At 46.0% G+C, this 72,089-nt stretch overlaps 1 protein-coding gene and 1 long non-coding RNA gene across 2 annotated transcripts; both read left to right on the top strand.

The window, feature by feature from the left end:
• The first annotated feature begins 25,728 nt into the window (after positions 1 to 25,728).
• On the top strand, positions 25,729 to 52,226 carry DPT (dermatopontin). Its single transcript, XM_026509429.4, has 4 exons — positions 25,729 to 26,181; positions 36,512 to 36,637; positions 47,250 to 47,357; positions 51,050 to 52,226. Exons 1-4 carry the CDS (start codon positions 25,877 to 25,879, stop codon positions 51,114 to 51,116), a joined length of 606 nt encoding a protein of 201 aa, XP_026365214.1. The 5' UTR covers positions 25,729 to 25,876; the 3' UTR covers positions 51,117 to 52,226.
• Positions 26,188 to 35,119, top strand: LOC130544241 (uncharacterized). Its single transcript, XR_008960383.1, has 2 exons — positions 26,188 to 31,239; positions 32,611 to 35,119. It is a non-coding gene; the product is annotated as an uncharacterized LOC130544241 (long non-coding RNA).
• Positions 52,227 to 72,089: the final 19,863 nt, after the last annotated feature.

Genomic DNA, 72,089 nt, shown 5'->3' with positions numbered 1-72,089 from the left:
GAGGGCAGCTATCCCTGTCCTCCCCAGATCCGAAGTGAAGACGCATTAGGGCTGGGAGAAGGGGAAAAAAGCTCCACCCCTGGGTAAAGGAGAAGGAAGCATCCACAGCAACATCAAAAGCTAAAGTGGCCTGGGTTGCATTTGGGCTTTCCCAACCTGCAGGCTCACGTCAATCATCAGTTCTTAAAAATGGCGTTGCCTCCTTTCCCTTTCCATTCTGGATCTGCGATCCTCAGCTAGTCATCTAGCCTCCATTGTCCATACTTTGGCGTCTTCCATTCCACCCTGTGTCTGAGCTGCATCCTGGCTCATTTCTGCAAATCGCTCCTTTACGTCACTTCTCCTTCCAGCTGCACGGAATCTGCTGCTTCGCCTGCCCGTGAGCTTGTAGGTTCCAAACATCACCCTCTCTTCCAGAGAAGTTCTATATGCTCTTATTTGACTGTCCCTTGTCATTTCTATAGTCTCTTAATCCTTGCTCATACTTCTGGCACTCCTTTTACGTATTTAAACATACCAAATATACCCATTTTATAAACTGCGACGAATAAATCCAGTATCTGAAGTCCTTGTGGGTCTGATTCTACAATCTTTCCGCTGGCTCTCATTCATGGCACCTCATTTATTCCATGCTTTGTGAGTGAATTCTTGTTTGATTTAACTTTATGGGAAAGAGGGTCCTGCTGAAAGTATATTCTTCCATAAAGAATTTGTGTTGCTTTAGCCAGACGATGGTGGCTACTGATGGAATACCACCTAAAAATAAAATTTCAGTGTGAAGGGGTTTTTTAATTAAATAGGTAATATAAATTTGGTATAAAACCTTCAAGAAAGCCAGCTTTCAGTTAAAAACTCTCAGGGAACAAAATTTTTTTCCTTCTCCAGCTATGGCTAAGTTTAAGGCAGATGACTTTCCTTATGGATCCTCTTTGTGAAGTTCTTTTTTTTTCTTTCTTTCTTTCTTTCTTTTTTTTTTTCCTTTTAACCTAGTCTATTCTTTCATTAAGAATAGGTGACCTTTTAGCATTCTGGCTTTCTTTACCTTCCTCTGTTGAGTGGGTTCCTACAACATGGGTAGTCACCAAGGCCACCAGGAATGAGCTGATTGTTCCAAGATAGCTGGTGGTTTAAAAGCTTAGTCTCCTTTTGGATTCCTGTATTTAACTTGTTTTCAACAAGCTGAAATTGCTTATAAAAAATAAAGGAGCGGAATGTCCTAATGGTGCCTGTTAGTCTATTCCTGGGTTTGAATCCCAGGTCTGCTATCTTAATTATTGTGCAAGCTCGGGTAATCTATTTGCTTTCCTGAAGTTGTTTTGTCATTTGTAAAACATAAATAAATAATACTTAGCTGCATGTTTGACTCTCATGCAGACTCAGGAATAATAGATGCAAAGTGCCTAGAACAAAGAGATCTTGCCTGGCACTTAACCAGTGGCTGTTATTACAAGTTTCGTTAGCAGACTCCCTTGGGATAAATGTCCTGAAATCTTTAAAAACTACACACTGGCCATTTCCAGACAGGCCTGCTGCCCACTCAGTCCAGAGTGAGAAAAACAAAGAGGAGGCATAGTTTGGAGTCCACAGGACCGTTACTTCAGGAGTGAGAGTGGTGGTAAGGGGATTTATCTTCTTCTCCATCTTCTGTATATCATTCTGTGTCCCAATCAGAAATGATCTAGTGGCAAAAATGACACCCTTTCAGATGTACAAATGATTGCCTCTGACAAGAAAATAATAAATAGGGTAGGGAGGAGCTCAACGAAAGAGCCAACTACTGTCATTAAACAGAACCTTGAAAAACAACAAGAGTATGAGCTCAGTGGTGTTTGGGCTGTGAAGCAATCATTCTCCATCTGCCAGGTGATGGTCCTAATGATTACATCCACAGCGTCCAAAGGGTAATTGAATTCACATATTCCTGATCCACTTACACTAATGTAATTTGAACCTGGCCTGATAGACACCGAGTCATGCATAGGCTACCCTCTCTCCTTTTGCTTAATTTGTCCAGATGAAAATTAATGAGAACTTAATGTCCGTTCGAAAATTGTTAGGTGTATTGGATTTCACAGGTGGCAAAGCATCTCTAAGTTTAAAAGATTTTTTATGTTTGTTAACTGATGGTTACGGGATTATGGTCACTTTGGCCTTTTTTGTTTACTGTGCCCTGCAGCAATCATTCGGAAACCTGTCTTTCAAAGAAATAACGCATTATGGCAACATCATTGATTGGTGGCTGTCCTCTACCTTATGAAATGTTCCCCTGTGAAACTATGGAAAGGGGCCATGGTCACCATTCCTGCTCCCCCCTTGAGGGATATTTAGATTAAATGGAATTGACTCTATAGGCAGATTTACCTCCGTCCAATGCTCATTCGGACTTCCACAGACACTACGTGACCCCTACAATGAGAGTCTTAGCTTGAGCTCCCTAGGAAACGGACTGTGAAACAGAGATTGACGGGCAGGTTTACTGAGAAGAGCTTTCAGGTTCAGCATCCATAAGTAAGGAAAGCAGACCTGGGCAAAGGGAGAAGTTGAAGGTTGATGTGATGTCAACCAAGGCCCCACCTGGCCCCCCAGAGTGCTCTGGAGCGGAGGATGGCCCTTCAAAGTTGTCCGAATTTGTTACTGGGCTGCAGCTGTGGAGGGAACAAAACTTTGGGCAAGGACCTTTCTTCTCTCGAGGGCTGTTCCTGGGGAGACACTGGGCGGTGGACCAACAGCAGGCAGCAGTCTCGGCCGCTGGGGGAAACGCATGCCTCCATCCTGTGGCCGGGCCTGGCTGGTGCCTCCCAGCTTCCCCTCACACAGCAAAATCAAACACAGTCCCCGGCTCCGTGGAGCTGACAGTCTAGTGGGTATTCACAGCATTTCTCAAGTTCCTTTGTCTTGACCTTGAAAAGTCACCATTCATCTTGTCCCTGGTGGCCCTGTCCCCACTCTGTCTTATTCCAGCTTACCCCAGCTTCCTTTCACCCACAGACTGGGGAGACAATTACGATCATAGTTGTTGCTGTTTGGGTCAGCGCTGGGGCACCTTCCAGCATGAGCAAAGCGTTCTATTAGCTCAGCGGTCTGTTCCCAGTGGTTCGGCTTCCTGAAGTCCTCAGTGTGCAGTGCTAAACGGGAGGATGAGAAAATGACTCAATTGATGCTTATCCAGAACAATTAGCTCGGAGAAAAAGTAGATAATTATTCCATCATGGCCGAGGATGTGTATCTGGGTAGGCAGAATGTTCCTCCCTTAGCCACTGAGGGGCCCCAGTCTTGTACAGTAATCAGGTACAATATCTTATAAAGCTTTTGTAAGAATGGATGAGACAGGCAGGGGACTCGGATTATTCCCATTCTACGGAGGAGGAAACTGAGGCACACCACAGGCACAGACGCCCGCCTGAGCCACACATCAACAAAGTAGTGGAAATGATGAAAATAGCTATGAGTTCTCGAGAATCCACTATTCCCCTCCCTAGGCCAACATTGTTATAAACAACATCACTGCTTTTTACATTGACTCTGGGAGGTACATAATAGCACACGGAGGTTCAGAGGTTAAGTGACTGGCCCAGGTCACACAGCAGTTGAGTGACAGGATTTGGGACCTGCCTGTCTTATTCTAGAGCCCAGGGTCTTTGCACTACGCCCTGCATAGGCATTCCGGTCTGCGGTTTGGAAGGTGGTGCTCTGAGGTAGGGAAACAGCACTGGCATTTGAAAGAGTGTGGGGATTTCAGGGCAGAGGCCCCGGGACATGGTTACAGGTGAATTTTGCCTCAGGGGAAGGCTGCTGCCGAACCAGGTGTTCCAGTGTAACAAGTGTCCTGGACCTGCAGAGGGACGCGGGTCAGTGAGGAAGGAGCATAGGGCCTGCCCCTGCTCCGGGGGATGGATCGTGCAAGGACCCAGCGCTCAGCTGGAGGACTGGGCACCACCGTCCTCCTGTGAGCGTCCTGCGGGGAGAGCATCAGGGAGAGGGGGAAGCTAGCGTGGTCTTCACATCCTGACAGACCAGGCGTCCGTCTCAGACCAGCTTTCTCTAGGGTGCACCTCGGCTCTATGACCTCACCTACGTGAGACAGGGCTTCCCCCCTGAGAATCAGGGACGTTCTGACCATCTTCCCAGCAACACGACAGAGATGAAGTAAGAACGCATGTTTAAAGCGCCGGTCCCGAGCCGGTATTGACTCCCACTTTTGACCTTCCAGATCCGGAATGGCTGGGACTCAGAGAGCCAAACTGCTTCGCTGGGGTATGAGATGTGACCCAGGGGCAGCCCAGGCCGGTTTGGTGTCACCGGCACAAGCCAGACCCAGACCTGGCGCTTATTGCTCTGTGGGAAGGCTGGGGGTAGGGTTCTGGTTCACTGGCTGGTTCGGGCAGTTTCCACCAGGCTGGCTTAGAAAAATGAGGCCGTGAGAACAGGAACTGCCCGAGGCCAGATGACTTCCCCATTCCGGGCACAGGCTGCCCTGCTGTGCACGAGACAGCAACGTGCTGGTGGGGTCTGGAGAGGCCTGCAGGGCCTGGGAAGGGGTAAAAGGGAAATCACACCCTTCTCAAGGCCTCTTGCAAGACTTCGGTGCTCCCTACGTCACCCAGTTTTGAGCAGCGCATCAAAGCAGTCCCCACCCCTGGCAGATGACCTCCTTGTATGTCGCCTGCTGAGCCACCTGCCCTTGTGGTACAGCTTTAGAAGAGCGAGAGCTCTTAGTCTGATTCCAGACTAACTGGAGCTGACATGAGAGCCTCCACATTCATTATTCCTCGGGAGCCTTCAGCTCCACTGTAATTTGCAATTAATATGGTGCCCTGTTTGTCACTTGTCAGTGACCTTGACTGAGTGCCCTCTGCCTGCTGAGCTCGAGGGGCGCAGCCCAGGGCTCCGGGGTCCTGACTGAGCATGCAGCGAGCAATGGAAACCTGCTGCCCTGCTTACTCACGGGCCCCCCTCCAGCCCCCTGAACTTCCGCTGCTGCATCTGTAAAATGGGAACACTGAATGTGCATGTGGGGTTTGCTCGGTGCTCCATAACGGCCACTGGCACAATGAGTAGGAGAACAGCTTTATTATCAATGTGTCATAATGAAAAGAAAAAAAAAGTGTGTGCATGTGTGTGCGGGTATGTGCGTGTTAGAATGAAATTCAGAGATTCCATGACTAGAGAGAACCACGAGATGCAGAATTATGGAGAATGACCTTAAAGGCATTTCTTTCTGACAGATGGCCATCCTGGTGCCGATAAAGTCAGTCAGCTCTCAGGGGCCTCAGCTTTAGAACTGCATTTTAACGAGAAGGATTTTTAACTTAGTTATCATATGGCTCAGGGGTGTTGGTGATAATTTCATTCATTCCACAAATATTTTTACTGCCTACCATGTGCAAAGTTTTCAAAATAAAATAGCTGCCACATTCAGACGAGAGCGGTGCATACAATTTCTTGTTAACCGGTCAGAATCATGTGGGTGATGCTAAGAAGAAGGCAGATTGCCCCGTTCTGTGTGTACTGGTTCTCCCAGAATCCTCCTTGCTCTGGGAGCCCTCTCCGCCCACCACATCCCCTCTCGGCATGGAGGTCCACGAGGACTCGGAAGGTCCTCGCTCATTTCTTAGCGTCTCCCTGCCTCCCTCATGTAAATCAGTAGATGCTTATCCTTGCTCATCCTATCTCTGGTTTCCTCAATGTTTCAGCCTCAGCGAGTTCTGAAAAATTAAACTGAGAGAAGATATTTCACATTATAGTAATGATTAATATAATCCCACTGAAGCCTTAATCACTCCAGAAATACTTACAGTATAGGGGCGCCTGCGTGATGCTGTCATTAAGCGTCTGCCTTCGGCTCAGGGTGTGATCCCGGCGTTCTGGGATCAAGCCCCACATCGGGCTCCTCTGCTAAGAGCCTGCTTCTTCCTCTCCCACTCCCCCTGCTTGTGTTCCCTGTCTCGCTGGCTGTCTCTCTGTCAAATAAATAAATAAAATCTTTAGAAAAAAAAAAAAGAAAAGAAATACTTACAGTATAAAGAAGGACAGGTTGGACACTTAACACCTTGGCCGAAGGAACTGAATCTAATAGGATTTCAGACAGTACAACTGAAGACGAGGTATGTATAGATATTTTTGCTTCCTACTCTGACATTTTTGCCAGAAGATGGGAGAAGAAGGAAGAAAAGAATTTGCAGGAAGAAAATGGGCCAGATGCTGACTTGGGCTTTGGAAATAATTACATGAATGAGACAGTCTGAACACATTTTTAAGTAGGAAAACATGATGTGACTTGAACGGTGCTAAGATACCTAATGCATTTTTCTCCGAATAGAGACTTGAGCCAAGTTATGATTGTGACATTTTCTTGACATTTTCGCCTCTGCTGAAACCTCCAGGGCTTGTCATCTCTCACCTCCTACCTGACTTGTGTCCTGTGTGACCTGTTGGATCGATACTTAAAATGCTCCAGTTCACTAAGCAGATTTTTACAAGGGACTTTGTGATTGTGTCAACATCGTGCTTCGTTAAGTGGTCATTTGTGATTGTGTCAACATCGTGCCTCGTTAAGTGGTCAATCCTTAAGTCTGTTTTCCTGACATTTTAAAACAATGGTCACATGGAATGGTTCCTTCAACCAAATCAGGCCAAAGGGGTTTCACAGGAGAATATTAGTTTCCATCAAAATGTGATTATTTTATTTGTTTATATTCATAGTCTGGGGTCAAAATATTTTTTTTCCTGGGGAAATCTTTCAAATCATAATACAAGTAGAGAGATTGATTCATTAGGAAAATTTAATTTAATTTAGAACTATACAGAAAGAGAACTAAGGCTTATAATCTGAACCTGTTTGACTAAAATTTTGTAATACTATCTGGGCTAAAAATCAGGAAATAGCAGATTTTCACATTTTAACCTGATATTCTCTGGAATATTGAATTTGAAATCAGTGTCTTGAGGGCAGAGTCAATGCCCGTGCAGTTTACTCCCTCTTGGAATGAATTCATGGTCACGAAACATTAGAAGAGGAAAAAACAATATTAGGAGAGAATCCTTTAAAGCAGGGACCCATGGTCTGTGGGTGGATTCAAAGTGTCCACAAATTCCCCAGAAATGTATGTTAAAAGTCTAATGCGCATGTTCTCTTCTGGAAAGAAAGTTTGGTGTTTCCATCAGATTCTCAAACTTATCTATGACCTTCCAAATGTTAAGAATCACTGTCTCGGACGTAAGCTACATCAACCCTCATGCTACCAGCTGGGCAAATGCTCACCGCCTCCCAAATCTGGATAGTTAAACAACGTGCCTAGCATTCTCTACGACTGTAAGGCAGACCCCAAGCTGGACTGTCAGGAACATAATTAGAACCACCCCCATCAGCACCAACATCCTTGGCCCTTTCAGGCAAACAATAGATATTAAAGTTAGTTCTCAAAAATATCATTTCCACCATACTTGTAAATGGCCCACTAATATTAATGGGGAGCTGGGACCAGATCAGTGAAACACTGCATTTCTTAGGTTTACCATCACCCCGTTTGGTTCTGGTTTAGGACAGGGGCTGCACAGGTCCTTGAACAAACACTCCCCGCTCCCCTTCTCAGGAACTGCATCCTGCTCACGTGTTTGGTGCCTTGGCAAGTGTTTGGTCTCCTTTGATGACTGGGGAGATGCTGCCTGCCTTGGTTTCATGGAAAAGTACTCCCACATCTGTGCTGACACCTGAAACCTCATACCACAGCTCTCATCCAACAGGTCTTTCAGGCGTGAGGCCTTTGCAAAACAGTCTGTTGGATAATAACGGAGAAGATAAAATTTCACAGATAAGGAGGAAGTGGCGTGAGTGGAAACCTACAGGGGTGAATTTGCACTCTCTTCTCCCCTCCCCTTGTCTCCACCACCCTCCAAGTCTGGCCCCAGGTCGCCTATCTGCACAGGTTCCACGAACTGCAGAGTCTGCAAATACAAGCTGTGAGCGATCCACCAGGTAACACTTCCTCTGCCTGCACAAAGCGTAAACTGCTTTGTCTCCAGCCAGTTGGGAGGAAGAAAAGTCGGATTTGAAAGGTTAAACTACCTGTCAGCCTTTGAGGGACCTCGACTCCCTTCTCGGGCAAACCTGAGAAAAACGACCCCAATCACCCACCTCAGCGTGCTCTGAACAATCTGGTTAACCATCATTAACCTGGAGTTGATAAAGTCCTTTCATTCCAACGTAAGTATTTGCCTCGATGTTCATGTAAAATACAACTTTTCCTTGCAGGCTTCAATCAGTCCTCACTTGCAGCCAATTCCCTGATGACCCACGTCAGGCGACTGTGGAACATGACATGCTTCTTGCTGTTTCAGTTGGTGTCTGGGGGACATGGCTCCCCTGTTCCTCGTTACCATGTCCGGCAGCAGGAGTTTTCTGTTTTGATTCATCATTGCAGTTCTGTTCACCAATGGCTTCTGAGCCTTTACTGTGTACCTCCACTGGTTGCGAGGAACTCTGAGCTGAAACAAGCAGTCTTTGTCTTTAAGGAGCACACGATATTGTCTGGAAGTCTCGTGTAAGCTATTAATTTTAGCACGTGGCAACGTGACAGTTTCATGCTGGAAAGACAGGCAGGCAATGTGTTACGGCAGCTCAGAGAACGATTGCATCTCAGCTGTGGGATCAGGAGAATCTTCAGAGAAGAGGATGCATTTGAGTTGAGGTCTTATTGCCTAAAATAGTTAATAGGTATCATTTATGGGGTGCTGACTACCAAGCATTGTGCATTTTCTCATTTCGTACTCACAACAGCTTACGAAGCAGACTTACAAGTGGGAAAATGTAGGCTTACAGTTCAAATAACTCCCAACGACCGAAAGCACTTCTCGTTGACTCTAGAACCCCTGTCCTCACCACTCCACCACGCCTGCTTAGTTAAGTAGGCTTTCCAATCTGCAGAAGATGGAAGGTATTCAAGGCTGTGTTTCCATGTTTATCGGACGGACAGCAGAAATGCAGTTCAGAGAGCGGGACCGTGGCAGCCTGGAAAATACTATAGGAATACCTCTCGAGCCCAGAGCAGTCCCTCTGGGCCAGGCTTGCTTGAGCACTTCAGACACAGTTATTATCTCATCCTCATAATAATCTTGAGAACTGAATATTATTATCCCAATTTTTACTACTGGAGAGACTCAGAGAGCTGAAATTACTTCCTTGAGACTCAAAGAATGTCAAAGAGCAGGGCCTTGACCTGAAGTCTCAGTGATTCCTTTTTGACCTCCCTAATCCATTAGAGGAAGACGAGTATCCACAAACCTGATCAAAGACCTCCAGGCTTTTAACCACGGCTACACCTTTGCCTCCTTCCTTTCTCCAACCCAGGACAAGAAGACAAATTTAAAAAATCCTAGATCCCTTCCATCAAATTGCCTTCCTATTGTTAGTTGGAATATTATAGGTTAGATTATCCACTGACAATGAGAAAGAAACAGGAGTAGATTAATTCTCACCATAATCTCCCAAAATGTACATAGGGAATGTACCTATGTTACACATGAAAGAACTTATACTCAGTGAAAAACCTTGGTTAAAATCAGAGAGCCATTATATAGAGTCAGTAGGGATGGATTCATCGGTTACAGAGATTAGCAACACATAAGATGCTTTGTGTTCAGATATTTATCCCAGTCTCCTCTGGACCTTTCTTTTAAAGGATGCAAAGTCAGAATTTGTAGATGCATCTCTTTCCTCATAGTTTGGATTTGGGGTGTTCTATTCCTCGTGGGGTTTGGGGAGCTTTGTATTGGACTTCCCCTTTACAGTTCTTTGCTGAAGTGTTACAGCAGAGCCCATCGGAAGCCCCTCTCTACAAAGAGGCCATCTCTACAAGGGGGCCGAGGAAGAACCCCATGATTCCATGGCCGTGGGGAGACTCTGCAAAATGTGCTTTCTTCTCCATCCCAGAAAATAGAAAACAGCATGTTTCTCAGCTGGTCATAGGGTAAATGTCCAAATGCCTGTTGGCCAGCCATGCCACGCTGGTGATTTATGGAGTGGCTCTCTAAAGAGTGTGGCCCTCAGAGGAACCAACTCACAACGACAAATGTGAAGATCTTACTCGGAGGAACTAAACTCCTACATAACTATTAGTGATTGAAAACTGCTCAGCGTTTAAAATTCTATAATAGCAACAATACATGTTTACTGAGCATCTGTTATTGGGCCAGATACTCTGTAAGAAATGGGATGTAAGGGTGAATAACATAGAATTTCCACCTTACAATCTAGAAGTGTCTAAAAAACAAACAAGCAAGTACACTAAAGTTTGGGATGTGGCAAAATAGGGGCACTTAAAACAGGAATGCCCAGGTGGGGCACTATCCAGATGGGAGGGTCAAGGAAGGCCTCTCCAGAGAGGTGCCCCCTGAGCTGAAGTCTGCAGGGTGCAGTGGGATGGGCCAGGTGAATGGGGAAGGGGAGATGGAGGGTGTCTTTCCTGTGCCACTGAAAGACTGTGCAAAGGCCAGGACATAAGAATGATCATGGTGTTTTTAGATAACTGGTAGTCATTTGTGTGGCTGAACCATACAGCTCTGGGGAAGAAGTGGGGGGCAGACTATCAGATGACATCTCCTATGACATCTCCTATCTTCTCAATCACTGATGATTTTCCATAACCAATAATTTAATGGTGGCTTTGAAGTTTTAGAGACAGAAGTTTTGTCAACACTAAACAAAATATTTATTTTTTTCAAGATTATATTGTAAATATATTTCCAGATTGGAAAGGGCCTCTTATTCAATGCAATCTCCTGTTTAACGTGTGAGGAAACTGAGGCTCAGTGACTTATCCAAGGTCCTCAACAAGCTTTGATAAATGCTTTTACTTTAGAAATGTACAAGTGTATTATGTTCCTGGATGGGAAGACTAGGTATTGTCAGAGTGAGTACTTTTTCCAGATCTAGGTATAGCATTCATACAGCCCTAATTCAGCTCTTGAATGGATTATTTATAAACAAGCCAACAAAATCACTCTAGGAATCAGTCATACTAAGTCATCCAGTCATTAGAAGTAATTGTCTATTCGATAGTACATTCTATTTATTTGTTTCTTTGTTTGAGAGGGAAAGAAACGCAAGCGAGTGGGGGAAAGGGCAGAGGGGGAGGGAGAGATAGTCTTAGTCAGACTCCATGCTCAGCACATAACTGGACAGGGGGCCTCCATCTCACAACCCTGAGATCATGACCTGAGCCAAAACCAAGAGCCCATTGCTCAACCTACTGAGCCACCCAGGCACCCCTCCATAGAACATTCCAGACAGAAATGTAGAATAGTAGAGATATGAAACCTTTCCTCCTAACACACAAAGTACTTTCTCGTATTATATCCCACTCTTAAGGAATGTGAGTATGTTAAGGACACGCCTCCCAGGGGAAATATTCTCGTCCTTGGCACTGTCCATCAATCTGACTGCTGGCCGGCAAGCTGGCTTGCAGGTGAGCCTGTGCTGATGTCTGCCATGAAAGGAAAGCAGCAGAGGTGGTTCATGTGACCTCTGACAGAAAGCCTTCATCCAGCCCTTGAAAATACTGTATTAGCTCTTCTTCCTTCCAACTGCAATAATAATGAATGCTTGTATAATGTCTTTTATCCTAGGAGCTCTGAGGGATTTACTAACATTACAGTGCTTAGTTCCTTTTTGATTAGACATGGGAAAATGTCAGTTCTTGTGCTCAGGAGAGTTACTGCCCCTCCCCAGACACCACACACAGGCTAAGTCATCATCCCCAGGCCAGGAGAGGGGGTTCCTGCACCCTGAAGGCCAACTAAGACAGAGACAAGGAGGGACCTCCGTAGGCTGTAGGACACTGTGGCTGAGGCGGTAGCATTGACTGGGGCACTGGCTCCCCACAGGAACAGTGTGGGGACAGTCTATTGTTCAAAGACCTGTTTCCAGAACTATGCAATCTCATTTGCAGGGTGCCCATGTGGTTGGAGAAAATAGATGACATCTACGGGGAAATTAACATTTCAGACTCCACTCCTTGGGCACTTTCCCATCTTTGTAATCAGCATCTGGTTTTGGTGTCTAGACTGTGAACTTGGAAGTCAGAATTCTGGAGTTCAAATCCCGTGAACTCTACAACCCGGCTGTGTGATCTTGGGCAATTTCTTGGCTTCTTTCTGTGAGTCAGTTTTCTCACCTCTACAGTGTGTACAATCCCATCCCGAGGGCTGTTGTGCAGATGAAATGTGATGATGAACATCAAGAGCTCAGCCCTGCATCCAGCATGGAGCCCTGCGGATGGCAGCTTCTATTCCATCCATATAGTGGTTGCTGCTGATAGACTTGCTCGCAGAGTGAAGCCGAGTACCCTTTGCTTTTGTAAAAAGGAACAGGAGATTTTTTTCTCTGTTATGATAATCAGGATTTTTATTTGTTTACTTATTTTAATAATAGTTTTTATTATGTTATGTTAGTCACCATACAGTACATCCTTAGTTTTTAATGTAGTGTTCCATGATTCATTATTTGCGTATAACACCCAGTGCACCAATAAAAAAAATCTTTATAAAAAAAAATTTTTTAAATCTCTATAAAAAAAAGGAGGGGGGGGCGCCTGGGTGGCATAGCAGTTGGGCGTCTGCCTTTGGCTCAGGGCCTGATCCCGGAGTTATGGGATCGAGCCCCACATCAGGCTCCTCCACTATGAGCCTGCTTCTTCCTCTCCCACTTCCCCTGCATGTGTTCCCTCTCTCGCTGGCTGTCTCTATCTCTGTCAAATAAATAAATTTTAAAAAATCTTTATATAAAACACCCAGTGCACCATGCAATACGTGCCCTCCTTAATACCCATCACCCGCCTATCCCAGAAATTATTTATTTATTTATTTATTTATTTATTTATTTTAATGTTTTTTATTATATTATGTTAATCAGGATTTTTAAAAAAAGACTTATGAACTGAGATCAAGCAAAAACAGTATTTACTCTCTCAGGTCCTTCGCCAGTAATAGCTCTTCCCCCACATGCTAGCTTTCTATCTTTTGTCTTCCTTTTTTTTTTTCTTCTTTCGCTGACATCTTTGAAGTAAGATATTTATATAATTATCAGATTGTTCCTAAAGGATTAAAGTTCAGTGGAGAATTCGTATTAGCTTGGTATCAAAACCCAAATCTCCTGATAGCCCGTAACCGTTAGTGTTACTCATCTCTTATTACGCACCTGGCAACTCTCCAGTGCTTTAATCTGCCGACTTACTTGACTCCCGCACTAATTGTATGAGGTAGGAACTGTTAATTTTCCCATTTTACAGAGGAGGAAACCGAAGCACAGAGACATTCGTTGATTTGTTCAGGTTATGCCACCATGTTTTCCCAGGGTTGGCTAAAACTCAGAGGCAAGCACCAAAAGATTCCGGGTTTTGCAGGGAATGCAAACCAGAGTGACCGTGAGATGAGATGAGGTGAAGCATGGGCAGGCATGTTCCCTGGGAGTCTAGACTTCTTCAGAACGTTTGCAGGAAGAAAGTGTACCTCAGAGCAGTCAGTGGAGAGCATTCACTCTCCTTTGATGGAGGTGCCCCCTAGCCTGCAGGGCTCATTCCCCCGCGCAGTCCCTCAGCTCAGCAGCTGCTCAGGAAACCAACACTGTGATGTTCCATCCAGGTGACAATGTGGAGCCAAGGGCCACGTGGGGCAGGTGGAACGCCGTCAGACAGAGAGGAAGGAGGAGGAGCTTGAGAGAAACTGAGAAGGCTGGTGGTGATCGTGTCTCCTTCAGCGGTACAAGGAGGGCAACTATCAGCACAGTGGCAGAACTCCTAGAATCTAGAGGTATTTTTTCCCTAGGACAGCCACAATAAATAACCACAAACCTGGTGGCTTAAAACGATGGAAATTTATTATCTCCTCATTCTAGAGACTGGAAGTCTGAAATCAAGGTGTCATGATAGCCATGCGCCCTTGGAGGCTCCAGGCAAAAATCCTTCCTTGTTTCTGCAGAGCTTCTGCTGGCTCCCGGTGTTCCTTGGCTTGTGATGCATCACAATAGTCTCTGTCCCTGTCTCCACATCACCCTCTTCTCTGTGTCTGTGTATCCTCTCTTCCTATAGGGACACCAGTCATTGGCCCATGGCCCCACCCTAAATCCAAGATGATTTCACCTTGAGATTCTCAACTAATTACATCTGCAAAGACCTTTATTCCAAATAAGGTCAAATTTTGGGTTTTGGGATGGACAGAAATTTGTGGGGGAGTACTATTTAATCCACGTCACCAGGCCTTAGGAAACCATCACTGCTGTTGGTTTTAGTGAAAAAATGGAACAAATATGCCCCTGCCTCAGACAGAACAAGGTCCATTTGGTGCTCTAGAAAGCAAGGAGTCATATGCTTAAAATCAAAATACCTCAGAATATATGGATAATTTGGTTTACTCAGCTTGTCAGAATAAACCACCTGATAGCTACTAAGAATTTTGAATTAAATTACATATTCTTTGGCATTCCCAACTGTGTGACATAGCCACACAGCCACAGAAAAATGGATACCTTGATGTAGAAGTCATTTAAGTGGGGTATGGACACGTCTATACACACATACACACACAGAAAGATAGGTAGGTAGATAGATGATAGATAGATAGATAGATAGATAGATAGATAGATAGATAGATGATAGAATAGGTTTGATATGACATTACTCCCAGTATTATTATATACAAGCAGATAAAAAGACCCAAAGTTCTTTGCATTTCTGCACAACGGGAGACTTTTCTTTCAGTTGATGCCATTGGTTACTTCATTTTACAAAGTGTGAAACTTTGTTGTCATGCCACAGATTATATTGTGTCCTAAGTCCATCTACTTTTGGAATTTGCCACAGGGTGTGCTTAATATTGGTGATCATTTTCTCTGTAATGTCACTAGCTAGATGGCCACATGATTTCCAGTTTTGCTTCCGTTACTCCTGGAAGCATTTTTGAGGGATGAGAAGTATGACTTGAGGAGGGAAGAGTAGAGAGCGCCTTACTTCATTGACATTGGCCTATTTCACCTCATCCCTGTGAGAAAATGTTGATTCAGCCCCCACAGTGAATGCACCAGACCCTGTACTGGGCTCAGCACCCGCACGTATGTCCCAGCTTTTAGCCGGCTCGTCATCCAGCTCACCAGACAGCAGCTGCCTGGATATCCTCAGACAACGGTAAGTCAGGAAAACCATAGTTTCTGAGCTATGTCTTGATCTGAATTTGATGTCTCGGGAGGCTTCAAACCAAAAAAACTCACCCCTTGTTCTTAAAGGTATTTATAGGGTCAAAGGCTAAAAGGGACTTCAGGGAGCGTTTGATCCAGACTCCTGATTTCAGTCAATAGACAGCTGATAAATATTTGTTGAATGTCAGCAATGTACAAGGCACAGTGCTAGGCCTTGCAGAAACAACAGTGGGTAAACCCGGGCACAGAACTCACCCTCCTGGAGCATATACAGTCCGGTGGGAAAGGTCAGACATTACCTAATAATTACACAAGTAAATAGGAAGTTGTGAAGGTGATGAAGGCTGTGAAGAAGGTGTGTGCCGCGTCATGAGAGTGAGACGGGAATCGTCTGAGTCTAGGCGCTCAACAAGTCTTCCCAGGAAGACTTCAGCTGGGGTCTAACAGGAGAAGCTCTGCAGAAGCCGGGAGGAGCCTCCTGGGCAAAGGGAGCTGGCAAGCTCCCTGAGGACCCCCAGGCCCGCAGCAGTCAGCGAGGGGCCAAGAATCTGTACTTCTTGCGATTTCTCTCTCTGATTCTGATACAATCCTGAGAGAGTTGTCATTCCGAGAGCACAAGCTCTTGTGTTCAAACGGACTTGACGTGGGTGACCTCGGGCAAGCTCCCCTCTAAAAGCGTGGCAAGGCGTCCCCGAAGGAGTACGAAGATGACATCCAGTATCGTGAGTGTAAACATTTTGCACAGTCAGACCTGCGCCTGTAAGTATGCGGGTCAGCCAGATGTCATTTCCCTTTGCTCAGGAAGGTCTCCAGGGACAGACAGTGGAGAAGCCTGACTCACACACATAAGGACAATCCAAAGGGAGGGACAATGTGTTGTCAGGACAAGATTTGTCCTTGACCTCCTGAAGGGAACAGGTTGCAAAGCGGGGCATATGGATGCAGTGACGTAAGAGTCGAGGATGGAGGAACCATGGGTGGAAGTCCCACTGGCCTCATACTGAAGAAGGAACCTCGCCAATGCTTCCTGACATCACCCAGCTGGTGAGAACATTCTTCTCTCTGGGAGTAGCTAACAACCACAGCAGCTGGAGACTGATGTCCAGAGCTGGGGGCAGCCACATGTTTCAGGATCTTCCCTGTACTGAATCCAGCCAGTTATCCTTAGATTAGTCAGGTCCTGGCAGGAAACAGGTGCACACACTCGAGAGGGGTGACTGGAGAGAATTCTGAAAGAACTGTGTACAAAGGTAGGAGCAAGGTTAAAGTGGAACATCCTGTAGCCAGCTATGGCTACAAACTGCTGAACACCACTCCAGGCCTGAAGTGGCAGGGCGAGGGGGGTGATGCTGCTGGAACCTGGCCTTGGAAGAGGGACCAGCCAGCAGAAGCCAAGGCTTCATGGAGAGAAGCCCAGCCACTGCCAACCAGGGCTTGGCAGGCAGGGAGCCAGGGGCGTTAATAATTTGAGCCTCTCCTCCCATCCTTTAGCATTCCACTGGTGCCTCCCATTGGCCAAGCCCCAGAGGCACATCCATGCAGCACATAAATCTTCCCCAGCACAGTGCAGATAAGAGGAAAGATCCAGAAAGTGAAACATCTTGCAAAATGGTGAGCCTCTCTTTTTTGAGTACCTGACTCTGTTCAAGCACTTTCCACGTATTTCCCTATTTAATATTCATGATAGATGAAAAGTATCATGTGTGTATGTTTATGTGTGGGTGCGTGTGTGTAATACACGCACATAGACAACATGCACACAGACACACAGACACACACACACACACACACACACACATACACACTGCAGGGCTTCGGCAGCAGCGGAAATGCTACAGCTCTGTTAGTGCTTCTGTTTAGGCGAATCAAGCCCACAGTGGAAGAGACTCGAATGATTTGGGTAGGTGTTAATACTGCAGCATTTAAAAAGCTGGGATAGAGAATGAACGCCGATTAGCTCAGCGGCAGACCGTTGCTGGGGATGGAAGGAGGGTGGAGCTGCCCTGCTCTGTTCCGCCCTGTCACTGTGTGCCTGGTGGAGCGTGAGCAGGAGGCAGTCTGGGCCCCACAAAAGCAGGATTAGAGTGGAGGTACAGGCTTCCAGCGTAAGGTATAAATTTGTCAAATCACTATGTTGTACTCCTGAAATTAACGTACCATTGTGTGTCAACTATACTCAAAATTTTTTTAAGTGGTTTTGAAATGAAAAAGTAAAAATCCTTGGAATGCATAAGAAAAAAAAAAAAAGAGTGCAGAACGCTGCGCACTGCCCATGTGCCCCAGAACCAGGGGCACACCTGGACCTGGACCAGTAGCTGGGTACTTGGCAGAAGAGACTTGCCTGGTTCTGCCTCATACTCGGAAAGAATACAAAATCAGAAACATTCTCAGGGAATGAAAACGCACCTTAGCCTATGGTTCCAGACTTTGGAAAGCGTAAGGGTCACAGGGAAGAGCTCATTGCACACATGGATTCCAGGGCCCCATCTGCAGGGATTGTGCTTCGGCAGGGCTGACTTCAGCCCATCCCTCCCTGGCTGTGATGCTGCTGCAGTCTGTGGATCTCACTCAGAAATGCTTATTTGCAGTGGGCACGTGTTCTTAGGCCTGGGAAAGGCAGTGGGCTTGCTCCAAAAGCCAGAGGTGAGGGACTGATCAACGCCGAATGGAAGCACAAGTGTGTAGTTGCAGCAACGGGGGCAAGAGCATGGATCTTAGTTGGAGAGTAGCCAGGCACGATCAGAGGCAGCAGCAGACAGGAGCAGTGCTGGGGCAAGCACCGGGCAGAGACAGTGGAAATACTGTCTCCTCTGGAGAAGAAGGGCACTTCGGGGAGGCTACTTCTGCTGCTCAAACCCAGCCCCATAGCCTTCAGAATGGTCAGAGAGAAGGACTTGGTGTCTGTAACTGATCTTCCAAAGCCGTCTGGGATGGGTCACCTTGCTTCCTTGCAAGTCAGGTTCACGAGTCTCTGCCCCATCCTTCAGCGCCCTGAGAAACCTGGCAGGGCTGGCGGGGATGGTCAGAGGGACGGGTGCTTAAGGATCCTCTATGTGGATGTGGGAGACACAGGTTTATATCCACATGCTGTCACCCGGTATGTCTGTAACTTTGGACATGACTCCACCTGCCAAAGCCTCCATTTCAAAATTGGTAAGAGAACCGATCTTCGAAGCCAGCTTCCCCACCTCCATCAATGCAAAGATGAACTGATTCTTGTTGGAGCCCTGCAAGTAGAGAAGAATAAATATGTACGGGGGGCCTCCCACCTGCTAGATGGCATGGCTTATATACCAGCGCTGAGCTTTTTTTTTTTTTTTTTTCATTTTCTTTTATTTTTTTATCGTTCATTTATTTGACAGAGAGAAAGAGAGACAGCCTTCGAGAGAGGGACACAAGCAGGGGGAGTAGGAGAGGAAGAAGTGGGCTCCCAGCAGGGCAGGGAGCCTGATGCAGGGCTGGATCCTGGGACCCTGGGATCACACCCTGGGCGGAAGGCAGACGCTGAAGGACCGAGCCACCCAGTCGCCCTTATCTCCAAGCATTTATAAAGCAGATTTGAAACAAGGAACTTTGGCTTGGAATGACATCACTTAAGATCTCCTTCCCCACCATGAAGGCTCCTCCTTCTGCCTGTCACTCACAGACCTCCCGAAGTCTTCTCCCTCACCCCCTGCCTTTAGTGCCCAGCCCTGTCCTCCTGCCATCTGCAAACTCACTCTCTCGGTGACCTCTACCATCCACGCCCCTCCGTGCAGAGTAGTGGGGCCCTGAGTGGTGAACCAGTGCATTCCCAGCTTCACCATTCCCAAACGATTTCCTCCCGGCACTCATGTGCTCAGGAACTCTCGGCTGCCTGCGGAGCCGCTGCTCATTACGCTAATGGGCATGACGAGCCCCTCTGCTCCAGCGTCTAGCGCTTCCCCAAGGCAATAATGACAACCTGCATTTGTGTCAAGCTTTACAATTTACAAAGGCTTTGCAAGACCATTATTTGGTATGATTCTCCCAGCAATCTCACGGCGGTGAGAGGGGCAGGTGCTGTGATTATCCCCCATCTTACAGATGATCAAACAGGCTTTATCTCACTCAGGGGTTCTCAACCAGAGATGATTCTGTCCCCCAGGAAATGTTCAGCCATGTCTGCAGGCGTTCTTGGTTGTCACACACGTTATGGGGAAGGAAGGGAGATGCTGCTGGCACGTAGCGAGTGGATAGAGACCGGAGACGCTGCTTAACATCCTACAACATTCAGAACAACAAAGAATTCTCTGGCCCAAAGCATCAGTAGTGCCACAGTCAGGAAACCTGACTTAACGTCATGTTTACTTGTAGAACCAGGATTTTGACCCAGGTATTTGGATACCGGCCACCTCTGCTCATCATTTCGTATCTGCCACGCTCTGAAGTCCTGCCATGACCGTTTGGTACCTGGGATGATAAAATCCCCTCATTAAAAGAAACAGACTGATGAAGTCGAGCCCCCCTTTGTGCCTTGTGCCAACTATAACAATTGGGGTGTTACCCATCCTCTCTCAACCTCATTTTCTTCAACCACAAAATGGTTATCCTGGAACTGAGGGAAGACTAACTGGCCAATCGCATGTCAAGTCATAGCAGAGTAAGAAGCACATAGTAGGTGCACTGTGTTCTGGCCGGGAACGGCCAGCAGTCCCTGTACTGACGGATGAAAGGTGACTTCCAAACCTCGCTGTGAAAGGCAAGAGAAGGTAAGGGGGTCAACGCTCAGAGGCGAAGACCCTTTGCTCTTCTTTGCTCCCGCTTTTATTGGCCCTTCAGGATAATCACAGATCCTTATCTCTGTTTCTCAAGTACATGGTGTGTCACAAGGGGTCTTACTGGAACTGGGAGCATCTGTTTACAAGAAAGATACGATATGCTAATCTGCGTGGTCTGCGAGTTCTGCTCAAAACAGCCCAAGGGGCAATGCCTGCATCTCTTAGATCACAGCGTGGCTGTTTGGGCTAGCGAAGCTTCGGGAAGGCAACTCCCCACGGCATTCCAACGGCAGAGTGGTCATGCAGGCCTGGGCATTCCAAAGGCCTACGCCCTTTTCTGAAACCTTCCATCGCCCTCAGTGGCCTCCGTGTTCCATTCTAGCAAGCCAGGTAGTATGGCTGATTTCATGCTCTGCATTCACCCCAACAGTTCTACTCCTCCCCATCTTCCCTCTTCATTCTCCTTAACTTTGGTTCTCACTCTTTCTTCTACAGCCTCTAATACAAGCATTGTTAACCTCACGGGTTGCTCTCAGGGCTCACCTCAGATGGCATAAGGTGGGCGCCCCACCGATCTTCGGAAAACAGTGGGTCATGCAAACAGTGGCGAGCTTGAGGGACAAGAGGGCAGCCTGGGTATGCAGAGACTATTTAAGACCTTCCTCAGCTAAACTCTGAAGCTGGGAAATGTTCTTTTTGAGGAGAGAACATGGGGGTTCGGCAGACACGTGGCATGGAGCCCCTCCCGGTGTATGTGTAAAGACCCTGTACATAGGGCCGCAGCTAAAACCTGATTACAGGCCGTAGTTAACAGGGAAATAAGAAAGTGTGCAAAAGTGGAATCTTCCCATAATTTCCAGCCAATATTTTAGGCTAAACATCTGCTCATCTGGGGCTCCCAGGTCCATGCAAGCGCTGCAGTGAGCCGTGCCTTCTGCCTTTCCCACAGCTTGTCCATGGAGCCAACGGGTCATACGCAGAGCACTGCGGTGGATTCGCTCTGCTCGAAAGTGACACCATGAGTACACACTGTTTTTCCTGCCAACGTGCGACAAGATCCGCTCCAATCCAGAAAGTGTAAAAATAACTCACTCAGAGGGGTAGGTAGATTCTAGGATCATTCTGGGGGCTCCCCCCTGAGTTTAGGCCAAAACCATATATTCAGAATTTCTCAAGAAGGAATTGTATCCCTGAGGAAGCTACCAGGTTGGAGTGGATCCAGACCCCCAAAGGGTCACCAGAGTAGCTGTGGTTTTCCACAGCTTTCGGAAGAAACCAGGCCTCATAAAAGTTTTGGTGATAACCTAGAGAAATTGGAACCCTCACACACTGCTGGGGGTTCGGCTGTTTTGGAAAGCAGATTGGCAGACTTTCTTCAAAAAGTTAAGCGTGGAGTTACCATATACTCCAGCAGTCCCACTCCTGGGTATATATCCAAGAGAAATGCAAACCTATGGTCATTCAAAAACTTGTACAAGAATGTTCATAACAACGTTGTTCATAACAGCCAAAAGGTGGAAACAAGCCAAACGTTCATCAACTTATGAATGGATAAATAGCATGGGGTATATCCATATAATGGAATATTGTTTGGCAACGAAAAGAAATGAAGTCCTGGCACACGTTACAACATGGAGGACTAAGTGGCAGACCAGTCACAGAAGACCACAGGATTCTATTTACATGAAGCGACCAGATTAGACAAATCCGTAGAGACAGAAGGTAGATTCGTGGTTACCCAGGGCTAATGGGTGGGGAGAAATGGGGAGTCATTGCTAATGGGCACAGGATTTCTTGTTGGGTGACAAAAATGTTCTAAAATTGTGGTGACGGTGGTACAATGCGAATACACTCAAAGCCGTTGAATTTTATGCCTTAATTGATGAATCGTGTGGTATGTGAATTATATCCCAACAAAGTTGTTAGATGGAGGAGGAGGGGAGGAGGAAGAAGAGGAAGAGAGGAAAAAGAAAAAGAAGAATCATCCAGGCTTTGGAAAGCTCATTGGCTGAGTCTTTCCAAAACATCTCAGGTTCATTACTACTAGGAAATGAGATAGTCTGGTGATTACGGTGTGGGTTCTGGAATAAAATGAATGATTTGGACTCAGATAGGCTTCAGTATCATTCAATTACTTCTTCCCAAGTGACTCCTGGAATTTGGGTAGATTTTTCTGAGATATCCTCCGTGTGTGGGGTAGTTCTCACTCAGTGTGCATCAGATTACCCAGAGGGCTTGTTGAAACACAGATTGCTGGTTCCCACCCCAGAGTGTCTGATTCATTAGGTGTGCGGTGGGCCAGAGAATTTGCATTTCTGACAAGTTCCCAGGTGACACTGATGCCGTGGGTTCTAGAATCACACTTCGAAAACTGCTGATCTCATCATACTTAGTTCTTGAAAGTCCTCAGATCATTGAGCACATGTTGCTAATAACAGCAGAAATCCACAGTGCAAATTAGTTGTGCATGTTCATATAAATAACCTCAGAAGTATTTTATGTGGCGATTCATTCCAAGTGTGGACTTATAGTTAGTGACTGCAGTTTTGATGAAACAAGGAATCACAGAATGGAGTCAAAAGACCTGAAGATCACAGCCTGCCAGCTCTAGGAATCTGAGCCAAAATGCTCCCTGGCCACAGTTTCCTCATCTGTAAAAAATGAACTCCAATAATGCTTCACTAATATACGCTATAAGGTTATGAGAAAGATAATAGGATTCCCTAGTTGCAAATGCAAAGATGCACGTGTGTTAAACAGGTTCCTAATGCCCCCTCAGGAAAGCTATTTTCTGGGATGGCTCCAGCCACTCACTCAAAGCCCTCAGTAGTTTCTGGAATCCCCTGAGCCATTGCATAAGCTGGGATGCCTTCAGCTCTAAGTAACAGGATTCTACACCCAAACTGGCCTAAACTATCAAGATGTTTACTTCTGCACATCGCAGGGAGTGCAGCCATGGTATCTCTAAGCTGTAAGACAAGAGAGGTCTGCCCAGAACAGGGAACAGGTGGGGCCTGGAAATGGTTGGGAAATGAATGTGCAATAAAGATAAGTGCTTCAATGACTTGCATGGTAGTCTGGGAATTCTTTAAGGCTTGAGATTCCTCCTACGTCCTACCCAGAACGCAGGATGGAACTCATGAGCATCTGGAGGCCATAATTTAAAACCTCCAGGGGAAAGGGATGGAGGAAAACCAGCCAATCAATCAATCAATCAGTTCTCTCTAGTAGTGGTTCTCAATGTTGACCATATGTGAGTATCATATAGGAAGGTTTTAAAGGGTGCAGTTGTCTGGCCCTGCTCAAAAGCTTCTGGTCTGGAGGGTGTGGGATGAGGCTCCCCGGGTAATTCTTGACTGGCAATTTTTGACGGGGTTGAGAACGAGTGGTCCAGCGTATTAAAAATCAAAGTGGTCGCCCTAAGCTTAGAGGATGCCAGTTGCTAGCGGTGGGGAGTTACTTAGGGATAAAGTGGTAGGAGAAGGTGATGCTAAAAGCCAAACTGAGGCTCCTTTATCTGTTAGGCCCAGAGCCTCTTCCCCTCCCTTGAGTAACTATAATCTCAGAGCAAACTGCATGCCCAAAACACACACACCCAGACACACGCACAGACTCGCGCAGACACAGCTGCTTTCTTCCCATGTGGCACATTCGTCCTCCTTCAGGGTTATCTCGATTAATCTAGCCTGAAGGCCGTCTGGTAAATGTGCTATAGGTCGGACAAGATGTGGGATTTAGAGTGGGATTTCTTTTTCCCTAGCTCCACATTCCTTTAGGAAAGTTGTTCTTAGGGGCGCCAGGGTGACTCGGTTGGGTAAGTTACTGCCTTGGGCTCAGGTCATGATCCCGGAGTCCTGGGATCAAGCCCCAGGGCAGGCTCCCTGCTTAGCAGGGGGTCTGCTTCTCCCTCTGTCTCTGCCCTTGCTGCTCATGCTCTCTCTCTCTCAAATAAATAAATAATAAATAAAATCTTTAAAAAAAAAAAGTGGCACTTAAACTTGAATAAGAATCACCTGGGAAACTTCTTTTCTTTAACTATAGGTACTTGGGCACCCCTGTGAGGTTATGGTTTAATAGGTTCTGGAGTGAAGCCCAGGAATCTGCATTTTAACAAGCTTCGCAGGGCCCTAAGAGATAATTGGTCTACAACCACAATATAAAGAAACTTCTTTAAGAACAACCTTGATGAAAAATGAGACATACTATGCACTTAGGAGACACCCAAAGGGCTCAAAAGATCTAAATAGCTACATCACCAAAGAAGACATACGGTGGCTGATAAACACACGAAAATATGTTCAAAATCATTAGTCATTAGAGAGATGCAAATCAAAACGTCCCTGAAATGCCACTAGAAACCTATTACCCTATTAAAATGGTTAAAGAAAGAAAAGGCAATTTTCTGGTAGGGATGTGCAATGGCTCAGCCACTTTAGAAATCAGGTGGTTTCTTATAAATTTAAATATATACGTACCTTACGGTCCAGCAATCCCACTCCTAGGTATTGCCCTAAATGAAATAAAAATTTGTTCACACAGAAAAAAACCTGTACATGGATGTTTACAGCAGCTTCTTTTCACAATTACCAAAAACTGGAAAAAAAAAAACCAAACATCTTTCAGCTGGTAAATTTCTAATCAGCCTGTAGTACAGCCATACCATGAACGCCACTCAATGTGGACTAATCTCGAAAGCATTATTCTAAGGGAAAGGAGTCAGATGCAAAAGACTAATTATATACGACTGCATTTACTTGACATTCTGGAAATAGCAAAACTATAGAGATCAGGGATTGCCAGGAACAGGGTGTTAGGGAAGATTTGACTACCAAGGGTTATAAATGGGATTTGGGGGGGAGGGGGTGTTGATGGACCTGTTCTATGTGTCAATTATGGTCCTGGTTAAATGACTCTATGCTAAATATTTTAAAAGATGAATTTTAGGGGTACCTGGGTGGCTCAGTCAGTTAAGCATCTGCCTTCGGCTCAGGTCATGATCCCAGAGTCCTGGGTTCGAGCCCCGCATTGGGCTTTCTGCTTAGCGGGGAGCCTGCTTCTCCCTCTCCCTCTGCCTGTTGCTACCCCTGCTTGTGCTCTCTCTCTCCCTCTTTCTCTCTGTCAAACAAATAAATAAAATCTTTAGGAAAAAAAAGATGAATTTTATTATCTGTACATTATACTTCAATACAAAGAAAACCCCCAAAATACTGAAGGATGAATTCAGATTATTCAGATGAAACTCATTACACACTTAGAGCAGAGCACAGCTTGTAGATAGAGCTGGGTCCAATTTCAGCAGCTCAGAAGGATGCTTGAGTGCAGAGATAGTGCCTAACTTCTCTTCCCATGGGCCCACAGCACTTCCATGTGTGACTTAATAATCCACAGAGCCGCCTTGCAAATGGGCACACCATACGTACACTCAGGGTCAAAAGACATTGGGCTGAGAACTTAGAAGAAACCAGGCATCTAGCGCCTCAAAATCCTAATGACCCTGTCCCTTCATCCTATTACTTTGGTGTTTTGGAATCACTGTGGGTATCTGTGGGGTCCCGGAAGGTGAGTTTGAAGAACAAATGCAGGGGTTTGCTGGGGGAGGGGAGCAGAGGGAGGGAAGGTCCTGAGAGAGGAGGGGCGGACAGAGGTTCTCTCAGGTGAAGGCTTTTAAGGGGTGTGAAGCTGTTTGCTCTTATAATCTATCCGCAGAGTTGTTCTTTCTCCAGGGAGTTTCTTTCATTTGTCTGTTCCTTACGTTTTCCTAGAATTCCACCTTAAAACAAGCTGGATGGACTTATGGCCAGGATCTCCACGCCGAGAAGTTTTGCTTCAACGATGACACACTGCAGTTGGAGCCTGCTTACCGACATCTGGAAGCCACATGTCAGCGGCAGCTGTATAAAACGGTCCGCCCGGCAGACCTCGGGTGACAGTGTTTGCCAGAAGCCCGGGCAGCATGGACCTCACTCTGCTCTGGGTGCTGCTGCCACTGGTCACCGTGGCCTGGGGCCAGTACGGAGACTACGGGTACCCGTACCAGCAGTACCACGACTACAGCGATGACGGGTGGGTGAACCTGAACCGGCAGGGCTTTAGCTACCAGTGTCCCCACGGGCAGGTGGTGGTGGCCGTGAGAAGCATCTTCAACAAGAAAGAAGGCTCGGACAGACAGTGGAACTATGCCTGCATGCCGACGCCGCAGAACCTCGGGGAGCCCACGGAGTGCTGGTGGGAGGAGATCAACAGAGCTGGAATGGAGTGGTAAGGGCAGCCTGCGCTCTCGGGCGGGGGCATGGCCATGGCCGCACATCCCTCCCCTCCCCCGCCCCCGGGGCTGCTTGACCCCAGCCTCTAGAGACGGGGCGAGGAACTCATTCTCTGGGGGGCAGGGCTGCTGCCCAGCAGCCTACATGACAGGACAGAACCCCAGGATGGGGCGTGCCCACGGCAGATGGGCTCCTCTGTGCTTCTGTCCCTTCCAGAAGCAGCCCTCCTCTCAATTTGGTCCACGGACTACCGGGGGTCTACAAAATGTTTACTAGCCTGTAAAAAGATAAGTACAGAAATTGAAAGTTTTTAAGATACTTTATAGCAATGTAATATTGTTGTGATGTCCAAATGGCATTTTTGTCTTGTAGTCATTTATTTTTACTGTTTTACAAAGGTATTGGCCCACAATCGTTTGGGGGCGATAAGTGACTGGACCCTCACTGTGGACAGTTTGAGAAATGCGGATTTAAAACAAGCGAACGGGGGAGAGGGGACAAAGAAATTTCGGCAAAGAGAAGGGAAATGAACTACCTCTCTGCTGCCCTGTAAAACGTGCTTTCTCTGGGTTATAAGGACCGAGGTCCTTCTCTCTGTCTGAATTTAAAGTGGGTTTCACTGCCAGAAAATAGTTTACTCAAGACTTTTAGGGAGAAGTGCTGTTCTCGCCTGATGGGGCTCTGCCACAGTCAATGGCATGGAAATGGTCCAAGCCAGTGCTCTGCTGTGGGGTGTGACGTCCCAGCCCCAGACCTTGGTCAGCAGCCCATCCCAGTACTACTGCCGGCGAGGCTGGCTATTCATGCAGCCTGGATGGGGCGGCAGGACCCCTGGGGGTCTGGGGAGGCTCTGGGGGAGGCAGGTCCAGGGAGGAAGAAGCTCAGCTGATAGACTGCTGCTGGGTTTTCTGTAGAGCAGGACTCTGAGGGTTCCAGCAGCACGTGGCGGAGAGCGGGTTGGGGGTGGTCAAACTCTGGGGGACCACGCAATCGGCAGACAGCACCGTGATGAGACCGTAGAGGGAAAGACACTGACGCATGAGTGGAAGAGCCAGGCAAGAGAGGCGACTTCTGAGTAGTCAAAACAGCCATTTCTCAGGGCTTACCCTGAGCTAGACCATGCTGATGCTTTATATGGATTATCTCACTAATGCTCAAAATAAATCTAAGTCGTTTTATGGGTAGACAAACCATGGCCTAGAGACCCAAGTGTTTCCTCAGCCTGAAAGTGGTAAAGCCAGGATTTGAATCTAGTGAGTCGTAACTCCAAAGTGTATGTGCGTGGCCACAGTGACAAGCTGCTTGAGTTCCTGCTGCCCCCGCCTGATGTGGGCTGTCTGTCAGTCCAGCCAGGGGCCAGGACTGGACTCAGGGAAGTGCTTCATCCTGGAAGGACAGGAGCTGGGAGGGCACAGTGGCAGCCCAGCCCTGGAGGACTGGGGGCTAGCTTGGTTACCGTGACTGAGGAGGGGCTCAGCCAGCCTGGGGAAGGGATAGGGAGTGGGTCAAACAAGCAGCTGTGGGGGGGGCAGTTGCTTACTGGGCCTTCCTTGTCCACCCCACTGCCTCTGGTGAGCAGATTTAATTATCCAAAACTCCATCTGATACGTGGCCAACTCAGAGTCCAGCCTTGCCTCAGAGAGTCCCACAGCCAGGCCCATTGCCTGGCATGGGACACAGGACCACCTAGTCCTCCCATCTAGGGGGTCATTATACGGGTAGGGCCCCTTTCTAATGCCCCTTTTTAGAGTCATATAGAAAAACGGCACTCGGAGATGATTTCTTAACCCCAGAGGAAGAGCCCTGGGCTCTGAGTCAGAAGGCCTGGATTCGGATCCAGGTTCTAAAGACCACGTGACCTTGCTCCAGGGGTTCAACTCTTTAGGCTCTCACCTCATCTGGAAAATGAGTGGTCACACTACATGATCTCAGAAGAATCCACAACTCCAATACCCCATGCTCTGTTTGGCCCTGAAAATGCACTTGGATTTTTCTTACATTCTGTCGATCCTTGTGTTCATCCCTGCCAGGGAGAGAAGGCAAATGATGTTTAGTTTTAAACTTGCCAACTTGCATCTGGTTTGTCATTAACTGCCAGACTGTTTGAAGAAAAGCAAAAGAGGAAGGGAGTGGACATAACATGATTTTGTTTGGCCAATGGGAGCCCAGTGAGAGGCTGACAGGCAAGATCACTCTTCCACCTCTTCCTCCACATTTTGGGCTCTGCTGACTCAAACGATTTTCCTTCTCCCTTTCCACCCTCTGTTGCCTCCTACTCTGCTAATCACAGAGTAAAAAAACGCACGAACATGAAAAACAGCTCCTTTACAGTAAAACTCAGCTGCCCCAGGTCTGATACCAATTACCCCAGAAGCATTTTTTTAGATGATTATTGCTTTGGGTTTAGACTTCAGTCTCAGTGAAAAATCTGGAAGGAAAGAGTGCTCAGAGGCTGAGGGGCACTTACACCTCCCATGGGCTGCAAGCTTGTAATCTGCTCTGGGGGAAGAGCTGCCGACGGTTTCGTGAATTTGGCTGCCTCGTAAAACTGAATCAGCTTGCAGGTTTATTTTAAGAGAGAGGAGGAGTCTCAAACACAGATCTGACAACAATACATGGGATCTACTAAAGGCCTTTGCTAATTGGAGCACAGATTTAAAAAGGGCTCCATGGGGCACCTGGGTGGCTCATTGGTCAAACACGCGACTCCTGGCCTCAGCTCAGGCCATGATCTCGCGGTGCAGGGATCGAGCCCCGCATCGGGCTCTGAGCTCAGCACGGAGTCTGCTTCAGATTCTCTCCCTCTCCCCCACTCTTGCTCTCAAACAAATAAATAAAATCATTAAAATAAATAAATAAAATAAAAGGTGCTCTAAGCATGGCTGAGTGTCTCATAACACTGCTGTTCACTGTAGTTTGTAGAAAACTGCCAGATTCTGGGACGTGCATGCTGACTTCCCTACCGATGGCCACCAGGAGGCTTTCCCAGAGTCCCAAGTGTGGCACTTTGCCATTTCAGGGCATGCCTCGGTTGTTCTCAGGGAATCTCTAATGTGACGTGGCACGGGCAATAGGACATGTGGGTCCTGTGTGGAGCAAAATGAAGCTGGAATTTTCTAGTGAGGCAGAGCTGCCATGTGGTAGAAGGAGCTCTGGTCTTAGAATCAGGAAACCTTGATTCACAACTCCTGTTTCTATCATCTCTTCACCCTGTGGGTTTGATTCCTCATTCTCCAAGAAAGGAAGGTGTGGCACCTGCCTCAAGCAGGGGGCGTCACTGTGTGCGTGCAGGAGAAACGTAAGAGGGACTCTAAGTCTCGCTGTAAACAAGTGCTTGGCACATCGCGGGTGGTCAATAAAGGTTTAGTGAATCTGCAATTCGATGGGGCTGGTTTGGGGCAAGCCAGGTTTACATGGGGCCTGAATTCAAAGGAACAGCTTTCTGTTTATGGGCATCTACTTTCCTCCCAACCCCTTGGTGGGGGGCTGGGGGGGGGGGAACCTGGGCTTCAAAGGATCTTGGCAAGGTGTTTATAAATGGCAGCTTCTATTAGAGCTGACAATTTAAATTTATGAATTCACCAAAGACAAGCGATGTGACGGAGAAGAGGAGAAAGGAAAACTGTCCCACAGAGCTGTGTTAGCCTCAAGGTCAATCTGAAGCTAAGAATAGAGGGCGGGAACGCGGTTTTCCATAACCCGACTCTACTGGAGACCAGGACTCTGTGTCGTACAGAGCGGTCCTCCCTGATTCACGGTTCTGAGCACTCAGGACACACAGCGCCCACCTCCCCTGAGAGTCTTTCTCAGACCACCTTGCCTAAACCCACACTTCCCTCCCACCCTCCACTCCCCAATCTGTTTTATGTTTGTTGTGGTGCACCTGTCATTAGCTGAGTTGTATTTGTATAGTGTTTGCCTCCTTCAAAACAAGCTTCACAAATGTAGGGACTTTCTCTTATTTGACGCTGCATAGAATATTCCCCGGGGCCTAGAATAATGCCAGTGCATAGTAGGACCACTAAATATGTATGCAGGTCTAAATCAGACTAGTGAGTGCTTTGGACAGTTCAAATCCCAGCCAGTGTCCCCACCACACTCAACAAAGACGCCCGCAGATTTTCCCGTGAGGGAAACCACTTTGTTCATCGTTTTGGTTCGCGGTGTCCCATTACGTATAATAGAGAGCCCAGCTTCATCGTTCAAGTCTCATCTTGGCCAGTTGCATTTGCTGCCCTGCAGGATGGTCTTCTGAGACTTCCTGAAGCTCTCTAAAGCACTCACATACGGTGTTGGACACACTTATCCCAGGATGATTTCTTCATTAGATTCCCATCCTACTATCCCCAAAACCTACTGTCCCAGTAAGCTTTCAAAAATGCAATAGTGAGCTCTTTATCTCAAAAACCACACGGGCCAAATGCCACATGGTATTCTGGTTTGGATCTTGGGACCAAAAAAAAGGGCATTTGAGGGAAAACATGAAGTCCAAATGAAGTCTGGGGTTTAGGGTTGTACCAGTGATCATTCCTTAGTGGTGATCAAGGAACCGGAGTTCTGAAAGATAAGGTCAGGGGAACGCCTCTTCGGTAAATCTAAAATTACTTCAAACGAAAAAGGTATAAAAACGAAGGACGCAGGCTAGTAGAGTGCATGCTGGTGGTTTAAAAGGCAAACAGCGACAGAATCAAAGAAGCTTGGTGTCAGGAGGGGCCCGGAGAATAATCCAGAGCAACGTCCTTGCATCGTAGTTGAGGAATGAAGGAAAGAGGGGCAGCAATTGAAAAACCCATGAAATAGGAGCTTTCCATGCAGGTGCTATGACCCTAGGCCTAATTGACGTGGTGCTTGGTAGCTTATAAACACTCCCCATTTATATGTCCCTTTGCTCATTCATTCACTACCAAATGCTTATTATCACAAATTTTGCCAGACTCCAGGAACATGAAGAAGAATGACACACGGTCTACACCCTTGAGTGACTCGTAGTCTAATCTTATTTGAGCTTCGCGGTGATACTGGAAGGCGGACCCACTATTTCCCTGTTGTGCAGGTGAGGGACTGTAGCTCAGAGCGTTGGGTGACTTGCCCGCTGGGAGCTGGTGAGCAGCAAAGGGCGGGGCCCAAGCGAGGCATTCTGATGCCCAGCGCTGCTGGCTGACGGGAAATGTTCTTGGATAAAGCTTTCATGAGTGTTGGGCTAAAGAAGATATCACATCCATGTAAGAGTGACTTCTGAGGGCAAGAAGGCGAGTGTGGGAGAAGGGTTATGGCAGCTCCAGGATTCTCGCCAACTCCCCGCCGAGATCACTCTTCTAAGTACTAGAAATCAGTTGTCTGGGGAACTGGAGTTTTGCAAAAATGGCTCTTGGCTGTGCTGACAAGGATGGCAAAGGTTCTTTAATCCCGGGAGGCAGGGGATTTGCTTCGGTGGGGGTACCTGCCAGACATAGTCTTCCTAATAAATAAGAGATTTCCACAGAGTTAGGATATCTTCCTCTGTGTGTGCGTGTGTGTGTGTGTGTGCACATGCATGTGTGTGTGTGTGAGTTGTTCAAGTCATTTTGAAGTAACGGGAAGATAATTTTTGGAGTCAAACAGGACAATTCTCAAAATGCCACCCCACGACTGCTAATGCAAGTTATGTCAACTTTCCAAGCCCCAGTTTCTACCCCTGCCAAGACAGAAGTGCTGTGAGAAGTAAATGGGATAATATATAGGCATTACTGGCTGTGAGTCCTTGAGAGAATCACGTAATGTCTCTAAACCCGTTTCCTTACGTATCACACGCTGGTGGCAGAGGGAACTGGTTATGCAAGCCCATTTCATGAGATTGTTTTGATGACCGAAATAATGCACACAGGTTACGATGCTGAGCACAACTCTTGGCTTGGCACTCGGTGAGTCCCTGACAAAGGCTGCTTATTTTTACTCTTATGAACACGCTGTAGAAACTGAAACTCAAAGAGATACGTATCACACAGTCCATTTTAAAGCTGGCCCTGAAATATGAATGGCTACATTACAAAGGCCCCTGATGTGTACCATCTTGTTTGGGGAACAGGTAATTCAGTTATGATCTATAAAGATTTAAGCGTACATCATGAGTGTCTTGGATATTGGTCATGTTTTCAGATGGACATTGAGGCAGTGTTCGATCTCTGGGTTCACAAATACTGTGCTAATTGATGTTGGTGGGCTCCTATGGCTGAGGCTGAGATTCCCACGTGCCCTGGATTTGCTCTCAGGCCATAACTGTGATGTTATTACATCACATAAGATAACCTGGATCTTCTCAGACGCCTTTGGGATGGTGTCTACTGCTTGTATTTTTCCAAAACAGGGCAGGAGTTTGTATTTTGGGGAGAATTTGTTTTTCTCCCTCTGTCCTGCTGTGTTTTGTTTTTTTTTTTTTTTAATCCAGAGAAGCTATCCAGCAGGCCATTTGAGCATCACCATCTGGAAGCCTGGTAGACATGAAACCAGACACGGAGAAGACAGGAGGACTCTCACTCCGATGTGGGCAGGTGGAGAACAGACTGCGTACGGCATAGCACTATTCAGATTGTTCGCGTCCCCACCTGTGTGGCAGAAGGCCCAGCGCTCAGCAGTGCAGTGCTTACTTCCAGAAACTCTGCACTATCGCACCTTGCCCCCAAACTGGGTTTGTCTCTGCCTCTTGCCACTTCCCTGTCCCAATGTCCCCACCCAGTCTCTTGCTTCTCTTCTCTGGCTATAGTGCCCATCTACTTCTTCTCTCCAATATCTGTATTGCCATAGCGTGTCCTAACTGGTACAGCCCTCTGGAAAGGAACCCAGACCAAGTACAGTACCAGGCAGAAAGTAGGTTCCGATGCATATTTGTTGGAAGATTTAATGAACATTCTAAAACCCTATGGACTATGTTATAAATGCCTTAGAGCAACTCAAAGGATTATTCTGGGGAAAAGAGAGTTAACAGGAATCAAAGCTTTATTCTAAAATAATGAATCTCTCTTGGTGGAACTTAAGCCCTCATCAAGCTGGACTGGGGGACAATTTTGGGGGAGTAAAGGAGGCTGTGTCACATGGTCTCCCCAATGCAGAGAGCTCTTATTCCATCTCTGCTATGTGGTTGGAGACTGGCTAACAGGCCTGGAGCACATTGCATGTCTGTGGAACTGGGAGGAAAGAGACCAGCACAACCAGCCCACCCATTAGATGTGACTATGAAAGCTTGACCAAGATGGCGCCGCTTTACCCTGTTCTACGCCAGACCCATTGCCATTAAGACTCTGGACTTTTTTATAAGTCTGGACCAAAACCAGCAGAGACTGGAAGGAGGGACTAAAATTCCACAGAAGAGTTCACCAACAACACCAGACACGTGCACACTTTCCAGTGCCAGCCGCCATCACTTGGCCTGACCTACCGCCCTGGACCCAAAGAAGACTACAGGAGACAAGGAGAAAACATGGCCAGAGGGTGGACCAGAAGCAGAGGACAGTCTTGGAGCAACTCTTGTGGTCCCTGATAGCTCATGTATGAAGCTTTGGCCTCAGAAAGATCCATTTGGATCCTGTTCTTCCAGGTTCCACCTTGGCCAGGAGTGACTTAGACTTGGCTCCACACAGTGTGGTAAGGACAGGATGGGGACAGAACTTGGGTCTGCTGCTTCCTCAACAACAACTCTTCCCCTGCTCCCTGTCACTTCTTTGTTTTACTGCCGCAGACACAGGAGAAGGTTTTCTGTCTTTGCTTTCCAGGGGACAGCCCCAAGATAAGTCCCTTTGAAAAGGCCACCCTCTCAGAGAAGGTCCCTGAATATTGTCAGGGGAGGGATAACTAACTGCCTTGTGATTTGCCTTCTGGACAGTTTCTTCTGTCAGGTGGAGCAGGGCCAACAATGATCCAGTTTGTGAAACAAAATTGAGCCTTCAGCCTTCAAAAGGGATGATGCGAAAGAAAGTCTGCCCTCTGAAACGGGGAGCAGACAGCCTCTGAAGCAGGACACCCGAGGACTCAGACTCCGTGGGGACGTTCTCAGGGAGTCCATGCCCACGGCTGCGCTGGGCTTCCATCACAATCTACCCCGAAGCCTGCAGTCCTGGGTCCATACTCTTCTGCAGGCCCGTTCGGGAGCATCGAGCAGGGGCTGAGAAGTGGAACAGAGCCTTCAGGGTGTCTTTTCATCACCAGCCACTTTTTAAAAATTGAGTCGGAGTCCCTTCAGCGATGCCAGCCCTCTCCTGCTCCCCCATGCCCCTCGTGTTCACAGCTGCCCTCACCCTTCCTCTCTCCTGCCTGCTCCCATGTTTGTGATCCTGCAGCTTGCGGCCAAATGTCTAAGCGAGTCTTCTCAAATAAAGCACTTTTACAGAAAGGTGATCAAAAGGGGCAGGAACGGAAGGGAGGAAGGACCGAAGCTCTGCTCATTTTGTGCCCTCGGCCTGAGCAGCCTTTGTTCCTGAGGGAGAAGGTGGATGTGGGGAGATGATCACTCACTCCGGATCCTGGAAACTTCTAGGGGGAGTGTCAGGGCCCTGTCTGGATCTGAGTGATGGGCTCTTCAATGTCAGCTCTGCCTCTGGTGATGGAAGACTCCTGACCAGTCATCCGTTCGTTCGTTCTCCTGTTAAACATCTGCTAGACCCATCGTGTCGGGAGCCATGGGGAATTCAAACTGAAGACTGACTGATCTTTTCCCTTAAGGACTTTACCATCCGCTCAAGTATCTGTGCTACAAAGCGGGTATGTGTCAGCACCTAAGACAGCCAATCTCCATGAGCTTTGTTTCAGGGGAACGGCAGCTCGGGGAATACAATGGAGTCTACCCGCTTTCCTCTGACTGGAGACTGGGGAGCCAAGGCAGCTTTGGCGGAGTACGCTCCCAGTTGGGGGTGGACAAGACGAAAGTGTGATGACAATAATAAATAGTTTATTAAGCACCAGAATATACATGCATTGTCTTATGTGGTCTTCGCAGTAACTTAAATAAGTACATGCTATTATGATGCCCATTTTACAAATGAGAAAACTGAGGCCAATAGAGAGTATGAAGCCTGCCCAAGGCGACACAGCCGGGAGTAACTGGAACACCAGTCCAGCGGCATAGCCCATGCTCTTAGCCATTCTGCTCTACTGATCCCCACGTGAAATGTACCCCAACAAAAATCCAACTCTGGACGGAGTCATTTCATTGTGTTGGCCGCATGCACCACAACCTCCAATGGGATGGCCGTGGGACGGAAGCTAGGAGAGAGTTCTGCTTGGTTGTCTGACTTTCACCATACGTTCTCAGGCCCTGGGCCTGTAGTGTCAGATAATCTTCACAGGGCCGCGTTATCTGGGGTGGTGCGTGAGGGAGTGACGCGCACACTTCCCGTACAGGGTCGTGGGGCCAGCTGCCTGGCTGACAGCCGGCGGGGAATTCATGGTACTTGGATCGCCTTCCGAGCGGGTACCCCGTGAACAGGTCAGCTTATCTTGCTGCACTTATTTTCACTTAAGTCCAGGGAACACTGTCCCCTGTGGTGATCCGAGCGCACAGGACAAACCCCAGCAATGGAACAACAGCCACAGGGAAACCGCAGCCTGGCTGGGGTTTGAAAGGGCCGTTTTAGAGGAAGCCAGAACTGTAGTGATGGTAAGAAGGAAGATCGCAGAAGCTTCGTTTACAACTTTTAGTGCTTTCTCTCGCAAAGCTCTCCCTCACGCTGCTAGAATTAGGATATAATAGACTGTCTTGGACTATCCACTGTCCTAGATCTGAGCCCTCCATTCCCATCCCACTCCCAAATGTGCCAGGTGCTTTCCAAAGTGGCCCTACTCCTGATGAGCCGTGAGCGGTGGCAGAACAAAGAAGCCTAGCGCGTCAAGGACGTGGGTCTCAACACACATTTGCCTCTATATCCATCCACTTATGCCTTCCTCTAACTATAAATTCATAGAAGTTTATCAGGAGCAGCGCTCCCCAATTTCTTTCAGCTGAAATATTCTCAATCATTTGAAGTTTAAAGGTGAGCATGTGTTATTTCTACAAATATAGCAAAGTCTTTATTATTTGGATTAAAACGGAATAAATAGGGGCACGTGCGTGGCCCAGTCGGTTAAGCTTCGGACTCTTGATTTTGGCTCAGGGTCCTGAGATTGAGCCTTGCGTTGGGCTGGGCATGGAGATTCTCTCTGTCCCTCTCCTCTGTCCCTCCCCTCCCTTCCTAAAATAAAAGGCATACGTTGTCAGGAATCCAGGTCAACCAAAGCATGGCCTGGCTCAGGAGCTGCGGGAGCTGGGGTCTTGCGGGTCCTTGTCGTGAGTTCACTCAGAGTTGTTCTCTTCTCTTCAGGTACCAGACGTGCTCCAACAACGGGCTGGTGGCAGGGTTCCAGAGCCGCTACTTCGAGTCCGTGCTGGATCGGGAATGGCAGTTCTACTGCTGTCGCTACAGCAAGAGATGTCCGTATTCCTGCTGGTGAGCCTGGCAGCCAAACGCAAGGCCTCAAGATGCCTGGGGCTGGGGGGACGCTCTGGCCTCTGTTTCTGACCTCAGATAAGCCTGGGCTGTCACAAACTAAGCTTGGAATGCAGCGGGCAGCAGATAGGAGATGAATGCATAAAAGCAATGAAAAGGTTTGAATGATATTCACGCTGGGAGGGACCTCAAGGCTCATCAACCCAATACATCTACACCCCTCTTTTGGCAGGAAAGAAACAAGCAGACCATAGAACAAGGAAGTCACTTGTCCAAAGTTAGACAGCTATTTCATGGGAGTGCCCCCCCCCCCCCAGCTGAGATGTACTGACTCTTGTTGCAGTGCTCTTTCCCTCAACCACAATAACTGCTCATCACATCCAAAGCTGCTGGACCTGTTTGGGAACCTATATTTTTCTAGTCACAGGTCACAGTAGCAAACATAGTATATAATTACAGACCAAAGGAAGAGGCTAGTGTTTTCTAGATCAATTTGTAATTCCAATTTGTATAATTTTGCTCCTTCCCTGCTCCCTGGGCTGATGCCAAATATGCCCTGACCTAGCTTTCAAATTGACTAGGAGAATGTGTATATATTTATTTACTTGGATAACTTCCAATGGGTGTTGACAACACAACTTGTCCCAAATTCTTCAGTCTAAAACCAAGCCAGGCATTTCTGCCTTGGACAAAGAGATCCGAAAGTGTCAACGTTTGAAGTTTGGCTCACTCAAGGGATTTATCTCTCTGCAGTGTGGCGCTGGAAAGGACAGCCTTGTGGGTTATGCTTTCTTCTGCCACCAGACAGTATTACTCGACTGACGCCCGGGCAGGGCACGTGGCTGTCGGCATGGGCAACTCCAAAAGCTAACAGTTTTCTGTTTAGAGTAATGATAAATAGTAAATTCAGAGCTCAAAGCCAGTCGATATCTGTAGCTGTAGGACAGAGCAGGGGTTTACTCTAGCTCTCCAAAGCTGCCCCTACAAAGCAGTTCTTACCCCACCACGGCAGGTGAGCAGTCATGTTTGGGGTGTTAGGATCGAACTGTGACAGATCCCAGAGAAAAGACCTAAAGCCTGCACCTGCTGGGGTGGCCTGGAAGAAACACTGAAAGGACAAGAAACTTGAGTTCCTGTCTCTGTATTGACCCCTTCCCTCTTCTCCCTCCCTCTCCTCCTCCCCCTCCCTTCCTCCTCTTCCACGGTAACTGTGCTGTCTCTAGAATGTCATCTTCCTTCTCTTTGGGCCTCAAGTCCATCACTTAAAATGATGGCCACCTCTGTTGGGTCTCTGATATTTTTGAGAATCTGATGAAAGCTATAGATCTTGTCTTCGGGAAAAAGAAAATGCACTTCACCATATTTAGACAAAAATTTACACAGAATTTCCAGGAGCCCTCAAACTCCCCGAAGGCCACCAGAAGATCTTTGAGGTTGTTTTGAGCCCTAAAAATTCCTTGACGCCAAAGGTGCTTTTGCAAGAGGCAAGCCAGATGCCCAGAACTGATTTTAAAGACAGGGTGAAGGTCCTAAAAATGACTGGGCCCCACCCAGTGGGGAGAGAAGGTAGGAGCCTGCCCGCTGTGTCCTGAGAAGCACGACTTTCCCCAATGTTCCTGCTAACAGAAAGCATGGGGAGATCTGCCTCCCTTTTTGAGAGGCATTAAAAGTCAGTTAAAATGTAAATAAATTATCCGAAAGAGTAACCAACAAACTAATAGTCAGTTAATCCATTACCACATTAGCAAGACTTCCCCTTAGGCTCCAAAGGAATCCATCAGGGCCGTGGGAGGCTGGGTGGTCTCGAGGAGCGCGTTCAGGAGAGAAGGGTTACAGAGAAGTCAGCCCTGAGCTGCTGCGGAGGGGGAGGATGGACGGCCTAAGGGCAGTGCAAGGACCAGGTGTGGGGGGCCCTTCTGCCCTCACGGATGCCTCTTACAGCTCTTAGTGCTTGAACTGTCTAGACTGGGAACATCGGGAGCATACAGGGAACTCGTTGATCTTGTATCCCCAGTGCCCAGTGTAATGCTTGGACCGTAGTGTCTGCTTGATAGTTATTGAATGAATGTTTGAACAAGGGATTCTGAAGGGCATGCAGAATAAGGTGAAGAGGCCCAGAAAACATAATTTACTCACTTACTCTAAAAAAATTTTTTTAATCTGTTTTTAAATCCCACTCTCCCGTCCTTGCCTTAGAATAAAAGCTCTGTACAAGCAAAGATCTTTATATTGATATATTCCAAGCCCTTGCCTAGTGCCAAGCACTTATTAGGCACTCGATAATGTTTGTTGAATGAATGAATAACTTTGGCCTACTTCCTAATTCTGTGAGGATAAAATGAGATAATATACGTCCGTACTGGCACTGGCTATGATCACACAGAGCTGACCTGTCCTCTTCAACCTTCCCGGCTTCGGTGTAGACCTGGCCTCCTCACTAACAGACAGGCCTTTCAAAGGCTGACTCTACCCAAGGTCATCACCGTCAGGGGTGGGATCGTCCTGCAAGAAGAGAACCAAGGACTGGAGCTGGTTGTGCCGAGAAACAAGAGATGGTCCACGTGGACCATCTACTGGGGGGGGGGGGGGTGACTGACTCATTGCTCCCCAGGCAGAGGAGGAGGGAGTGGGGTAGCTGCACATCCCATCGCTGGAGGACCAACTTCTCTGCCAAGACAGGAGGGAGAGTCTGCCCCCCTAGTGGTCACAGTGTCACCGGCTGGCCACCTGGCTTCTGGCCAAACAGAGCAATACAGGGCATGGACGTAGGGCCCAAGGCTTTTGGTGACAAGGCAGGCAAGAAACAGTCTCATTCATGTTAGAAAAATTGTCTAACAGCAGAAGTGGCAGTGAATGGAGGTAAGGGTGGGAGAAAGGGGAGCTATCTAATCTTGCCAGAGTCCCCATCTCTGTGGGATCTATGATCTGCATCCCTATCCTGACCATTGTTGCTTGAAGTTCACCGTTTCTTTGAACGCTGACACCCAAAAGACATCCAGGTCTTTATGTCTCAAAATTCCACTCATTTTCTAATGATGCTTCAGACTTCCATTCACCATTTGGGGGCTGGTTCCAGGTTCCTCCGGCTCCCCACAAGTACTGGATGTCCTTCCTCTCACGTACTTTAGAAATGACCTCAGGTTCTCTTAGATGCGGCCCACCAATTGTTAGATGTTAAGAATTTAATGAACATGGAGGGGCGCCTGGGTGGCACAGCGGTTAAGCGTCTGCCTTCGGCTCAGGGCGTGATCCCGGCGTTATGGGATCGAGCCCCACATCAGGCTCCTCCGCTATGAGCCTGCTTCTTCCTCTCCCACTCCCCCTGCTTGTGTTCCCTCTCTTGCTGGCTGTCTCTATCTCTGTCGAATAAAATAAATAAAATCTTAAAAAAAAAAAAGAATTTAATGAGCATGGAAAGATGCACATAGGAACAAAGTCCTGAGGTTAAAGATGAGCCACTTTTCCTTAGTTACCCGAGACATTCAGGGACCCATGGCCAAACTTGGTCTGCAGTGGCCTGGCCCCTCCCTCCCCGCACCCCACCACCCAGACATGTCACTGATGGTCAGCAGAACCCAAGGGGGGAGAAGAGGAGAGAATTACTCAGAAAGACACAGCTAGTCCACTTGGAAGCAAGTCCCCCCGAGGAAGCTGCCTCTATTTCTGACGACACAGTGTCAGAGCTGAGAGCCACTGCGGTTGGCCAAGGAAGTGGTACTTTTTCAAAGGGAAACTTGGAGAAGCAGCAGAATGAGATTGCAGAATGCCCCATGGTATGCAGTGCATGACTCACTAGCCCCTGGGGTGTCTAGACATTGCAGCGGCATCTTTAAATTGCCTGAGTCATGACGTTGTAATATATGTCTTTCTAAACTCCATGAAGCGTCCAGGGCAAAAACTAAGTCTTATTTCTTCAGCATCTCAGCATATTGCCTGGCACAAAATAGACCCTTAATAAATCTCTTGAATGAATGTTGCAGCCCGTAGGAACAGTAACAGTGGTGAAACCTGACATTGATAAGATGATGTTGTACAGCTGAAAACGATTCTTTCACGAGCATTGTTTTATTTGATCCTTCTAACAGCCCATCAGAGTGAGAAGTGTTTTCCCACACCTTCCCACAGTGAAAACTGCTGATAACGTTCCTATTTGAAGACTTTCCTCACATCACTGAAACTGGCTTGAATTACCTCCCAGGGAACTGGACGCATGTGGGTGGGGACATTTTTCTCTCCCACTTTGAAAGCCGTTCTGCGGCACAGAGCCTGGCCGTGTTTTGAACTAGCTCAAGGAGCAGCTATCATCTTTGTGTTTGCAAACATTTAAGGATTCAGAAAGAGCACCACTCTTGCAGGAAAAGACAACAGATCGTGCAACCAACTCCCCAATGAGTACGAGACTTGTTTGGTGGCCACCAAGGCGCTGCTCTCGTTTCCGACTGAGAAGTTTCTCGTTGGATATTATAGCCTCGCTGAACTCTGGCAAGAGAGTGAATTTCTGATAGATTAGACGTGCTGTCACTAAACAGTCCCCATGGGCTGTATACATATGTAAAATTTACACGTATTTATTTATATATGAGAACTTAAATTCTTTAGTCCAGTCATCCGCAAACCACAAATACATGTCACTGAAGAAGCACAACCCTTCAGAGCCTGTTTGTAATAACTCGCCAGTCTCCAAGCAGCTGTAGCCGCTGCCTGCCACGCACCAGACCGCCCCCCATCAGCCTGCGAGGCGTGGCCAGGCACAGGCTCTGGGTCCTGGGAACCGAGGGTTTTCGATTGAGCATCGACTTCCTTTTCCATGGTTCTTCTCCAGACCTGTGGCCTTTCATTAGATTCATTACATATTATGTTTTGATGGGAAAAAATGTTATTTCTCAGAATCAACATAAATGACATGTCAATTCTCCTCCAACCTTGAGATCCCATGACTCTTGCCTGTCACTTTGTCCCCTGCCTTTCTCCCCTCTCTCCCTGAAGCTCAAGTCCTACACAAGAGAATATTTTTCTTAATTCCTAGGTAGCCCTATAATCAGTTAACTAGAACATTCTTCTCTTCTTTCCACCCCAAAGCCTCAATCAAAGCTCATCTTTAACCCCTCATCTCATGGTTCAGATGTTAATACAAGATGGGTGGTGTTTGCACGACCAGTCCCCCATGATATCATGGCAGGGACAAGAATGACGTCATAGGCACCTCCACTGTGGTCTCTCTCACCTCCCGCCCCTGGTCAGGTGCCGCTCAGCGCCGTGCCCAGAGGCTGGTAAGAAGGGCAGCTTCCATCCTGGTACCTCTGAGCAAGTTGGAAGCTGTTATTACAGAGATGAAGAGAGCCACACTCCGTTTTAGCGAGTCTACTTGCCTTTTCTGGAGTCTAGAGACAGCCACTCATTTCTCCATTCATTAATTTATTCAATCAGCCAGTCAATGTGAATGTATGTAAAATAAGTACGATTTATAGACTTTGATCCCGCCCATTCCCTGTAATGATGACGATGACACCTGTATTGATCGGGCAGCTAGCATGTGCTCGCGTGTTAGCTCATTTACTTCTCACACAGCAAATATGCCACTTGGACCCAGATGAGGGAAGTGAGGCGCGGAAGTTGGGACCCATGCAAAGTTCCAAGCTCTGCTCAAACAGATCTATCCGCCTCGCAGCCGCATGCCTTCCGCACAGTGCTGAGCTCTCTCAGTCCAGAGGGGAAAGGAAGACGCACACGGGGGAAGTGTCAGCTGGCAGCACAGGAGGCATCTGGGAGAAAACAAGGAAGAAAGGGGTTATTTTAGCTGGAGCGGAGATGTTGGAGGTGGAGCTGTCCCCATCAGGGTTTAGGACCAAGGTGACCATGATGCAACGTGGCTGATGAAAGCCAGTAGGAATGGAAACAAACGTGCTTGCGAACCAGCCCTGGGCGCGGCCAGTGAGCTAGAAACTCGGTTCCAAGAGAGCAATTTGGAAAATATTTAGAGGTTTTCCTCCTTCTAATTTCAGTCAGAGATAGCTCTGGAACTGTTTCCCTGTAGGGTGACACATATTTGAACCATTTGAAATATCAGTCTCCCAAATGCTGCAAGAAGACAGACGTGAACATCCAAGGTTCTTTCCCATTCCCCCGGAGTCTAGGGTCTCTCCACAGAGGACGTACTTCGGTGGCTACAGAGACCCGGTCCTTCAGCCCCACGGGGTCAGCTCCCCAGCTCTCTGGGAGGGGAAGTCGGGTGGTTGCTCCTTTGCAGGGGCTTTCCTTCATGCATAACTGCCTTTGGGTCTTATTTTTCTCATCTTTGCAAAAATAATTCAAACAGGTTCTGATGCAGCTCCTATCGGGGATGCCAGGCCATTAGCAAATTAGCTGACCTGAGATATGCTCGCTCTTGCTAGCTGCCCTGGAAAAGCAGTATGCAAGAGGATTCATCATGAACAATTTAAAAACTTCTCACTGATTGGCCTGTCCGAGAGGGACATACTCCTTGTAGCTGGAAGTAGAATGTGGGCCAACCTCAACACATCAGTTCTACAAATGCTGGATTTCTCGTCCATGCCACTGTGAACGAGATCATTAAGGTTTATCTGCTGCCAGGTACCACTGAGCCCTTAAGGAGCTCACCAGATTGGTCCTCAACATGAAACAAGATGCTTTAACGGAATCCTGGGGGGAGGGGGGGTGTTGTTTTTGTTTTGTTTTGTTTTGTTTTGGTGGGGGGAATCCTGTTTTTTTTTAATCAAATACTATATATTTGGTGCTGACAAGTAACAGGACATTAGAATAGGATGTTTAAAATAAGGTGCTGATTGGGAAGTGGAGAAAATAGGGGCAAAACAGAATTAGAGGTTGGATTGACCAGAAGAAGCTTCTCGAAATGTTGTTTGAATGTAGATTGCTCACCAAAGAACGGGTCAGAAAACATCCTCAGTTTATACTAATTTAGAGAAAAGCCGAAGCTTCCTCAGGCACCCCCATTCTGGTTTGTTAACGTGTAAATGATGGGTGTTCTTCTGGTTGCTACAGGAGGGAGGCTGTGGTGTGTGCTTCTCTGGTGTCCCAGAGGCGGGAGAAGGTTGAGGATGTGATCCTGGCTGACTATAACCCAGTTGTCCTCACTGGCAAGCAGATCCTGGTGCTACAGAGTGTGACGTCAGGTTTACCTGCTCTGTAATCAATAATAGAGGTGGATTTGGGTACAATTTTACGCTGAGTCACTCTCTGCTGAGGAAGAGATTTAAAACCCTGTCTTTCAACTATTAAAACTGGTCGTCAACCAAACCTCTGACAACAAGTAATCTGACCTCTTTACCCAACTACATTGTATCTCTACTCCCCTTTCTAAAATGGGTGGGAGAACACATACCGGGGCTGGCTCTCTCCCACTGTCACAGCACAGGGACATCTCTCCATGGCGGCTCTGATTCTGATAACGGACCGCTCGGCAGCCATGTTTTGATTCTAGTCGGATCTGTTGATAATTTCAGTGCTTTAAGAATCTTAGATGAGAATATCTTCTATCAATCTTAAAAATCGCTTCAGCTTCACAGGGTTGTCTTCAGCCCCTAATTAAGATGTATTTAATTTCCTTCCATCTCCTTCAACCCCATCTAAGAAGTCGTACAAGTGGTTCTGTGTTATCAAGTTCCTGCTGAGCTATTCTCATGCACTTTTCAAGTTCTCTGTCTGTCTCATCTTGCCTGCAGATGGCAGAAAAAGTATTATGGGATGAGAAAGTGTACCGAAATAAGTCACTCACCCAGCAGTGATAGGAGGAACACACACACACACACAGTTCTTTGTAAAGGAGTACGTAAGGATCCCGACAGAAGAGCTTCAATTATGTAGCCATTTCAGTGCATTGAATAAAGGCGCCTTACTGACTGGTCCTTCCCTTCATCCTACCAAGGTGAAGGCTTGTTTGATTGTTGTAATTGGTCTAGGAATGTATGGCAATGCTCAGTACGGAGTATGCTTTGCCAAAAAGCTGCCCGAAGTGACCTAGTAATTGACAAGGAAGCTGGAACCACCCAGAACTCTTCTCCACCTGCACTCAGGAAGCCCAATGCCACCGCTTATGAAACCCCAATCTTCTGCTTCCTTGTGGCCTCTTTTAATTTCCTGACAAGTCCCTATGCCCCTGTCTCGGTGTCTAGCTCTGATGGTTTAAATTCTTTTTTTTCTTGGAGGAGCTGTTATTGGGGTTTTCATTTATTAAGACATTTTGTGTGGGCATGATGTCATTAAGAACTAAATGGAGATAGAGTTATCTGGTTCCCAAACTCAGAATCCTAGATCATATTGAAACAGCAGTTCCCTTTATGGATGGTCTTTGGGAGTTTCACTTTCTACTAATGATTTGGGCCATTTCTCCCTCTATATTTTTAGTTTCATAAAGCCGGCACAATTGCCAACAATGTCCAAATTCCTTCCCTGACCTCCTTAATCCAGGGTTCTGCAAGATAATCTAAACTTATCTTACGTTTTGTAACAAAACAACAACAACCAAAAATCAAGTGGAACAAAAACCTGGCTGGGACCAAGATGGAAATGTACCAGTGAGCATGCATTATACCTTCTCCAGGGCGATCTAGAAATCTACTGAATAGCCGTACCCTCCCCCGAGAGGCTTCCAGACCACCTGTCCAGTTAATTGGGGGACCTATATCTGATCACCACCAAAACTCAGGCAAAAGAGAATGCCAGTTAAAGTATTGGGTAAATTATTCCCCTTCGAAGCTTAAAACTTCATGATTTTTTTAAATGCAAGCCTCTCTTTTCCACTTTATTCCAAATTTGTTTAACTAACCAAGTAATCTGACATCAAATCAGCAAAAACTTAAAAAATAAATATCTAGACTGATTATTTCCAAATAATTTTAGCGATTGGATTTGGCTTAGTGCAGTTTTGCCATGTGTAGATTCTTCCTTAGAACATATAAAAATGTTTGGCAATTAGCTTTTAGACATTGAATCCCAAGAGTGCTTCAAAGTTCTGGAAAATATTTTGTATTCCCTGAAGTAAGGAAAACACCTCCTACCCCATTTCTCTTAATCCTAACTTGCATTATTCACCTTTCCAACCAATGCCTCTTTTTTGGGTAAACTTTAGTCTAGCACTTGTTAGACTCCTCGGGGATCACAAATCAATGGGGTCCAAATGAGGCCCGATTACGTCCATTTATGACTCATTTAACACTTTCGTTAGAACGAGGAAGTCCTTGTTCGGGGTCTCTTTAGAAGCACAAAATAGATTTCTGAATTAGCAGAGCCTTATTTCCCTTCATGAACACATTAAGTGAAAACACGTGTAACCCACTCTGGGTTGGGCTTGGCATCCTAATGAAGCATAACTGTGTCTTGAGAAAAGTCCCAGAACAAGGAGGGCTACATGTGGCGAAGGAACAATTTAAGCCTAGAGAATGGGCCTTCAGGGCTCTAGCTAACTCCACGTTATCTTGAGCTAACCATTGATCTTGCTGCATCCAGCACTGAGATCCTCCCAGGAAAGCTTCCGGTTCATAAATCACTCCTTTTTAAGATTTCATGATAATCCTTGCAATATTAAGTCTACATAGTGGCACATCTTTCTATCATCAACATATGTACAGCAACATGCAATGACCTGGTGAACCCAAATCAGCTGAAATTACTGACACTTACTAACTGCCTTGGAGATACAGATAAAGACTTTGGCAGACCCATTTCACACTGAAAGGACTATTTTGATCCCAAAGATCCCCTTATGAGAATCAAAAGATTCTAAATTTATTCCAGGTAGACCACTGCAAACCTACTCAGAGAGAGGCCTGGGATTGAAATTTTGGAGGGGAAAGAAAGAAAAGGAGAAGGGGGAAGAAGAAACAAAATTGCTCCTATGATTCACCTTCTATCATTTACACATCACGCATATCTGTACTAGTCCCAGTAACAAACCTATAACGTAACTTTCATTCCTCTATAGACCAGGAAACTGAGATTAGGCAATTTATTTATTCAGCAAATACTACGTAGCAGGAACTGTTTCGGGTGCCATAAAACAATGGTAGACAAAGAAAAGGAGGATTTTGTGGGGATTAAATATTACTTTAATATTTTTCATACACTTTAATCATGTCTCAAAGTAAAAAAATACATATTAAACTATCACGCCATACATACATCATAAATACACATATACAGTACATTTGAAACAAAGTTTTTACACACATACATAAGAACTTATCTTTAGTATGTGCTCTGATATTTTCTACTCTATTTTTTCTTCTTTAACGTTTATTTGGTGATAACCGATCAATTTGATTTCATGACCCACTAATAATCACAATCCACGGTGTGGAAACATGATACCAGCAGACTTGAATGGCACGAACTAATACCGATATTAATTAATATTTCCTCAAGGCCTGGGGAGTTATCTTTATCTTTTTCAGTGTGTAGTTTAACAACAAGAAGAAAGGAGAAGCCGGAGCAAACCACCCATCTTTCACAGCCTGAAATGGTTTGGTGGAGTCCATCTAACTCTGGCTTGGGTTTCCCGTGAAGTTCAAATGCCATCTCTTCTTTGTTGTAATAGTGTTTTATCTTTTTCCTCTAAACATTTATTCTTCCCACGTAGGCTGACCACGGAATATCCAGGCCACTATGGGGAAGAAATGGACATGATGTCGTACAATTACGACTACTACATGCGAGGAGCAACTACCACTTTCTCTGCAGTGGACAGGTGAGCCTTCCCAGGGGCTAGGAGCTGGAGGAGCCAGGGGCCAGCTCCGGGCAAGGACCCTGTCAGCAGGAATTTCCACTGGGGATTTTCCCTACTTTATTTCCGACTTGGTCTAGAATTAACTGAGAGTTGCGTGGATGGTGGAAGGCCATGGGAATGGAGCTATTCTCATAAACCCATTTCATGGAACAGCTCCCCCGTGGAGATGATGATGGGCTCCAGGCCACTCAGAGCAGAAAAGCCTCAGCTTGGTCTCCTGTGATGTTCCAAGCTCTGCCCTTCCCTCAATTTCAAAGAGCACTTTATCTGACCCAATGTCAAGAGGAGAGGACAAAAATGGTTGAAGGAACAGCAACTGTCAAATTGGACCCCCATGGATGCTGATGCTGGTCTCAAGATGACCCCCATCTGGGGTTGAAGGGAGGGAGAGAAGAGAAGGGGAGGGGATCCCATCATACTTAGAAAGGAAAGGGAAGGGGCGCCTGGGTGGCACAGCGGTTAAGCGTCTGCCTTCGGCTCAGGGTGTGATCCCGGCGTGATGGGATCGAGCCCCACATCAGGCTCTTCTGCGATGAGCCTGCTTCTTCCTCTCCCACTCCCCCTGCTTGTGTTCCCTCTCTCACTGGCTGTCTCTATCTCTGTCGAATAAATAAATAAAATCTTAAAAAAAAAAAAAAAGAAAAGAAAGGAAAGGGGAGGATTTACATATAGCCTGAAGGCAAAACAAATTTCTTCCATCTCCTTTCTTAATAAGCGCCCAATCCTATCCCAAACACTCAAAACAATAAGAACATGAGATCTCTTCTCCCAGCTAGTATAGACAGAGGGGTCGGTAAATTCAGGTACTTTCAGTCAGGTGGTAATCGCTTTACACAGCACAGGAATATGAATTCCTGAAAAGTCACCAATAAACATTTTGCAAACAGAACAAAACTTACATTAACTCGTTGATAATGGACTATGATAACTGTGAGTGTGACTTATCTTTCAGAGATATCCGTGTTTTTAAATGAAATGATATCTCACCTAACTGAAGTTAACATGGCCCAGAATTTAAAAAACAAAAGCAAAGCAATAGAATAAACATTAAACAGCTCTGAAAGGGCACTCTACATGTGCCGGCTCCACAAAGACCTTTATGTTTAACCCTAAGAGAGTCCCTCATTTCTCACACATTAGTCATTTTTATTTTAGATCCATTTTTAAGTAGCTTGGTTATCTATTTTCTAGAAGCAGAAAACTAAAAAATGAAAATGAAAATAGTATGTAAAACGAAACTCTTTGCCAGTGAAAATAACTAAATGACATAACACACACAAAAATATATTTAAGAAAAGAAAGGCTTAAGAACTCAAAACCATGGGGGCCTGGTGACAATTAGCAGGTGTGTCGCCCCCAAGGGCAGACTGGATAACAGTGCAGTAGGGCGTTCAGTATTCTTAATGATGTCTCCAAGTCCACAGGAAAATTAGTTCTGTATTGCTGGTTTAGAAGGCAAGAAGGAGTATAATAAAGAAAGAAAACATATATATATATATATATATATATATATATATATATATATATATGCAGTCAAAATATCCAATTCCTGTGGGGTTGAAATTTTTCAGTTATGTGGATTAACCCAGAGCCTTGGAAAACTGAAATATCATGTCATGCATTTGTTTAAAATGAACATACCCATGTGATTTTGCTGCTGTCGCTAATAATCGGTGGCTTAAAGATCCACAGCACGTATTCCTTCAGCTCTGCTGAAAGATGCTAAGGCCACCGCCTTGGAGAAATAGCACCAGGGCAGGGCCCACGGGGCAGGTACTTTCCCTCCATATGCAAATCATAGTGCGTTCCTCCTGGAACAGAGTTGCTCACCCTAAGCATTATTGACATGGGGCCAGATAAGCTCTCTGTTGCAGGAACCTGTCCTGCCTGTCCTTCCAGACGTTTAGCGGCATCCTTGGTCCTGATCACTAGATGAAGGTAGCAACTTCCCCTCCCCCATAGTCGTGACAACGAAAACCCCCCTGGGGAGCAAAAGTGTAGCTGCTTGAAAGCCACTGTCCTGGAAGAAATCAAAGACTGAGCCTGATTGAGTCCCTTGGTTCTCTTAGGACCAAGTCTAAAATTTGCTCAGCATCAATGAACAGCCTTTTAAAAGAGTAGTGTGAATGCCTGGCTTAAGAGTCTAGTTATGTCTGTTGGTATACAGATAAATAAGACTTGTCTACAGTAATGAAATTCATTTGATAAACATGCATGCCACCGATTTGCTTATCTCCACCTAAAAGAAGCCATGTCTTCTGTTGACAACTGCAGGAATAAATACTAATACATAGCTGGGCACCAAGACTCTCAGGACTTGCACCAGGAGACCCTCCTCCTAATCGTTTTAAACAAATGACGTGGAGCAGCGGACTCAGCACTACAAAGCCTGACTTAGCTGCCTGGGGACCAGCATGTCCCATAGCTGCTGGCGAGAGGTATCTCCCAGAGCTAAGTGTGGTCAGTCCCACCTTCCAGATCAGAGGCTGGGTGGAGACCTTCTCGGTATTGGTTGTGGTTTAGGATAAACCAACCTAGGAAGAAGCCTTGCGGGTTGAAAGCGAGGAGGAGAATTCGAAGATTAAATGACCCAGCTGTGCTTTGGAAGGATTTGGGTGATCATATATGGAATGACCTTTTATTTTGATCCTTGGTTGGATTTTGCAAAGGATGTGACAGCCATGTCCTCTGATGGGGTTATGGGCAGGTAGTTATGGGGGTACTGTGGTGTAAGAGAAAGAGCAGGAGTTCAGTTCAACACACTTGGAATCTGAAGTTGTCACCTCATTATCTTAAAGAAAGTCACATGTTTGTCTGAGTCTCCTTCTCCGCCTAAATCGTGAATCATTAAATGAGCCCACTTGTGCGCCGGTGCCATGCTGGACACACTGAACTCACTCAGAGCATAGTGCTTGCGATCGACACATGGCCGTTAAACGATGTTACACCGGAAAAGCACCATGCAGAGTACGCACGCAATGAATTTTTGTTCATAGGCTTACCCCTAGCAAAGAACATTCATTGAAATGTATCCACACCACATTTTCCAAAACGGAGCAATTCTACGTACTTTCATACCCGTGCCTGTCCTATGCAATTCGATTTCTGTTACTCATGAATGGCAGGCATTTTCTTTTTCACTTTATGGGGTTTTAAAGTTGTTTCCCTTCCCTTCATTTCCCTGTAATAGTGTTTTCTGGAGGGATACCCATCATGTATAGGGTGGCGCCTTGAACATGGCAAGTACTCACTAGAAGAATAAATGAGCAAATTGGTGGTCTGTTTAAGGGAAGATTCTCTACAACGGAATGGAGACCATGTTAAAAAAAATCCTTTTATTTCAAGCTGTTAACCTATTTGTCCTTGAGGTACTCATGAGACAGAGTAGTGCCAGTTGACCCCGAATGATGGATAGGACCTCCACATAGCCAGTAACCTAGTCAGTCACCTGCAAAGTGCCACCTGCCCTGAGCGAGGAGGTGTCTAGGACTACTGACCTCACAGATGATTACCTGACGGTTTTCTAGAGACTTCCTACAGACCAAAGGGAGATCAGGTGCCCTTTCAGTTCCTAAATTCTCTAAAGGTTCACTGCTTTTCCGTCAGCAGTGACTTTTCTCACTGGCATTGGCTTTCTGACCCTCTCCCCACAGGGATCGCCAATGGAAGTTCATAATGTGCCGGATGACTGACTATGACTGTGAATTTGCGAATGTTTAGATCTGCCACTCACCAAATCTATTGAGGGGAAGGGGGCCAGGAGACCTGAGGATGTCCGCATACGTCAACATCAGCCGGAGCTCCGACGTGGTTTCCGCTGCTCTCTTCTTCCCCCTGAGCTGGTTAGCGGCTGCAGCGTCAGCTTTCTGGGCCTTTCTTACTAGTATCACACTTACAATAAAATCCACAATTAAATTGCATTCTCACTTTCAACATGTTCCATAGCAACCGTTTTATATGACTGACAATGGCTTTCTTGCACACGGCATGTACAGTGTGTGTGCTCACAGCCAGAAAAAAGCCGGGTTCCTGGAGCGTCTGTCACAGGCTTGCTCTTGCTTTTGCTACCAAACGAGCCGCAGGCAGGCCTGGGGCTGAGCGGTATCTGTGAAGAGGTTCAGTGTCGTGGAGTGAATGGCAGAAACTGAAGAAGGTGGCAATGAAGGTTCTTTGCAGGTCAGTGTGTTTGAAGGAAACCCAGGGTCCTCACCAAGCCTTGAGGGAGCATGCTTCCCCTCTCCCCCTCCACATCGGCCGTGCTTATCTGGAAATCCGAAGTGCAGAGTTCTGTGCTCCAGGAGGGAGGAGACAGGGAAGTAAGACGGAGACATAAAAGGGTCTGGGCAGAGCTGAAAGCCTTAGCGTTGGAAGAATTCCCTGACTGGAGGGGAGATTGTAGGCATACCCAGTAATGCATGACGCAGAAATCAGAGAAAGCTATGCAAATCTGGCTCGAATCAGACAGGAACAAGGAAGAAGACAGACATTGGGACTTGAGTTAGGAACTTGGAGGGAAAGAAAGAGTGGCCAGGTTGCTTTGGGAACAGAAAAGGGGGTCTGAGTCACTGGCACCTGGAGATGTGTCCAGGACTCCTGGGAAGGCGGGCATATGCCCTGGAGCCATGGGACTTACTGGCAAACTCACCGGGATTGGTCCCAATTTTCCGGCTGGGAAAGGCCTCTCCGAGACTCCACTTCCCATCTCTGCATAGTTTAGGGGTGTTTTTTGCAGAAGTGACACTGTCCTTCCTCCTCCTGTGATGTCTCTGTCCCCAGCCCTTTGTACTCTCTTCATCATAAAAGGAATAAAAATGTTAACATCACTGTGCAGCAAATGTGAAGGGTGAATTTTTGCTCTCTACCCCTCCCCTTTCCAATTATTCATCCCATCCGTTTGGAAAATGTAGCTTGCATTGTAATTTGTGCCAAGCACCGTGCAAGGCCCCAGGACTACAGAGACGACGAGGACAGAGTATGGTTGGCCAATCTAATGATTAAAACAGAAAGTGCCAAGTGTTTTTACTAAGGACTGGACAAAGGGTAGAACCACACTTATTTGGCATTGAACCTAACCTGATTTGCCATCAGGGTCCTCCAGCCCTCCTCCCGCTAGCACGCCACATGCATTGCTGACACGGGAAGCCCCTGTTCTCTGTATCCGCACGGTTTACCTTTTGTTTTCAAATCTGTGCTGCTCTTCCCTCCTCCTCTCCCCCAGTGGACCCAGGAGAGCAGGTAGCCAGGCAAAACCACAGGGATTATCTCCCTTGTCATGCACCCCATCCAGGTGGCCAAGACGGTGACCCCAGGCCAGTGCAGGTGCGTTTCCCACAGTGACAAACTGGGACTGTGAAAGGGAGGGCAGAGCCAAGATGTCCTCCTTTGCCTCCTCTTTGCCCTGTAAGGCAATTTTTACATGATGGCTTTGCTTTGTCCATGTCATCGTTTTCCACCTCCCCGGCAATTTTAATTTACAACAAGCTTTGCTGTGTTATTTTTCACAAAAGGAGCCATTAATGTGTTAGCAATTGCAGCACTGGTGCAGGACGGCAGCCAGGAAGTGGCCGTGGCCGGGTGTGTGGGGCGCAGCTGGAAGGCAGCCATGAGGAAAACAGAGGGCTGGCCGGTGAGCGCAGCTGCAGGGGAGGGGAGTGCGGGCTGGAGGGCTGCGGCTGGGAGGGACAGTCCAGGGAAGAGAGCAAAGATGAAAAAACACCCGATAAAGCCACCAGGTAAGTGCCTGCGCCAAGTAGAATAAATAGATTTTTACTAAGAAAAAGCTACTCTTTGCATATATGCCAAGGATAATGATAGTAAAGACATTATCGCCTTGGTTCAAACCTGAATAATTTATATTTTATATCATATGTCAGTCAGGAAAAACTAAGGGTCAGCCTGGGGCTAACTCTGTGTCCTCATCGTTCCAATCTTTCTACTCACTTGCTCCATAGCCTTGGATAAGCTACCTCCCCATTCTATGAGGACATTATTTCAGGTAACCATTGTGGTTTCTTGCAATTCTAGAATTCTGTGAACTCTATCCCTGGCCCCCAAATTGTTTAGAAGGACCCTTGCTAAGGCATTTTCTTCCAGATTAGAAGCCTGGAATATGAGTCGAAAATTGAAGTCCGACCCCTGACTCTGACAGAGGGTGGCCTTGTCAGATTAGACAAATCCCCAGGCCACCATTTCGTCATCTGCCTGGTTCGGACGGGAACCCCTCTCCCGACAACTTCACAAGATGGTGGCCACACAAAGTGGAAAGAAGAGAGACCGGATTCCAGCCTCCCAGGGCCTACAGTCCTAGTAGGGAGAGATGAGAAAATGGACGATGAAGTCACAGGTGTAGGCAAGTTTCCTGAGGAAGCCAAGTCTCTGCCTGGCCCTGAGGGACAAGGAGAACTGCCGAGGTAAGTAGAAGAGCACGTGGGATCTTGTTCAGACTGTTCAGGCACAAATCCTGGCTCTGTCACTTCCCAGCTTCATGACCTTGGCCCAGACAACTACCTTTCCCGATTGATTTTCTTACCAGTAGAGATAATCATTGGACCTGCAGCCAGTTAGTTGTAAGGATTACATGAGATTTCATAGTCTTGCGCATAAGTACCCAGTAAATATAGTAAGAGGAATGGAAATATTATTAGTATGTATTAGAAAGAACGTTCCTCAGGTAAGTGGACGTTCATAGAGGTCAACAATAGAAACGGTTTACCAAAGAGGTGGAACTTCCATTTTGCTCTCATTCATTTCTTCATTTATTTTGTCTCTGAATCAATAAATTATTAAGTGCTAATCATATACCACCCGCTGTTCCAGTCACTGTTCCTGAGTTCCAGGGGATTATACGCTAAGGGAGCCAGACAAGCAAACAAACCATTCAAGTCCAGGTCAAGAAGTCAAGGACAGGCAACACTTCAATAGAGAGTGGTGAGGGGTTGGGGTAGAGAGGGGATTGTGGAATTTCAGGCAATGGAAACAATATGATAGAAGGCACAAAAAGATGGATGGGCTTGGGAAAGCTTCCCCAGGAAACCCTGACGTCACCAACAGAGTCTAGCAGGCCCAACACACAGTCATGATGACCTAAGGAGGGACTGGTAGCTCACACGAACACCATGATGGATTCCACTGTTTGGGCACATGAACTGCAATTTATTGTCTCCATCGGGAACTCAGTGTTCAGCCGGGGCTTCCTACAAATCTAGGGAGTGGGAACTCATCAAGTGCTCCCTCCTTACCCCCCATTCCTTCCTCACACACTGTGTTATGGCCTGGGGAAGTCCTCTCTCCATGCTGGGTCTTCTTCAATACATCCTGTCTTTATGATCAACTGTTTTGACCCAGACATGAAACTCAACTTTTTTTTAGGTCCTTCAGAAGAATATATTCTTACAAAAGCATTAGTGAATGCACAAACTCAAAAAGGTAAACCTAGACATTCCCTTCGTCCTTGTTTTTTTCTTATTTGCACGCAAACCCTCGCTATGCAGGGGTTTTCCTCTCTCTAGCTCATCTCCATTTGGCCCCGAGCCTGCTGGGCTCTCTCCTCACCCTCCCCAACTTCCTCCCTCTATGAACAAGGGAAAATGCTGCTTCGTGCAGCCCACACCCAAACAGATGGGCCAACACAACCAAGGTCATATATAGTCAATAGCATCCACTCTCCTTACAAAGCCTCAAGTCAATTTCAATTAAACCACATCTGTTGAGTTCTGTTACATTAAAATACTTTGTTAAGAAGTGACAGCTAAATCTGGTTACCATTCTGGGATCCAGAGTCAGCAAGGTAAGTGAAACCTTTGCAAAACGGTGCCCAAGCCTCCGTGGGCGAGTTACCCTTTACTTACTGAACTGCTGAATTTCTTTTATCAGTTTATTCCTTTTTGTAAAGCAAGGATAAGAAATATGCCTACTTCAAAAGTCATTTTAATGACTAATAATAATATAGTCACACATAGCTCAGATTTCATGGAATTTACAACTTTCGAACAGAATGGAATGTCCATTGTCTCCTTCAAACTAAAAACGAACCAAAACTCCCCATGTACTTTAAACCTATTTATTAGAGTCTGCTGTGCCTTGCGAACGCTGGAAATCTACCGATGTGTGACCTCTTTCTTCCCCCGATGCATCCACAAGGAGCCAGTTATCAGTGTGAATGATCGTGTGTCTGTGTCAGTGAAAAACACAGCCTAGAAAGACTCGTAAATGCAAATTATGACATTGTCTGCACTGTGCCATCACTCTTTACTTCTTTGTTCTTTCCTTTCCTGCCTTTCTCAACTTTAAAAAACAATTGCCATTGACTGTGTTCATAATCAAAAAAGAAAAGTAATCTTACAGAACAAAAACAGTCACCAACTGCCGAACAGTTCAGCCCTAGGACTCGTTCCAGCCAAAAGGTGAACATATGGTGACTTCATAGAAAGAGATTATAAAACCAAACCCTTTCATCTAACCAGCCGCCTGGTGGCTTATAATTTAATATGCAGAAGTAGCCGTTCTTTCCAATGCTGCTCACCATCCCCAGAGACCACGGAACAGGTGCTCCGTCTGTCAGATGGCCAATAGGAAACCATCATTTAAAAGTCCTCCACTCACCAAAGTCCTTGGCGCTCTTCAGGGCCAAGCACTCAGCTTCCTCAGAAAACTTCTTACTCCTCCTAAGACCTGCCCAGGGTCCCTTCCTTGCTCCCGCAATACTGTCTTCCTTCTCTCTCCTGTCTGTCATGTTCACTGGTGAGTTTCCAATGCCTAGTGAGGTGTTTTACACATAGTGGACATCCAAGACCTATGTTTTAAAATTAATCTGAATTTCTGATGGATTTTCAGTTTCTACTGGGAAGACCTCTGTCGAAGCTCTAAGCAATGGATAATTGAAACTATGTGTAAAATCACTTTGAAAATTACAAAATTCTATTAGGAGGCACGGAATGATGATGATGGTTTTGATGACGGTGAATGCCATCACCTGCTCTCTTTCTCCAGCATCATTAGGTGACCATTAATTTTATCCTTTAAAGAGCTACTCACTAATGATGGGTGAGTTGGAAAACCCACCAGTCAGTCACAATTGTCACTTACATGTTCAGAAAGTGTATGTCTCCATCCTAGGGACCTGAATGCCAATTTTGTTGTTGTTATGACCTCTGAACTGCATTGAAATCAACATCAGATCAGTCAGCGCCTGACTTGGCATTTGACGAGCGTGGCGTAGAGCCTTGCCAATGCCCCTGAGGCGACTGGGACACTGAGGGGGCAAAGAGGTTCGGGTTGGTTAAACAGGTGCAGCCCTGTATTAAGTTAGATGCTGTTTTTAAGTCTAATGACAGCATATGAGTCCAGGGGAGGTAGAGTAGTGATTTTTGTTTGACGTACCCATTGCACAACAAATATTTAAGTAATCAATACAAAGAGAGCCCTAAGACAAACCCTACCATAGATTATGACTTCATGAATATAGACGTCGTGACCCTTGCTTTTTGTTTTACTCCCAGTAAGAGTCTGCTTTTGGAATTAGCTGCTGATTAGCTGGACCCAATGAGTAAAATTGGTTTCTCAGAGTTAGGTGGTTTCCTGTTTATATGGTTGCCTGGCAGGCACTCCTAGCCCACGCTGGCGCCCTGCATCTTCCCTGTCTGCGGCTGATGGATTTCCACGGATCTGGGTGTCTCCGTGGGCCTCTTTTGTTGGCAGACTCAAAGGTGAGCTCATTAGCCATACCCCCAGGAAAGATGTTCTTGGAAATCAACCTCACTCTGAGTCACATCTGCCGGTCCCCTACAGAGACTGTACAATGTCTTGCAGATTGGTTCTGCCCACAGGCTTCCAGGAGAAAGGAACTGAAAATCTCTCATGGACTAAAACAGCACAGTGTCAGTTGGAGAAGGACTTCACTCCACAGAAATTCAGAGCAAAGGCAGGCTTCTAGTTCACGGCATGCATAGGTTAGCCTTGATAAAATGTGCAGGTCTCTGCAGAGAGCTGTTAAAAAAAAAAAGGGGAGGGGGAATTGGTGAACAAGTAGATTATTGGTGAAGAAGAATCAGACTCAGCTCTTCCCAGAATGGTACCATTCCTTGTTCTAAATTCAAAACCCCACACGTCTGCGCTTCTGTGTACATAATGCTGACTGTTGCTTCAACAAGGTGTCATTAATCACCTATGCTGTTCCCGGCACAAACTGCAAGAAGCCAGAGGTGTAAAGCACACTCCTTTACTCAGGGAGATTGTGTCCTAGATAGGGAGACAAAAACTAAAATCTGGAAAGTTCCGTAAACAAAATAAGGCAGCTTATAATCAAGCGTACAATGAGTGATGCAGGAAATCTTATACTTTTGCTGGGACAGGAAGATCACCGTGGGCTGATGAAACAGGAGACGCTGCGACAGGTGTAAGGAGACCAAGGTCCAAGCCAGTAGCGAGCAAACCTATGCAGTAGGGATGCTCACCCGGAACCTGAGGGGGATCTTGGGGATCGTGAGACCAATTCTTGCATCTTACCAATAGGAGGCTGAGCCCACTGTGGTACATGACTTATTCAAGGACACTCCGTGCGTTAGGGGCAAAGCTAGGTCTAGAGTTCCAGGCTCTTGGTGATGTTTCTCCCGGGTCTCTGTACAGCACGTTAGTCGGACAAGGGAGAGGGAGATTTGGGCCTTGCACTCTGTGCTTGAATAGGTTTTCCTGTTCACGGCCTGCAGCCAGCTATTCTAGACAGGCTTGTTACGGACATTCTAGAGATGGCTTCAGAGGTTTCTGAAATAGGAGGTAACTTGCCCAAGCTCACCCCGTTGGTGGAAGTGAATTTTGAACCCAAGTCTGGCAATTTTCAAAGCCCAGTTTCTCTCTGCTCTGTCAGCCTGGAGTCAAGAGTTTCCACTGAGAGCAAAGAGAGAAAGTGTTGACACTTCGTATTTTGCAGCTTCATAGATGAAATTCAGGTGCACAATATGAAGAAATGATTCACATACTCCAGTAGTTTACATACGCCCTTGAGGGAAGAGGCGGCAATGGGGAACATCGTTGGACGTCCAAAAGGTAGACAAGTTGTCTGAAAATCAACACGGGGCTGCTCTACTCTCTCACATTGTCGTAGGCCCTACCCGTGATCGTAAAATCAGGAACAGATTTAACATCTCCCGCAGTTACGATAACACTTGTTGTCTACCTTTGAAAAAATGTTTCCTACAGAACAAACCCTCAATTCCACGAACTCGGTCTAATCCAAGTAAGCAGAATTGCTCTGACAACTGACACAATAATGCCTTGGCTTGGTCCCCCAGCCCCCACTACTGTTTTCGCTCTCCACACAGACTCACAGTCTTGGTTCCCTAGCTGTGTGAGCTCTGGGAAGCTTTCTGCCTGGAGAATCCGTTAGCTCAATAAACCCCACTGTCCTCCCCGGTTGATTATACCTTAGGATACCCTGTCTGATAGCAGAAGTGTGTTGAGCTAACCTCAAATCTCTAACCCACCTCATCCCACGAGGCTTTCTTCCAATGTTATTTTAGGGTGTGCATGGTACCTGCATCATAAACCAGACCGATCACCGGCATTGGCTAATGGCAACCAATTCAATAGACACATACATTACTTTTCATTAGCTGTAATACCCAGGGAGGAGATGGGCACCTAATCTAAGAAAGGAGAATACTGTGTTCTAGTTTTATTAGACATGGTAAAGATCTCACTTGTGGGAAGTGGAAAAGTAAGCAAATTTCCAGAATAGTGGCCATGTTGAGGTCCCTCTGCATGAAACCTGTCTCTATGGCCATTAAGGAAGGTGCTTCTTAGACCACGTGCAGCTTCAGTCCACACAGGCCTCAGAGAATTCAGAGCAGGTCTCCATTTTCTGAGCTAGCCAGGTCTTTGGTTTACCTACGGCTGTAGATATATGCATCAGATGATGACGATGAGACAATTAATTATTTTTATGCATACTCTGAGCCAGGTATCTTACTCCGCCCTGAAATGCACCTCATTTGAACACTCATAGCAGACTTACGAGGCGGTTGTCATCAGCCTAATTTTACAAATAAAAAAACTGAGACTCAGGTTGAATTATTTTCTCAAGGCTACACACCACACGTCAGAGGAGAGTCGGGCTTGGCTGAGCCCAGAACATGAACAGTCCGATACAGACGTTGCTATGATGCCTTTCATAGGCCATAAACGCCAGCGGCATCCTGTCTCTCACCGTCGGAAGCCAGCATGGGCACCGGATCAACTTAACCTCAAGCTCATCTGAAACCACCAGACCAGTCAATCCCTCCCGGTACAAATGGTTCATTAGTCAATGGGTACAATGTAGTCCCTTCACCTAGCGGAGTATCTAGTGTATTGTTGGAGCCAATGAATGACTTCCTTGGTTGGTTACTTGTGGCTGATGCTCTATGTGACAGCCACTTCACTCATCTATTCTCTCCCACATTCTTGATTCATATTCTTCCAATCGTATCCCTTCACTGTTGCTCTCATCTTCACATCCCCGAACATTCCTACCATCTAGGCTCCTAGAACTACTATCCCGTGGCTCAAAGTCATCCTAATCCTAATCACGCACCTTCCCTCTTTTCACAGACTCATGCCTCACCTCCTGCTTTTATGTCAATCTTGTTTGTGCCTGCAGCCCTCTCAGGTGGGGACATGCGCTCACATAGGCTCTGAGTACTGCGACTCATCAGAATAATTTCCGCCTCCTAAGCAAGTCTTGAATTTGACCCCTTTTATTTATTCTCCAACTACCACCTTTTTTCAGACCCTGATCACTCCTCCATCTCCTTAGCTATATTCTTTTCTTCAGGACCTCCATCCATCTTTCTGAACATAAATACAATATGTTGCATCCCTACTTAAAATCCTTCTGTAACCCACAACAATACGGTCAATTAGTCTTGGACAAAGCAGGAAAGAATAAGCAATGGGAAAAAGACAGTCTTTTCAACCAATGGTGTTGGGAAGACTGGACAGCTACATGCAAAAGAAGAAAACTAGACCGCTTTCTTTCACCACACACAAAAATAAACTCAAAATGGATTAAAGATGCAAATGTAGATAGGAAACCATAAAATCCTACAAAAGAACACAGGCAGTAACTTCTTTGACTTCGGCCATAGCAGCTTCTTTTTAGATATGTCTTCTGAGGCAAGGGAAACAAAAGCAAAAATAAACTATAGAACTTCATCAAAATAAAAAGCTTCTGCACATTGAAGGAAACAATCAACAAAACTAAAAGGCAACCTACAGAATGGAAGAAGATATTTGCAAATACATATCCAATAAAAGCTTAGTTTCAAAATTTATAAAGAATTTCTACAACTTAACATCCAAAAAACAAATAGTCCAATTAAAAATGGGCCCAAGACATGAACAGACATTTTGCCAAAGAAGGCATCCGGATGGCCAACAGACATGAGAAGATGCTCAACGTCACTCATCATCAGAGAAATACGAATCAAAACTACAATGAACTATCAGCTCACACCTGCCAGAATGGCTACAATCAATAACACAAGAAGCAGCAGGTTTTGGCGAGGATGTAGAGAAAGGGGGAACTTCTTGCACTGTTGGTGGGAGTGCAAACTGGTGCAGCCCCTCTAGAACACAGTATGGAGGTTCCTCAAAACATTAAAAATAGAACTACCCTACCCTACAGTCCAACAATCGCACTACTAGGTATTTACCCAAAGGAAAAAAAAATGCTAATCTAAAATAATTCAAGGGGATACATGCACTCTGATGTATACAGCAGCATTACCTACAATACCCAAATTATGGAAACAGCACAAGAGTCCACTGACTGATGAATGGATAAAGAAGAAGTGGTATCTATCTATCTATCTATCTATCTATCTATCTATCTATCTATCATCTATCTATCTATCTATAATGGAATACTACTCAGCCATAGAAAAGAACGAAATCATACCAGCTGCAAGGTCATGGATGGAGTTAGAGAGTATTATGCTAAGTGAAATAAGTCAGTCAAAAAAAGATATATACCATATAATTTCACTCATATGTGGAATTTAAGAAACAAAACAAATGAGAAAATGGGAAAAGAGAGAGAGAGAGACAAACCAACAAACAACTCTTAATTATAGAGAACAAACTGATGGCTACCAGAGGGGAGGTAAGGGGGGGATGCGTTAAATAAATGATGGAGATTAAGGAGGGGCACTTATGATGAGCACCGGGTGATGTATGGAAATGTTGAATCACTATATTGTACACCTGAAACCAATATTACTCTGTTTGTTAACTGACTGGAATTTAAATAAAAATTGAAAAAAAATCCTTTCATAATTCCTAAACACATTGCAAGCAAAACGCACATTCCTTTCAATGACATGGTATCCTTCACACTCTGCCCCCCAACTGCCTATACTCCAGCCATGCAGAATTATTCACATTTGCCTAAAGAGACCAGGTCGGTCATATATGGTTTCCAGTACCCAGACGGCTCTGTACCAGAACCTTCTTTCCTGGGCAGACTTGCAGCGCTCTCTTTCCTGATTCCCAGGGTGAGTTAGAAGTCCCTGGCAGGTACTGTCCTAACACCTAATTATACCCACCTCGTAGCCACGGCGTATGCGTGCGTTCTCCTGTTTTGCCAGAGACTAAATGTTCTCTTGTCCCTTTCACCCAGTGATCAGCATCAGTACATATTTGCTACCCATTAACTATTCAAAGGATGAAAGAAGTGCCTTCCAACACCTAAGAGTCTACAGTTCCACGAAAAGTAACTACGCGCAGAACTCACCATCTCTTTCCCAAACTACTGCACCAGCTTTCTGCCTAAGCTCCTTCTCTCCGTTCTTCCTTGTCTCTGTCAAATCCCAGGCACACACGGCCACCAGAAGAAGCTGATGGTGATCTTTCCCTCTAATCTTGCACTCCATGCTCCCCATAGGGCATGGGTTTACGTCCCACTTCCTCATAAAGCATCAACGCTCTCCATGGGGGTGTCCTCCGCTTCTCCTGGCCCCATTTCCCCACCTTCCTTGATCCCTCCCAGGCTGGGTTAGGAAGCTTTCGTGGGAGAACCCACCATACTGTGCACAAAACACCATCACTATCTCTGCCACAATGCCTTCCGGTAACTATTTAAATCATGTTCCCACTGCCAGATAGTAAACTCCTCGAGGACAGGAACTGTGTCCTGTTTATCTCTGGATCCCTGGTCACTAGCACAGTGATTGACTGATAGCCGCTGCTCAGTGATGGGTGTTGAATTACTAGTATCCAGGCTGGCAAGAAAGTAGTGCAAGGAAAAGCAAACTTTTGGACAAAGAACAGGCCGTTCAGCAGACTTTAAATTTGATGTATCTCAGAATGTTCAGGAACTTACATTGTTCATCAAACGTTTTCAGCGGAGGATAATATTTCATAAATACTCTTTGGTGCAAATCAAAAGCCAATTATATCATAAAAGATAAGTCGAAAATAAACATGCAGATAATCTTCATAAAATGCAGTGAATGTCATACAGCAAGACGTTTTTAATACACATTTGCATAACTAACGATATGTAGCACTCACAGCATTGCACGCACAGATAGCGTCACAGCGGCTAATTGCATTCTGCTCTGTGCTCTGTCTCACTGTTCACCAACGTCTGATCACACCCCATCACCAGTCGATGGGTCAGCAAGGATTTATTGAAGATTTCTTGTGAGGATAGCACTGATGTGGGAACAGAGGCAAGAGGAGGACAAAGCAGAAACTGCCACCCCGCACAGCCCCCCCCCCCAACGGGATGTACATGACATTCCTGAGGCACTCCTGGCTGCCTTAAAGGAAAAAGAAACAGTTAACCTATAGAGACCACAATCCTGCAAGACTTGAGCCTCCCTCAGTTTACAAATGTCTTAGCAATCTACAAGAACAAAGCATTTCTATAAGTAACCCAGCTTCCGGAAGGGAATGTAAATATAATTGAATGTCTTTGTAACCTGCAGCCTCCAGGAAGTTCCCAACTGTCTTCATGTTAATTCCTTACTAGAGGGGTAAACAACCTTAACTTGACCAGGGCAAGGCCTCGGGTATCCTGTGAGTCTTCTTTAACATATGAAAGTCCTTTCTCAACCTCCCTTTTTCCTTACCTCCTCCAACCCTATAGTGTATAATCAGCCAGCCCTCACAACCCGGGGGGAAGCGGCTCATTCTGCCCACGGGTCCTGTCCCTGTGCTTTAATAAATCACCATTTTGCACCAAAGACGTCTCAAGAATTCCTTCTTGGTCGTCGGCCCCGGACTCCACCCCACTGAACCCCACCTGTGTTCCACGACCTCATCAAGCAGCACACTGGTTGCAGTGGGGGAACAATGGAACAGCAGCTTTCCGACACTCAAGCTGCTCACAGTGTGTTTGGGTAGGACAGAGACACCCAGGGGCAATACAGGACAACCTGTGGACATAGAACTCAAAAGCTGACCGCTGCAGATCTGATGCGGGGCCCGGACTGCGGGTGAATGGAGGGAGTGCAAAGGCAGTGGAGAGCTCGAATAGAGAGAAGGCTCCTACAAGGTCGGAGGGTCAACACCTGCCTCATTGTTTGTGTCTTCATTAAAACTGAGCTTCCAGTCATCGCCATCTCTGGGTGCCGGTTGAGTCCCAGTCATACACGTTCTGTTCGTGATTATTACCATGAGCACTGTAAAAGGAGACTTCAAAATGGAGCAAGCAAGCCTAGCTAGGAAAGTCTCTTTTAAAATAGGGCCATGGGGCACCTGGGGGGCTCAATCAGTTAAGTGTCTGCCTTCAGCTCAGGTCATGATCCCAGGGTCCTGGGATCGAGTCCTGTGTTGGGCTCCCCGCTCAGCTGGGACTCTGCTTCTCCCTCTCCATCTCCCCCTCCCCCAGCCTCAAAAAAGTAAATAATAGCTTTTAAAAAAATAAAATAAAATAATAAAATAGGGTACAGGGCGCCTGGGTGGCTCAGTGGGTTAAGCATCCGACTCTTGATTTCAGCGCAGGTCATAATCTGAGGGTCGTGGGATCAAGCCTTGCGCTGGGCTCACACTGGGCATGGAGCCTGCTTAAGATTCTCTCTCTCCCTCTCTCTCTGCCTTTCTCCCCCCACCCCTTCCCCCCTCTCACACACACTCTCTCTCTCAAAAATATAAAATAAAATAAAAGTAAAACAATAAAATAAAAGAGGGTGGCGAGGCCGTAAGAGAGGAGGAATTTATGCAGGTCCTCATCAGGGGGACTATGAACTTTTGCCAGCTCCAGGTCCTCAGCCTGGCCTCACCTCCCTCCTCACCCAGACATGGAATCTTTTGTATTCTTCACTTGGAAAGGAGCCAAGGTGATTTGGCAAGTTTTGATCCCTCATTTGCATATTAATCCAACCAATCCCAGTTAACCCAGTTTCATAGAGGACCTAAGTGAGACCTGTACTGATGACCTTTTGCCTTATAACTCTGCCCCCTCTTTGTCTTCCTTGGAACACTGGTCAGGTTTCTATGTCTCCTGAATTGCAATTCTAATTGCCCAAATAAATGGCTGATAGCTTTAATTTTCAGGGGATTCTTTCTCTGTCAACAACACAAACATAAGAAATAACCATATAGCTCTTCTACAGACTTGTGTGGTGGGTATTACTGCCTCTATTTTGCAAATGAGCAAGTGGGCACCCAGAGATTGTGACTTGCCCAAGTACACAGCTATGAGACAAGACTAAAGCTTGAATTCACGTCTTCTGACCCCCAAATCCAAGCTCTTCCCAGTATGGTGCAAGAGGCAAATGTCAAATGTTGCAAAAAGTATCATTAGTACTTCCAAACTCCTTCCAGCCTGAGATTTTTATAGACGAAATCTATTAGGGCAGATTTGGTTACATATGTGGGACTAAGAAATCTATAAAATATCTTCTCATCCAAAAAGTACACAATTCTCTCTAGATTGTATTTATAGACACCGTCAAAGCTGCCATAATTCAGCCATTACAATTGAATTGTTCCATCAGGCAACCCATCAGGGCAATGAAGAGACAAACAATATATCTGATTTATTTAACCAAGTGATTTAAGAACAATGGTTAAACTGCTTAAGAGTGAAACAAAGCCAGAGTCTTGGCCAAGATTAACAGGACCTCATTCCTCCAGTGTTATATAATACTCTGGATGTCTGTTTCTAAACATCCCTATACCTTCATTAAACTGCGTTTTGTGTATTAGAGACTCTATTAAAATTCATTTTGGCCATTCAGAAATATTCATATTAGTCCCTTCTGGCTTCCTTCATATGTCTATACTCTTCCACAATAACCTATTGTTTATTTTTAACATTAAATTGCTGAATGTATTATTGCTATGATTTGAGCATTACATACTTACATGTTCACAGAATTCTCCATTTTTCTATGACACTCAAGACATGTCTTATTTTTTCAAGGTATGTCTTCAACTATGAATCTGAATTACTAAAAAGAGAATCTTCTGGAACTTCTAATTTTACTTTTTTTTTTCCTTGCCTGGAAGACAACGTCCACTGTTAGACGCAAATTTTCAGCTTTCGTCCAACTCTTGCATGGTAGATCTTTGTTCCCGTGGTAAACCCCTAAAAAGTCAGGGACTGTGGCTTGCTTCTTCAAAGTGCCAACAGGAATGAGAACAGCTCTGAAATATCACAACGAGCGTGAGCTCCTAAGTGCAGCCCAGGGACATTAGCCTCTCGGCCTTCAGCAACTCTGTAGGATGTGCCAGCTGCATTCTGCCTTGCCCTGACTTCTGCCTTGCCCTGACTTCAAGCCTGGGGACCCGGTGTTAACTGCTAAATTCCAGGACAAACAACTTCTCTAAAGAACAACATTTTACCTTAAAATGCAAACAATTGCCCCTAACCAGGACCACAAGTCTTATGTATATTTAGTTCAGATAAGAAAAGCAGGAAAGGAATTTCTTTTACAGGGAGAGCTCTTGCTTCAAAGGTGCAGTATGACATCTCCTGCAGAGGGTTTGGCAGGGAAATATTTCATTAAATTGGGAAGGCAGCAGTGCGACACCATTGGGAAAGTATGGGATATGGAGTCAGGACTCCTGTAGAGTCTCATTCTGCCCCTAAAATGTTCAGTCTGCACAACTTTGAGCGGGTAACTCAATTCTCATGAGTCAGAGCCCGTCTCTGTAAAATAAAGAGAGCTACCATAATTCCTCCCTTCCTTATTGAGTTGTTGTGAGGATCAATTTAGTTATGGTAAAACATACTATAGAAACCATATGCTGATTCATTATTAGCATTAATCCCACATTCACACCTGCCCTTTGGGATTGCAAGAGTAAGTCCTTTTAGGATTCCCTAAATACCTTCAGCTTTGAAATAGGAGTTTGTAAAGTAAGTATTCATTGAGTACCAAGGGTGGGTCCCATACTGTCAGGAGCTGCAAGAATTAGCAATAAATAAAGGAAAGATAGATATATAGTAATTGACGTGGTTTTGGAATATGGGTGAGGTTCAGTGGGGTGGAGTCCGGAGCCGACGACCAAGAAGGAATTCTTGAGGCATCTTTGGTGCAAAATGGCGGTTTGTTAAAGCACGGGGACAGGACCCGTGGACAGAAAGAGCCGCTGCCCCAGGTTGTGAGGGGTGGCTGATTGTATACTATGAGTTTGGGGGAAGTAAGGAAAAAGGGAGGTTTCAAAAGGATTTTCATATGTTAAAGAAGACTGATAGGATACCAGAGGCCTGGCCATTGTCAAGTTAAGGTTGTTTACCCCTCTAGCAAGGCATTAACATGAAGACAGTTGGGAACTTCCTGGAGGAACATCACTTATCCCACCCAGAAGTGGGGGGGGTGGGGGAGGGAGCGGGGTGCAGGCTTCTGCTTTGTCTTCAGCCAGCCTCTGCTCGCTCATCATTGTCACGGAGAAGATATGGAAACAAAAGAAATGAATACTGAAAAAAATCAAGATGACATAGATTTAAGGCCACTAACGTGAGACCTAATGGATGGATTCGTACATAACAGGGGTGAAGGGTAGACGGCGCTGAGGCAAGGTTTTGTGGAAAAAGGTTCACAAGCTGGGCGAAGAGGTGGACATCTGGAGAAATTAAGGAAACGTTCATCCCCTTAATTGAGCCACTCTTAAATTGAGATTGGTGTCAAAAGAAACTGAGGCATGTTAAAATTTTTTAAGAGTCTCAGCAAAAGTTGATTTGAATTGACCGATATCTGATCTAGAAGATGGAAAGGAGCTCCAAGGAGTTGTACAAAAGGAAAGACTTTGATAGGCACAAGGGAGCGGGAACAGGAAGTGATGCTAGGCAAAAAAAAAAAGTGGGTTGTTTATGACAAGGTTACTTTCCTTTAGGGGATCACAGGGGTCTAATAGCAGGCAGATTACCTAATTCTTACTAGGAGACTCCTGATTGACTAGTTTAAAACTCCATTTCTGGGAGAGCTAAAACTGTAATCAAGTTAAGTTTTGGTTTGGTAATATGGGGCTTAGCATACACAACTCCATTTTGGACCTGTTGTCTTGTTTTTACTACCAGAGAACAATGACAAAGTAATGGAAGGGACACAAAAGGATGGAATCCAAAATTTAGATCTTAGCGTAAGGATTCCTATCTGCAAGGCAGAATAGAAAATTCTAAGTGTTTTGGTTGACAAGCTTGGTCAAGAGGAGGAGCCCTTGAAGAGGAACCACAGTGAAATACTCATGCATGTAATTCTACAGGAAAAAATATCTTACTAGAAGATCACATTTCATGTTTTCAAGTATCCGTGTCTTTTTTAAAATGATGAACATTTTCGAGTCTATAACACGTACGAAATAAGTATACTTGCAAAGATCAAGTCTTTACGAAAGTCCCCTAAATGGATACAACTCCCCAGTGAGCTAACTTTTTGTATCTCCATTTTACAGATGATAAAATTAGTGCATTAGCGCCATGGACTCACTTGCCTACATAAGTGGCAGAGTTAAGATTCCAAGAGGCGTGCGGTCAATCTTTTTTTCTCTTTTTCCTTTTCATGAGCACCTTGTTCATGCAAGTGCTGATCATTTGCAAACCTCCTATGGCAGAAATGGCGACATTTGGCATCTAGTCTGTAATTTTGTTTTCTCTCTGAATTGGAACGTAATCCCCATTGTTCTGTTTTGGTAACTGATCACTTGAGCACTAAACATGTGAATTGTGGAATGTGGAATGTTCACCGTAGGATGTTGGTTTGAAAACCACTGCCGAGCAAGTGAAAAGCTTTGAGAAAGGTAAGAGCAAGGATCCTTGTTTGGCACCAGGAACACTCCTGGCAGCAAGTTAACGGGCTTTCTCTAGCAAGTTTGCAATGTTCAGGGTTGGGATCCCAGGCAGCCACAAGAACACGGCTGTTGGACTCTTTGGGTGATTCAATCACCATTAAAGACAGGGGGATAAAATATGTTTTAACAACCCCAACATTTTTTTTTTAAAACATTGCCCTGAGTTCCAGCTGGCAGCTCTGAATATTTCTGCCTCTGTTTTCACAACCAAACTGAACATCTTTCAATGTCGAAGGTAAACTCCTGGCCCCTCCCACAGCAGCTCTTCCTCTCCCTGAGAGATGTGTGCAGCCTGCAGGAGCCTGGGCAGCCCATATAATGGAGACGAGGGAGGTCACAGCCTCTGAGGCTTACCAGACAACATCTTCTCTTTCCATTTGATCCAGACTCTGTTTCTCATCGCTGGAGGGACTTCTGTGTTCCAGAAATGTGCTCATAGGTCATGTTGCAATTCTGTGTGCCTGAAATATCATTCAGGAAATAGATGTGCTTGTTTTGTTGTTGTTCTGATTGCTTAGTTTTGTTTTTGTAGAAATGTTGAAAGATTCGCAGAACTCTTTCATTTTGCTGGGAGCACCTTAAAAATAAACAACATTGAAAAATGGGGAAATTCAGACAGCAGGTCTTTCAGGCAACGTCTACTTCCCCCAAGACAAGACCAGTGGAGATATTAAAATTTTAAAATCCTGAAATAGGATGTACTACAAGTCCCAGAAGTCCCCATTCGGGCTTTTTGTTTGCTTTTTTTCTATAGTGTAAGCCTCTCAGTCATAGACAGCTCGAGGAAAATGGACCTATGCGGCAAAATTTAGCTCCTCACTCAACGGATTGATAGGTTCCAGGGCTCCAAATGCCTGCTGAGATTGTGCACCTGCAGAAAGGGAGGGGGCTGAGCCGTGAAGGGTGAGTCATCACCACAAGTAAAAACAAGCGAAAAATAGAGGAGGAAAAAGATTAGAAGAGACAGTGAATGCATACAACAGTAGCCTAAACCAGCTACACCTTAAATTCAAATAGCCCACCGGTGGTCACATACCACACTCTGTTCTGACTCCAGGAGTGGAGGGAGAGGATTTGGAACTCATCAGTGATGAGGTAAGGGGAAGTTCATTTTTGGAGATTAGTCTCCAGGACCGCTGTTGTAGGCAGGCCCTTGAGAAATAATAAATTCCTTAAAAGATGCAGGGAAGGGAAGAACAAAGATGATTCCTAGAACAAAGAAGCCAGAGCTTCTTACTTTCCATGACGCCTGTGAGGGAGAAAGCTGGTGTTTCAGAGAATTCCTGTTCTTTGTTGGCCTCGGTTGGAAGATTTCAGAGGCGGCTCTGGCTCAGAAACACAGGCTTCTTCCTTTGCATATATTCAAAAGTACGGAAGGGAGTAATGACCAGATCTCCCATGGCTCATGCCCACGTCTCCCTGGTTTCAAATTACCAACAATGATAAGCCTCTGGATTGTGCAGATAATCACCTCAATGCTCCATTTCCATGGTGAAGCTTACTGTCCACACTTTACTTTTGCCTCAAAAATAAATGGCCAGCCAAAAGTGTGCTGAGAGGGAACAACAGAGTGGAGAGAGAAGTGGATTCCTTGGGAAAGCCATTGTAGAATCTTGGTGAGAAGAGACAGTCACTGCAAATTTAGAAGAGGGGCCTCACAACCTGCATTGTCTACTAGCTAGAGCATTGACCCTTTGGAGTTTGTGGACCTCTTTATAACATAGGATGGCCAACCATCCCAGTTTGCCCAGCATTATCCCAGTTTTAGCTGAAACTGTCTTATCTCTCTTGGGTATATAGAAAGTTCCAGTGGCCATGGATGTGGAAAATTAGGGGAAAAGTACAAAACCCATACAGCAGCCCAAACAATAGGGCTGAAACTACACGGTTTCTGGTGTCCAACGACTGCCACACAGATTACCCACCTTCTAGGGTGGCCATCGCTGCTTTTTTCCCCATGATTCTGTCCTCGTCTGGACTGCTGCGACAGGACGCCACAGGCTGAGTAGCTCATAAACAGCAGAACGTTATTTCTCACACGCCTGGAAGCTGGGAATCCAAACTCAAGGCACCGCAGATTCCGTGTTTGGTGAGAGCCCACTTCCCAGTTCCTAGATGGTGTCTTTTCTCTGTCCTCACGTGGCAGAAGAGGTGAGCGAGCTCCCTTGGGCCTCCTTTATAAAGGCGCGAAGGCCATCTAGGAGGACTCCCCCCCAAATCCTAACCACCTCCCAATGGCCCCACCTCCTAATGCCATTACCTTGGGAGTCAGGTTTCAATATATGAATTTGAGGGGGACACACACATTCGGACCTGATGTTGGCAACCATTGCTTTCAGTTCACTATACTGGACCATTCACTGTTGCATTACGCCGAGGGATTAGTGTGCAGTTTCAGTGCCTGGTAATCATGAGCCTTAACTAAGTCCACTTTTTACTTTGCCCCTCCATCACTCATTGTGCTTTGTATCAAAATAAACCTAGTTTAATTTTTTCACGTTGTGACTATTGTGATCATGTTTTCTAAGGGTTCAGATAATGAAAATGAGAGTGATTACAATACCTACTGCAGCATGACATGGAAATGACTAGAAAAGAAAGCGAAATGACTCTGCTATTTTAATGACAGATGGAAGGACAGGTACTACGGGATTGGGGGACTGAGTAACCCAAACAGAGCACACTACATAATCTGCTGCAAAGAATTTGGAGTTCGTTATGGCAAAGGGACGTTTATGGTGAAAGGCTGTCTTGGAGACCAAATCTCGTAAGTTCAAGATGAGACAGGCACGTATTTCTTTCAGTGAAGAGCCTTTTTTTTTTTTTTTTTTTTTGGCCCCTAAAAAGACACCGATGCTTGGTTGACAAAGCACACCACACCAGTGAGTAGACATTGTCATATCTTTCTCTCCACATCTCTGTGAAACTGAGTAGTTGTATGTTTTGACTTGAGTTACAACCAAAGTGTCTGTTGTTGAATAAAAGAAAATTTTCATAATAAATGTGCTGGCCCCTTACAGTTTAGAGTTGATTCTGTCAGATCTTTCCAGTGACCATGCTTTCCACAGTTAATAAAGTGTTGAGTCGAATTGAGGCAACAAAAAATGTTCTTTCTCGTTCCTCAGAACTTTGGTTTATAAAATGAATTTTCCAATCATTCTCTTGAATTCTGTGAAGACTTTAAAGAAACCACGGAAAACATAAAACAAAAGAGTCTTGATATCTACACACAAACTAGACTTAGCAAATCTGCATATTTGGCAGACATGGCAAATGTGAATCGTGGTAAATTCCGTTCAGTCTACACACTTCGTACAGAAGAAAATGGGAGATTTAGTTGCTACTGTCCAGCACACCTGGTACACAACCCCACTAAGAGCAGATGTGATTTACTTTTCTGTGAAATTGAGGCTCTCATAA

This window comes from Ursus arctos, unplaced genomic scaffold, assembly GCF_023065955.2.
Source record: "Ursus arctos isolate Adak ecotype North America unplaced genomic scaffold, UrsArc2.0 scaffold_2, whole genome shotgun sequence".
NCBI lineage: Eukaryota > Metazoa > Chordata > Mammalia > Carnivora > Ursidae > Ursus > Ursus arctos.
The sequence above is the reverse complement of the archived record's forward strand: the minus strand, read 5'-3'. Positions and strand labels throughout refer to the sequence as shown.

Excerpts from the sequence above, each read along its gene's own strand:
- DPT (XM_026509429.4), top strand. The coding sequence starts at position 25,877 with ATGGACCTCACTCTGCTCTGGGTGCTGCTGCCACTGGTCACCGTGGCC. Across the intron at positions 36,638-47,249 it reads AGATGTCCGTATTCCTGCTG|GCTGACCACGGAATATCCAG; the intron begins GTGAGCCTGGCA and ends CTTCCCACGTAG. Across the intron at positions 47,358-51,049 it reads ACTTTCTCTGCAGTGGACAG|GGATCGCCAATGGAAGTTCA; the intron begins GTGAGCCTTCCC and ends CTCTCCCCACAG.